The 70983-nt window shown below is 35.0% G+C and overlaps 6 protein-coding genes and 1 long non-coding RNA gene across 17 annotated transcripts; 5 read left to right on the top strand and 2 right to left on the bottom strand.

The window, feature by feature from the left end:
- Window positions 1-10411: 10411 nt before the first annotated feature.
- Window positions 10412-12706, top strand: LOC131007176 (autophagy-related protein 8i-like). The gene is made up of 5 exons (XM_057934348.1): window positions 10412-10610; window positions 10699-10754; window positions 11580-11632; window positions 12225-12343; window positions 12442-12706. The coding sequence occupies exons 1-5, from the start codon at window positions 10571-10573 to the stop codon at window positions 12567-12569; spliced, it is 396 nt and encodes a 131-aa protein (XP_057790331.1). The 5' UTR covers window positions 10412-10570; the 3' UTR covers window positions 12570-12706.
- A 9461-nt stretch (window positions 12707-22167) lies between these two features.
- On the top strand, window positions 22168-24669 carry LOC131007182 (uncharacterized). Of its 2 annotated transcripts, none has more exons than XR_009095937.1 (4): window positions 22168-22444; window positions 22747-22859; window positions 23937-24219; window positions 24301-24669. It is a non-coding gene; the product is annotated as an uncharacterized LOC131007182 (long non-coding RNA). The 2 variants fall into 2 exon arrangements; XR_009095938.1 differs by having other exon boundaries at window positions 23356-24219.
- Window positions 24670-31890: 7221 nt separating this feature from the next.
- LOC131007167 (GDSL esterase/lipase LIP-4-like) lies at window positions 31891-34216 on the top strand. 2 transcript variants are annotated; one of them, XM_057934333.1, is made up of 5 exons: window positions 31891-32237; window positions 32346-32537; window positions 33201-33364; window positions 33445-33715; window positions 33851-34216. In XM_057934333.1, exons 1-5 carry the CDS (start codon window positions 32027-32029, stop codon window positions 34081-34083), a joined length of 1071 nt encoding a protein of 356 aa, XP_057790316.1. In that variant the 5' UTR covers window positions 31891-32026; the 3' UTR covers window positions 34084-34216. The 2 variants fall into 2 exon arrangements, with proteins under 2 accessions (XP_057790316.1, XP_057790315.1); XM_057934332.1 differs by having other exon boundaries at window positions 31902-32261.
- A 7364-nt stretch (window positions 34217-41580) lies between these two features.
- Window positions 41581-43341, top strand: LOC131007177 (uncharacterized). Of its 2 annotated transcripts, XM_057934349.1 has the most exons (3): window positions 41581-41875; window positions 42726-42800; window positions 42968-43341. In XM_057934349.1, the coding sequence occupies exons 1-3, from the start codon at window positions 41723-41725 to the stop codon at window positions 43127-43129; spliced, it is 390 nt and encodes a 129-aa protein (XP_057790332.1). In that variant the 5' UTR covers window positions 41581-41722; the 3' UTR covers window positions 43130-43341. The 2 variants fall into 2 exon arrangements, with proteins under 2 accessions (XP_057790332.1, XP_057790333.1); XM_057934350.1 differs by lacking the exon at window positions 42726-42800 and having other exon boundaries at window positions 41626-41875.
- Window positions 43342-43366: 25 nt separating this feature from the next.
- On the top strand, window positions 43367-45662 carry LOC131007168 (GDSL esterase/lipase LIP-4-like). Of its 2 annotated transcripts, XM_057934335.1 has the most exons (4): window positions 43367-43788; window positions 43967-44129; window positions 44552-44737; window positions 44818-45662. In XM_057934335.1, the coding sequence occupies exons 1-4, from the start codon at window positions 43774-43776 to the stop codon at window positions 45477-45479; spliced, it is 1026 nt and encodes a 341-aa protein (XP_057790318.1). In that variant the 5' UTR covers window positions 43367-43773; the 3' UTR covers window positions 45480-45662. The 2 variants fall into 2 exon arrangements, with proteins under 2 accessions (XP_057790318.1, XP_057790317.1); XM_057934334.1 differs by lacking the exon at window positions 43367-43788 and having other exon boundaries at window positions 43812-44129; window positions 44818-45660.
- Window positions 45663-46061: 399 nt separating this feature from the next.
- Window positions 46062-49137, bottom strand: LOC131007172 (uncharacterized). 2 transcript variants are annotated; one of them, XM_057934341.1, is made up of 6 exons: window positions 48564-48769; window positions 47683-47750; window positions 46756-47591; window positions 46607-46667; window positions 46420-46485; window positions 46062-46263 (listed from the first exon to the last, which is right to left on the bottom strand). In XM_057934341.1, exons 1-3 carry the CDS (start codon window positions 48655-48657, stop codon window positions 46800-46802), a joined length of 954 nt encoding a protein of 317 aa, XP_057790324.1. In that variant the 5' UTR covers window positions 48658-48769; the 3' UTR covers window positions 46062-46263; window positions 46420-46485; window positions 46607-46667; window positions 46756-46799. The 2 variants fall into 2 exon arrangements, with proteins under 2 accessions (XP_057790324.1, XP_057790323.1); XM_057934340.1 differs by adding an exon at window positions 48818-49137 and having other exon boundaries at window positions 46092-46485; window positions 48564-48715.
- Window positions 49138-61987: 12850 nt separating this feature from the next.
- LOC131007163 (gamma-tubulin complex component 2-like) lies at window positions 61988-70586 on the bottom strand. 6 transcript variants are annotated; one of them, XM_057934324.1, is made up of 21 exons: window positions 70337-70586; window positions 69206-69312; window positions 68697-68742; window positions 68324-68458; window positions 68064-68195; window positions 67411-67494; window positions 67221-67319; window positions 67040-67131; window positions 65574-65646; window positions 65350-65502; window positions 65150-65269; window positions 65000-65053; window positions 64774-64857; window positions 64589-64663; window positions 64380-64511; window positions 63591-63716; window positions 63404-63511; window positions 63134-63196; window positions 62961-63035; window positions 62455-62642; window positions 61988-62353 (listed from the first exon to the last, which is right to left on the bottom strand). In XM_057934324.1, the coding sequence occupies exons 2-21, from the start codon at window positions 69307-69309 to the stop codon at window positions 62230-62232; spliced, it is 2067 nt and encodes a 688-aa protein (XP_057790307.1). In that variant the 5' UTR covers window positions 69310-69312; window positions 70337-70586; the 3' UTR covers window positions 61988-62229. The 6 variants fall into 6 exon arrangements, with proteins under 6 accessions (XP_057790307.1, XP_057790306.1, XP_057790308.1 ...); XM_057934323.1 differs by having other exon boundaries at window positions 68324-68473; window positions 70337-70575; XM_057934325.1 differs by having other exon boundaries at window positions 68324-68473; window positions 69160-69312; window positions 70337-70574.
- Window positions 70587-70983: the final 397 nt, after the last annotated feature.

Raw genomic sequence — 70983 nt, 5'->3', positions numbered from 1 at the left:
TAACCGAGCCAATCATCGTTCCAGAAACTAGTGTAATCTCCGTTGCCAATATAGCAGTAAGAATCATTAATAAGAGGCGCCACTTCATCCCGAATGCCAAGCCAGACAGAGGAAGGGGCGGTAGTGGGTTTCACATGGCCGAAGTTATTCAAATAATGTTTTTTAATGATCTCCATACCAAAATTGGAACCATCAATAATGTTCCAAGCACGCTTCATAAGGAAGCTTCTATTCATCAAAGAGAAAGAACGGACGCCGAGACCTCCCTCCTCCTTTGTGGCGCACACTCTGGCCCAGGCAACCGTGCATGTCGGTTGCTTTTCCGTGTCTCCAGTCCAAATAAAATTCCTGCACTTGGCATCAAGCTCCTTTAAAAGGGAGCATGGCCACTTGTAAACCATCATAGAGTGCGTAAGAGAACTCTGGATAACAGATCTGACCAGACAAACTCTTCCCGCCATAGAGAGATGCCGTCCGCGCCATCTGGAAAACTTTTGAATGATACGATCATGGATAGTTCTCATATACGACTCACGAACTCGGCTAACAAAAAGCGGTACTCCGAGGTAAGTAAACAGCAGCTGCCCAACCGTGAAATCCAAGGCACGCTCAATGGTTCTCTTTAACGCCGTAGGCGTTTTATCCATGAAATAAATGTGGGATTTTTTAGGACTATACCATTGACCAGAGATAGAACCATAGAAAGTGAGGATGTGTTGAATAGTTTTAGCATTCTGTTCAGAGGCCTTACAAAAAACTAAGATGTCATCGGCATAAAGAAGGTGCGTAGGGAACTGACGAGCTCTGCAATAATTCATAGGAAAAAGTTTCCCGGCATCGACACAATTCCTAAAGAGATTGCTAAGAACATCTTCAGCAATTCCAAAAAGCAATGGCGAGAGCGGGTCTCCCTGACGAACCCCACGAGAGCAAGCAAAATAGCCATGCAAACGACCATTATACAAGATCGAGAGACGAGCAGAAGCCAAGATGATTTTAATCCAGTTGATAAACTTGTGATCATATCCTCCAACTTTAAGAACCGCCAAGAGGAAATCCCAACGAAGAGTGTCAAAAGCTTTCTTAATGTCGATTTTGCAAGCTATGTTAAGGCCTTTTCCAGAGCGCCGCATGCAGTTGATACCTTCCGATCCAAGCACAATACAGTCGTGTATGGATCGTCCACTAATAAAACTGAACTGATTAGAGCTAACATACTTGGCGGCAACGGTACTGAGTCTGCAGGCAAGAATCTTGGAGAAAATTTTAAAAAAGAAATTCGAAAGCACGATAGGGCGGAGGTCAGCCACTGAAGACACGGTCTTCTTCTTGGGAAGAAGAATCATAGTGCTGGAGTTGCAGCTAGTAGGAAGATAAGATTTCTCGAAGAAGGCAGTGACTGCTTTCCAAATATCCAACTTCACCGTTTCCCAGCAGGATTGAAAGAACTTGCCGGAAAAACCATCCGGACCAGGAGAGCTGGTCGAATCCATGCCAAAAACCGCAGCTTTAATTTCCTCTTCATCTGGAGTTTTAGTAAGAAACCTATTATGATGCTCATCAACTGTCTCGTCAATAACAGCTTCCACCGAGGTAATATCGAGGGCTTCTTGATTAGTCTCCTCAAAAAGCTTTGAAAAGTAATCAATAATATGATCACCAATAGCCTTTTGATCATAGACCGTTTCACCCTCAATGGAGATATGAGAGATAAGATGAGGTTTCTTCTTGTACTTAAGCATATTGTGAAAGAAAGCGGTATTACGGTCGCCATCGTTAAGCCAAGAGACTCTACATTTCTGACGAAGAAAATTATTCTTTCTTGTGAGGGCCGAATTAATCCTGGCTTGAGCTCCCACTTCCGCGTCAAAGAGAGTGTCATTGTAACCATCAGAAGCAATTTGAGATTGAATTTGAACCAGTTGCTCTTGAGTGTCCGCAATTAAATTGTCAACATTCCCAAACACCGTTTTATTCCACGTTTTAAGCACACCCCGAAGCCTCTTGAGTTTCAGCATGACCGTATAGATAGGACACCTTGTAGACGTTTCCTCGTTCCATGAAGACCTCACCACATCCTGAAAGGCGTCATGAAGCGTCCACATGTGAAGAAATTTGAAGAATTTCTGACTTGGAGGAAGGGAAGAGCAACATCTCATAACAATGGGCGAGTGATCAGTGGTGAGCCTCGGAAGCACTTGAGTGTAGATATTGCTCCAGTTGGCAGCAAAATGAGTAGAGAATAAGATACGATCAAGTCTGGACTCCACATGAGACGGCATAAAGCGCCTGCCAGACCACGTGAACTGAAGGCCAATCGTTGGAGATTCAATAAAACCCGAAGCGGCAATAAAATCACAAAAATCCCGACACGAAGCAGCATTAGGCAAGCAATCACTACTGCGTTCATGGGCGCCTTTGACAGCGTTGAAGTCCCCTGCAAAAATAGTGGCGCCGTCTGCCACACTGAGAAGATCAAGCCAAAGTTGTCTTCGTAAGGTACTCGTGTTAGCCCCATGCACAATGGCAATACGGAAGTTGTGACTAATCCAGCTACAATCCATGACAACCGCCTGCTCAGAAGTAAGAACAATATTAGTCACGACATCGAGGTGAGCAAAAACCCAAATATAGAGTTGTCAATTGGGCCGGGCCGGCCCAGCCCGAACCGGCCCAAGCCCGGTATGGGCCGGCCCAGGACCAGCCCACTTGATCGAATGGGTTAGTTGGGCCGGGCCAGCCCTTTGAAATGGGCTCCATTTGGGTTATTTATCAAACCCAAGCCCGGCCCAGGACCAGGATCGTTAGAAGCCCAGCCCAAGCCCGGCCCAGGACCAGGACCAGGCCCAGCCCAGGACCGGTCCAAGCCCAATAATTTAGGTTAAATATTATTTATATATTTATTCCTCTTATTCAATATTCAATTCCCTACACAATTTAGCAATACTAAAATATTAAACCTATTTAATTTCCTATTCAAATATGTCTCCAATTCAATCTTCTATTCAAACTTATTAAAATTTAGTGGTTGTCCATATATCAACGTGCACATTATTTATATGATCCATATTATAATTAGTTTTCTATTTTGACAAGGACCATTTGTCAAATATATAAATAAGCTCAAAATAATTTAAAGATAATGATTACAAATTTAAAACAATCTAAAATTGAAAACTCATTCGTACCCAACAGAAGCTCATTCGAAGTACAACCCAGTATAAGCCCATCATACTCGACCCAGCATAAGCCCATGTGAGGCCCGGCCCATTTGAGGCCCAAGCCCACTAGACATGTGGTCCTGAATCGGGCTGGGTTCGATATTTTATAAAAAGCCCGGCCCAGGACCGGCCCATTTCAAATGTGGGCTTGGGCTGGGCTGGGCCTAACTCCTTACGGGCTCAACCGGGCCTGGGCCGGGCCGGGCTGGCCCAGCCCAGTTGACAACTCTACCCAAATATTAGAACTTTTGTTGAGACGAGAATTCTGATGAGAAGGAACAAGATTAAGAGAACGCCAAAAACCATCAGGAACTTTGTGAAACTTTCTCTTGGGCTCTAAGATGCCCAAAATCAAGGGAGAAAAAGAGCGACAATGCTCCTTGAGATTAAGTTTAGACTCGTCCGAGAGACCTCGGACATTCCAAACTAAGATATTCATAAAATCAGAGTTTATTGGTCGGGACTTTTCCCGATTCCATTTCAGCTGCCCAACTTTTAGCAGCGATATTATCCATTGAAGTGGCGCTAGCAGATGAAGAATTAACAATCTTGAAATCACGGGGTTGCAATCCTGCAGCCACAGCCGATGTCATCTTTTGATTAATGTACTCTTCCGCGGCTGAAAAGGAAGGTTTGATCGGTTTTGGAGTCTGCTCCTGTTTACGCAATCTTCCTTTGATACTGTCCTCATGCACCTGCTTGCGTGCTTCTGATTTTGGAGGCCGTCCTCGTTTTTTGACTTGTTGCTCAGTCCCCCTTGTACTTGTTGAATTGATATGCTCCACAACACGTGCCACTGTTAGATCATTCTCAAGGATTCCACCAGCGTTCGGAGGTGGATTCTTTTCCACGACCAAGGACTCTTCCATCACGGTGGCGTTCCTATGGCAAGAACAAGAAATTTCCTTAGCCTTTTTGTTCTCCTCCTCACTAGGCTGTGCATCTCCCATTGCATCCGTTTGTTGCTGCTCTTTCTCCTGCTCAAGCTCATGAGCTTGTTCATCAAATATCACCTCCTCGTCATCAGCACTCTCCTCAGAGACATCGGATTCTCTCAATTCTCCCATGTCCTGATCTGCTTCCTCAGTAACATCAGCTTCCTTACTTTTCTCCAGGAGGTCAGGACCAAAACTGGTGTCGTGTTCTTCCTCAGTCGAGAGACAGTTGAAGATATTGTTGTTGCTAATGTCAACATTCCCACTTTTAGGTGTCCAATGGGGTTCACTCTCTTTGGTTTTCCCCATGTCAGTTCGGTGTTCCTTGTTTCCTGGGGCCGGATCCGCATTCCCTTTAGGGTCTTTACGAGCAGCGTTCTCGTTTCTTCGACAATTAGCAAGAGAGTGTCCCGTAATCTTGCATTTAGAGCAAAAATGCGGGAGCTGTTCATATCCAAATTCCACATAAAAAGAGCCCTCGTCGCAGTTGACAAGCAAAGTTTCAGGTAAAGGAAGTGAGAGATCAACTTCAATTAGAATACGGGCAAAGTGTCCGTACTCTCCATGCGCTGAGGCCGCATCAACTTTTAGGGGTAATCCAATATGTCTTCCGATACCAGTAATGATTTCCGGATACCAGCATTCAACTGGTAAATAGTAAATTCTAACCCATATGTGACATAAGGAAGAGATTTCACGGTAAGGATCAAACATCTTGACCCACTCACGGATTCGCATGGTGCCTTTCAGAAGATCCCAAATCGTGTGCTGCTTGGCCCGCATCTTATCTTCATCGCTGGAGAACTTTAGAGTGTAATACCCTTTCCCCATAGGGATGAGACTCCAGTTATTCTCTATGGCCCACAGCTTTTGAAGTTCTTGCTTTAATTCTAAATTTGGCCATGGTTTGTCTCCTTTACGCAGCAACAAACGCCCAATAAGAGCATGCTGAAAATCTGTAACCTGTTTTTGGTATATAGCAGAAGGTATATTGAAAGCCACTTCATTGCCTACTTTCTCCGGTTTCAACGCAGAAAACTTGTGCGCAGGTATATGGGGCTGACGGGAAGGACGGAGCCCCATGGCCGCAGCATAGCTGGGTTTTGGAATAGTCGCCAAGGAAGTGTCAACAACTTCCACATCAGTCGAAATTCTCTCTGAACTTTTTTGGGGCGAAACCCTAGAAGGACCATGGTTAACGTTGGAGTGGTTTTTTGGTGGTGGATCGAAATTGGAAGAAACTTTCGGGAGAGGCCGTGGAGAGGACGCCGAGGCAGCGTTGCTGGTTGTGTTCACCGGCGCCGCGGAAGCCATTGTAGACGGCAAAATTACGTGAAGGCTAGGGTTTGGGAGAGAGTCGTGTAGAGAGTCATGCTAGGGTTTTCAGAATTTTTTTTTTTCATCAGATAATAACAATTAACATTACAATAATTAAAATATAATTAAAGACTTAATTAAAATACAATAATGAAAATAAAAAATTACGATAATTTTTTAGGACTCAATCGAACCAAAACGAGACCAAATGTGCTCTTTCAATCTGAAGTGAGGCAAGCATACATCTACTGGTCTCGTATAGAGGTTTGTCGTGCCACATATGCGTGAAATTCTGACGGAGCACCGGTGCGAGGATGAGCTGCGGCTGAGCTACTCAAAGTTTTGTCGGTGACCTCTTCTTCCAATTCTGTTGCGTGCTCGCCTTTATCTTGGATGATCATTGTGAAAAATGATGCACATGAACATGATGTCGCTCAACTCCTCCTTCTTCCAAAGATGCGCTTGCCCTTTGATGATTGTCCAACGAGCTTGAAGCACGCCGAAAGCTCGTTCAATGTCCTTGCGAGCCGCTTCCTGCATCAATTTGAATCTCTTACTCTTCGTGTCTGTTGGAAATGTAGGACTCTTCGTGAAAACGGGCCAATTGGGATAGATGTCGTTGGTCAAGTAGTACTTACTCGTGTAGTAGGAGTTATTGAATTATGATATTATAACAAGAGAATAATGAAAGCCTAAGAAAACCTCTTTAATAATATCATAATTTAATAATCTATATATATGGGGTATATATATATATATATATATATATATATATATATATAGGTAAATAAACATCAATACCAATTGTTAAAATTAAATAAATAAATGAACATAAATAATTTTTGTAAACTAATGAAAACAAATTAAACATAAAATATTAAAATCACATAAATAAATGAACATAATTAATTGTTGTAAAGTAATGTAGAAAGAATTAAATATAAAATATAACAAAAAATTTGTAAACCAATGAAAAAAATTGACCATAAATGTTAAAATTAAATCTATATCTATATACTATATATAAGAGGAGTTTTCCACTCCATTTCTTCCCTCCTTTTTTCTCTCTCTTATTTCACCATTTTTTTTCTCTCTTCTTCTATAAATTTTCTCTCTTCTCTTTTATAATTTTTTTTTCTAAATATCATTAGATTTGGTTCATGAAAAAAATATTCAATATGCATCTTAAATTTAAGTTCGTTAAAAGATCTTTATTATGGTATAAAATCATCAAAAATGAATTTAAAACAAATAAATTATGAAAATTTCAAAATTTGAAATATATTATTTTTGCTCTCTATTACTTTTTACAACTTTTTGTTTATGTTAAGTATATGAAATTTTTAATTATTTATTAAAATATACATTTTGTATTTATTTACATTTTGATTCTATTTAATATTAATATTTATTTATTTAAGTATGTCAATTAATTTTGATGTTCATCGTGCATCTCACGAATGGATTGTTAATAGTAGAAAGAACTAAATATAAAACATAAATAATTGTTGTAAACTAATGTAGAAAGAATTAAATATAAAACATAAATAATTGTTGTGAACTAATGTAGAAAGAATTAAATATAACAAGTGAGCTATCCCCGCTTTAATCATCATCATCATCATTATATAATACGGTTTGAGATTCTTGGCTTCTCCTTAATCCTAGGTCCTACGTGGCACTATGAGAGAGCTTTATTTCAAATCTCTATAATTCTAGAGCCTTTAGCATAAATTTAAACATGGAAATCTCTTCAATATGGAAGTCTCAAACTAAACATAGAAATTTCTTTATTTCTTTTTACTTTTTTTATTATCATTTTTATCTTGCTTTTTTCCTACAAAAATATTTTTTAGTTAATAAAAAAATATTCAATATACATATCAAATTAAATATCGTGGCAAGAGCTTTAATTTGACATATAATACGTAAATTTATATAATACGGTTTGAGATTCTTGGCTTCTCCTTAATCCTAGGTCCTACGTGGCACTATGAGAGATCTTTATTTCAAATCTCTATAATTCTAGAGCTTTTAGCATAAATTTAAACATGGAAATCTCTTCAATATGGAAGTCTCAAACTAAACATAGAAATTTCTTTATTTCTTTTTACTTTTTTTATTATCATTTTTATCTTGCTTTTTTCCTACAAAAATATTTTTTAGTTAATAAAAAAATATTCAATATACATATCAAATTAAATATCGTGGAAAGAGCTTTAATTTGACATATAATACGTAAATAATAGATTTAAACTAAGAAATTTATACAAGCTATAAGTGTTAAAATAATACACTTTTCTTTCATCTCTCTCATTTTTTACACAATATAATTTTTATTTTATTTGAAAATATTATATATACATGTAATATTTGATTCATGGAATTCTAAGACTTGATGAAATAAAATCAATATAACTATTCAAAAAGTATATAGTTTTTAATATTATAATTTTCTTTAAACATATGTTACAATTTTTATGTTTCAATAATATTCACAATCTTAACTTTGAATCTAAATTAGAAAACCATTATTATACGAGTTCAGGACGCGAACGAGTTGTAAAATCATTTTTTTTAATTATATTTGAGATTGGTACGAGTTTATAAATTGTAAATTAGTTCAAACATTAATCAATATGACTACATATATTTTTTTTTTTTTGCCTTTTTAATCTTAATTTTTTATTTAGTTTATTTATATTAATATTTACTTTGTAATGTCATTTGTTACTGTGACAGATAATCAATTAGTGTAACAATATATTTTTGTAAACTCAAATAGACTCAAGTAAATAGTGAGTATAATACACATGTTTGAGATTAGAATTAATAGTAAAATCACTTTTAAGTGATTTATGACGGGTACATGTATTTATATATATAATCTAGACGGGTTTTGAGTAGTTGAACTCTAGCCTTTTTATTCTAATCGTAAATCATAAATAATTTAGAATATCACATGTATTTTGATTTATACTATTTATTAAGTTTGACAAATAAATAAGGTTTTCAAAATAAATAATTTTTGATGGTACCTCTTTATGATTTTGGTGATAGTAAATATTTAGAATTATTAAAATATTATACTTAATATAAACATCAAATTACATAAACTACTTCGTATTATTATAACACTGTAATACCTTTTCGATTTTGGTGGTAGTAAATGTTTAGATTATTAAGATATTACTTAATTACCAGATATTACTGTTGAGATTGAACATGGATATAAAAATATTTTAGATAATTGCATGTTATTAATACATATTATATGCGATGTATTAATTATATATAATAATATTGTTTAGTCGATATTGTTTTGTATAATATTGTAGTACATTTTCAATACTGTCGTAGTAAATGTTGAGATTATTAATACTTCATTCGTCCCCCCCCCCCCCAAATAACTTCCTAAGAGGGAGAGACACGAGTTTTAAGACAAAATTGTTGAGTGTTTTAGAAGTGGTGAAAAATTGTTAAACTACAATTATTCACAATCGGTTGTCAAAAGTTGTAACTAAAAGACAAAAAAAATTGTACAAATAAAAAGACAAAAATAAAATAAAATGAATAACATGTCATGTGCATAGTGCACAAACCAACCTTAAACAATCAATTCTCTCGCTTATTATCATGACATGTTAATTATAAAATATATATAACAATAAATAATAGTATAATAAAATATATTTTAGGTTGAAGTAGATTATTGATAAAACATAATAGAAAATAATTTTTTATTGAAAGGTTAGGTTAAGATGGGTTGTTGATAAAGATAGTCTTATAATTAGTATTAAAATTGGTGAAAATATGAAAAATAAGAATAATTAGGGTATTATTAGTGTTGGAGTAATGTCCCAAAATGGATATAAAGTTATTTGAGGGACGATCCAAAGAAGAAAGATAGAAAATTATTTGGGGGACGAAGGGAGTATATAATTTAAGTGGTGGATATTACTATAAGAGATTGAAACATGAATGGATACAAAAATATATTTTAATTGAACTTAAGATTAATATGAGTATATAAATTATAAACGGGAATAAATATATAAATTTGTAACAACTTATATTTATAAAATTAAACGAGTTCGTGTAAGTAATCAAAATTGGGACGAGTATGAGTATATACATTTTAGACGGGTAAGAACATTTATCAACATGCCTTCGTGGAATTTTTTTTCATATTTTAATTATTTTGTTATTCAAATTATTTGGGTATGAGTAACATACATTTTTGACGGGTACAAACGTTTTATTAACATGTTTACATGATTTTTTTATATATATAATTATCTCTTAATTTTGTATATGGATGTTTATTCTTTAATATTCGAGTATTTGATGATACGGGTAATCAATTATTGTCATAAGTTATATTCGTAAATATAAATACGTGTGGATATTTAACATAAGTTACTATACATTTTTGTGATGAGAACAAATAGTAAAATCGTTATTTACATAGCAAATTCATTACTTTAATATAAATATTATTTGATTTATTATAATTATAAATATAATTAGAGTAAGTATTCGTCGAATTTCGACAGGTTACACACTAGTTATTTTTAATAGTAACAACATAATACTCCCTCCGTCCACAAAAAAAGAGTCTATTTATCACTTTTTTTTTGTCCATGAAAAAAAGTCTTATTTACTTTTTTTAACCATCACATCGTACCTTTTCTCTTACATTTATTTATAAATTTGTGCTTTTATTCTTATTTTTTAATAAAAAATGTATTTTTATTTTATTTTTTTATACTAATATTATCCCTATAAATTGTAGTATATTTATCCCACTTACACTTATTTTAACAATTTTTTTTATCCCACTTACACTTATTTTAACAATTTTTTTAAAATCTGTGTCAAATTGTATATACTACTGAGGGAGTAGTATATAATTTTATAAATTAAATTCCAAAGCGTGGCGTGGACTGGTGAATCAGACGATAAGATCCCACAAACACGACACCGTCCTTATTCCAAGTTCCAATTTTTCAATCAATATTTGTTGTTTTATTGTTTTCCATTTTCGGTCGTCTCTCCCCACCAATTCTGAGCGGAAGCATTGCAACATCTAGAGGGATGGGCAAGATGCAGTCTTTCAAGGAACAGTTTTCTTTTGGTTCGTTGCCCTAATTTTTCTTTACGCTTCAATTCTTCGCCTCTTTTGTTTTATCAAAATTAAAATTGACAGCTGCCCTTAATTGCAGACGAAAGGGCAGAAGAATCACAGGACATCATCGCCAAATATCCCGATCGAGTCCCTGTAGGTCTTTCTGTGATAATTCTTACAGAATTATACAAGCCAGGCTTCATTATCTACTTTAAATGGACAATCAGTTGAAATTTAATGCTGTTTATTTTGTTTTTTTGCTTTGATATTATTGTTGATACTTACTCTGTTACAATTTCCTTTGTTTTGAGACTAAAGTTCTAGATTTATGTTTGAAAATGCATACTTGCCCCTTAAAGTCTCAAACTGGTTTATGAAGAAATTGTGTATGTAAATTCCTATAATATGTGTTTGTTGCAATCAGAAAATTTCACAAAGTTTAATTCCTCTAACGTGACAAAGAAAAAACAAGAAAATGTCTTACATGCACTGGATGATTGAAGAGGAGCAGTTAGATTCAGTATGGACAAAGTTAGGATTCTTACTTTTTGAGCTGCTATTCTTTAGAAAGAAAGACCTCGTGGTCTTATCATTCCTAAAATTAGGACTCTGGAATATATTTATGGTTTCTGGTTAGAAGGGATATCATTGTTTAGTAGGTTTTGCTTTTGCTACATATTATCTTGTAACTTATTGTACTTTTCTGGTTTAGTTCAGGCTGAGTTGGAAGATTGCATTTAAGATGCTTTCACATTTATATTCATACACAAAATTTGATTGGTTTTAAGCAATTTTAGAAAATGCAAAGATCATTAAAAGAAACTTGCCTGAAAATTGAGTAATGAATACTTTTGCCTTTGTGGATTAGCCATGAATTTTTCAAGATTCTTTAGATGCTTTAAATAAATGGATAACTACCTTGCGCCTTTGTAGTAGTCATGCGGTCATATCATTGTTTACTTGGTGGGACTATTGTAGGTTGTTGCTGAAAGATATTCTAAGTCCGACCTTCCTGAGATGGAGAAGAGGAAGTAAGCCTTTCATTCCTTGTTAACCACTCTGTTTCTGTGTAGTTTTTACTAGCCTCGAAGTTATGTATGTGTTGGAATTATATACGGCATTTTAGTATTAGGTTTTGATTATGTTTCCTAGTTTAGGTTTTGTCTCTCCTATTATAAATAGGTTCTTTATTGAATTGATGAATATGCAGAAAATTAGTCCCAAATATGTTTCCTTCATATCGTTTAACAGTGTTCCAAATCATGTGTAAGTAAGAGTAGCTTGGGGCAATGCATGTTTACTAACATTTTCATGTGAAAAACTTAAAATATCTTTGTAAATGAGTTATATTTGCTATGGCCAAGGACAATATATAAAGACATAGACGTATAACCGTCACCAATAGAACTTGTAATTTTTTTTTATCGATGCTTAGATTATATAGATTCAGTGCCTTGAGAGAGAGTCTCATTTTAAGAATTGATGTTACATATTTAGCAGAGTCCATTTCTATACACTATTTGCTTGAGGAGAATTAGAAAGTATTTCTTTCAGCAAGTATATTCATTCTTTATCAGTTTACGAATTAATTTGTTTTCACTTTTTCATGTGGTCTGCCAACAGATTCCTGGTACCTCGTGATATGTCGGTTGGCCAATTTATCCACATCTTGGGCGCGAGGCTCCGCCTGACTCCTGGGAAAGCTCTCTTTGTATTCGTCAAGGATACATTACCACAAACAAGTAGGCTCTCTTCCCTAATTTGTTGGACAGTCTGGCTGCATGAACGTCGATGATTTCTTACCATATCTTCTAATTTCTTTGTTTTTTCATCGGCACAGCAAGCTTGATCGAATCCTTGTACAATTCATCTAAGGACGAGGACGGGTTCCTCTATATGTGCTACAGCAGCGAGAAAACATTTGGCAGCACTCATAATGTCATGTGGCATGAGCTTTCTCTTGGCTAATGCTTTTATTATATCTAAGATATCATGTTTGTGGCTGTAAATATATTGAAAAGGTATGTACACATTTGTTATTGGGGCCTTGAATGTGTTTGTGTTACTGGAATGTCAAATGAAAACCATATACTCTCTTCTGATAACTGTCCACTCTGTAATAGAACTAGTTTTTCACTCATGTGATGCACTATGATAATTAATTAGCTCATAATATAATTTAGTGATAATATAATTATTATAAGATAAAAATGATAAGTAAAATAGTTTTAATCATGGCTTTCAAATAAAGCTCTAATCTCAAAATTAATGTAAAACTAAAGTAATAACATCAAATTCAAAACAAGCTCAACCCAGACTCCTAAAATGGAAATTGATTTGATGATTTTGGGTAAATTTTTGCCCACGCCGCCGCTCATCTCCAAGATGAAATTCCAAACTTGTTGAAACCCCAGCTTCTATCTATGCGCTGCATTATTCAAGAATGCTTATACTACTTTCCTTCTCCAAAACTTAACTTGAGAATTGAGATCACCACAATATTTCATATGAATATGATCTCCTAATAATAGATAGATCCGTCAAATTCCATCCCCAGTGTTGTAATTGGTCTACGTGCCCAGATCTTGGACGAAACAAACACTTGATATGAATCATATTGTTGATGATAATGAGGAACGACGAGGCAAAAAAAGGGTATGATTTTGCATGCAGACAAAACACATTAGTTTTATTCATAAAGAACGGATCGGAGTAATATTTTCTCTCTCATTCAGACAGCAATTCCATACTGGACAAAGAAACATACTTTTCTGTTCTTTCAAGAGGAAGAGGAACTTTGTGAACGAATCAAAAGTGGAAGGATTCTGTGGTTATGTAAAGAATTCCATGGATATGTATGCATATGGTATTACAAACAATATATTCATATGGCCCCTTGAAGATGCAAACACAATATTTGGCCACTAATTGAAAAAATACAAATTCTAGCAATTTTTTTACGTTTTTGGACTGTTTTGCTCTTAAATAGGGCGGACCGGATTCAGGTCGAATTCGGGTTTTGCGAGCGGGTTAGGCACATATGGCACTATTAGTGCCATTAGTGACATATACTCAGTGTTGCACGAATGGTACTTATGGTCATATTAGTGTCATTAGTGTCATACGAATGACACTTATGGCCATATTAGTATCATTAGTGCCATTTTGAACACTTCCCCGTAGGGTTTATATTATCATTTAGGGTTTAGATTCTCCATTTAATGTGTTGCACGAATGGTACTTATGACCATATTAGTGTCATTAGTGCCATATACTCTGTTATATAGTGTTGCACGAATGGTACTTATTGCTATATTAGTGTCATTAGTGACATATACTTAGATTTTATTTATTTATTTATTTTTATTTTTTTCGGTTGGCACATATGGCACTAATATGTGCCTAACCCGCGCGTAAACTAGAATTCGACCTGAATCCGATCGGCAAAACAGTCTTTACATGTAAAAAATAGCCAGAATTTGTGTTTTTTTCAATTAGTGGCTAAATATTGTGTTTTCATCTTCAAAATGGCTATATCACGAGCCCTCTCATAGTATTATTACCAAATGGGCTTCCCAGCAACAATATAAATTTATATTGTATTACCAAATGGTACGACCGTACGAGGCCACGTAATAATACCGATGTTACTTTATTTGAAAAGCTATATGAGGTAATAATACTTCAGACTGATGTTAGTTTTTGCAATAAATTTTTTACAATTGTCAAATTATTGATATTTTATGTGAAACATTGTGCAATAATTTTCATTACCAAATCAAATGGTAATAAAATTATATTTTTGAAATTTCGAACTGAAAAAATATATATAAAAGGGCAAATAGCGCCAAAATTCCTATAATTTCCCTGAATTCGCATTTTTCCCTTGACCTTTAAATTTCTTATTAAAATCCTTGAACTTAATTTCGATTCTCATTTTCCCCTTATTGACGTTTTCCGGCAACTAATTGCACTGACGTGTCACCTATGTGGCAAGCTTGTGCTGAGTCATTAAATTAAGACCAAAATATCATCGTTTTATACACGAACAGTCCCTTCTTACTCCTTCTCTGTCATCGCCGTCAGAATCGCAACTTCCGGCCGAGGTTCTATATTGAAATCGGTGCACTCGGTGTATAAAACCCTAAGTAAATTGAATGATGAAGGCGGTGGAGTAGAAGGTGTGACAGGGTCGGGGCAATTCTGGTAGAAGAAACTATTGGCGGGGGCATTATAGGCAACGCAATTCTCAAGAGAGACGGTGAGCTCAGACGAATCGAAGGGGAGGGTCGGTGGGGTGGCAGTGGTGGATGAGGAGGAGCTGCGAGTGAGGGGGCAGTGGAACGTGTGGGGTAGAGATAGAGGGGAAGGGCAATTCAGGTAGTGAGAGAAGAGAATCGAATGAGAGAGGCGGTGGTTAGGGATGAAATGACTGAGGACGAAGGTAGCAGTGGCGGTGGAGGTTTCAGCATGGATTGGTGTTGGGAGGGATCGGAGGGCGGTGGCAGAGAGATTTGAGGTCGGAGAGAGCAGTGGTAACAGACGGCGGTGGCGGTGGCAGTGGCATTGGTGGAGGCGAAGTTCCGGCGGGATGATGAAGACGAAGACATGGATTTGGTGTTTTTTTTTTCTCAAGAACCCTAATTTGAGGATGAATTCAATTTTGCCCTCAATTTTTCGATTGGATTTCATTTAATTCCCTAAATAGACATAATACTACGTCATTTCACATTATAACTTAAACTATGTCGTTTGCTTCACCGGAAATTTAATCTTACGTGACTTTCCGACAGCCATGTCAGCATTAGTTAAATTGCCGATAAATTTTATGGTAAAAATGAAAATCGGAATTAAGTTCAAGGATTTTAACAAGAAATTTAATGGTCAAGGGAAAAATACGAATTCGAGGAAACTATAGGGATTTTGGCGGTATTTGCCCTAAATAAAATACAATTAATCTATGCATACATATTATGTATATACATGATACCCTTAAAATTTAATTTACATTTTTATATATGGTTGGATCATTAATTATTTAAGAGCTTGACTAATTTACCCCTAAACTAAATTGACGTCTATGTATAAGATTTGTTAATATGTTATTTCTTTTTTCTTATTCTAGAGATATTTTAGGAAACAAATCAATTACTATTTGCTTCTTTTAAAATAGCCACTATCATAACTCATAACATATTCAACAATATCCAATTAATCATGCATTGAATATTTTCATCATAACATATTCAACAATATCCAATTAATCATGCATTGAATATTTTCATCAATTAACCAATATGAGTATACAAAACAACATAAATTAAATATCCACTTAAATATTTTTTATAATTTTTATTATATCTTTTCGTAGGGAATTTTTTTGCGAGTATGTGTAAGTAAGGTAAAAATATTTTACTTATTTCCGTGAATTGGAAGAGGGTCTGCTCGATTAAGGAGGAGGGAGGTCTCAGGGTTAGGTCGTTCGAGCTCATGAATAAGAGCTATCTTATGAAAATGGCGTGGAAGGTGGTTGGTGGGCGTGAGTTCGGATATGATTTGATTAGAGATAGATATCTCGATCGCTTTGGGCGTTGTAAATCTCTGGTGGCTGCTTCTTCTGTCTGGATGAGCTTACGTGAGGAAATTGATGGTTTGGTGGCGGATTCGTACTCGTATATTTATGACGGCGCTTCTACTTCATTCTGGTATGACGACTGGCTTGGGTATAATCTTATGAATAAATGCGGTATTCCGCATTTCATGCTTCCGTTTCTTACTCAATCGGTGGCTGATTATTTCTACGATGGGCTCTGGCATTTCACGCAAGCCTTTGTTAATGCTTTTCCTGAGATAGTGTGTGATATTTTACTCACTCCTCTTGGTACTGAGGGAGATGTGCGTTTCTGGAAACCCTCGTTGCACGGGAATGTCACTACTGCGCTGGCATTCAACAAGCATTGTCATCATTTTCCGAAGGCGTCTTGGGGCTCTTGACTTTGGGAATCTTTTATTCCGATTCGACGTTCTTTGATCTGTTGGCGTCTTCTTCATAATAGAGTACCGACTTATGATCGCCTTATCCGCTACGGTATGATCACGCCAAACGTCTATTTGCTTTGCTTAAAAGGAAGTGAGTCTCAGGATCACCTTTTCTGGAATTGTGAGCGTGTGCAGAATATTTGGGCTACGTTTCTTGGGTGGTTCAATTTCACGCAAGGGTTGCAAGAGAATGATATTCATAGTTTTTTGGTGGCAGCTTGGCAGTATAAACTTAGTCCCCTCACCGGTAATTTCTGGAAAGCTGGTATCATCATGGTCATCTGGGCCATCTGGATGCAGAGAAACAATTGTATCTTTGATAATCAAAAGTTCGAAGCAAGTCGTGTCATCCACACTGTGAAAGTTGCTTTCAAAGAGATTGATGATAACTTTCCTAAATTAGGTTACATGTCGAATTCTTGGTCAGATTATCTGATTCTCCGGGCAGTGGGTGTTACTACCAGGAGTGCTCCTCCTCCGGAGTTTGTTGAGGTGCATTGGTGGCCACCGGTGGCGCCGTGGATCAAAGTAAATACTGATGGCTCAGCGACGGGAGCTCCGGGCACTATTGCTGCAGGTGGGGTGTTTAGAGATAACTGGAATGTAGTGCGTGGTTGTTTTCACTTCAAAGGTGGCTCGGGTTTTGCCTTTGAAGCGGAACTCCTGGCTGTTATCTCGGCGATTCAAATTGCTCACAATCGTGGTTGGCACAAGCTTTGGATTGAAGCCGATTCCACCTACGTGATTTCAATTCTTAATACTCGTTCTTTGAATGTGCCTTGGCGTTTTAAGGCGGCGTGGAATAGGATTTTAAAGATGTTAGATGCTTTCTTGCTGCAGGTTTCTCACATCTTTAGAGAAGGAAACAAGGCGGCAGATATTATGGCTAACCAACAACGTTCAGAAGGGTGGTGGCCGCACGAGATTGAGGAGATTAGGGCTGCGGTTCGCCTTGACATGGCTTCGCATAGCCATCTGCGTAAGAAACGGTAGTTGGGACTGATGGGTGGTTGTTTTTTCGTTGTTATTCTGAATCTCGGAGTTGTATCTCCTTTAGCTATTCCCTACTTTCGTCTTGTGTCTAGACGAGTACTCTTTTTCCTATTCACGGTTTTTACCACTGGGTTTTCCGTGAAAAGGTTTTAATGAGACTCGGCCCTTAGTCTGCTCTTTCTGTGCTTTCAAGGGTTTTTTTTAGGTTTTTTCTTTTCTTTTTTATATAAAATTATCATTTAAAAAAAATATTTTACTTATTAAAATAGTGAAAATAATACTCCATCTATCTTCCAAAAAGTGGCTTCTTTTTATTTTGGTTTGTCTCGCTAAAAATGGCTCAATATATAAAAGACAATAATTAACTCTTGAAAAATGTGTATCATACCACTTTTATTCAATTAACACCATATTTGTAATCTCCATACGGAAAAATAAAATAAAAAGATGAGTCAATTTTAGTGAGACAAGGGGGATAATTTTTATTAATTAAATAATGATAATTTAGCATGTGTTCATTAATGATTGGTTATACTCCCCCGGTCCCACAAATTAGTCCCTTATTCTATTTTGAAATATCCCAAAAAGATAGTCCACTTTTTAAAATAAGATTATATAAAAATGGCCTTGATTGATGATGATAAAAGGTACTCCCTCCATCCCAGTCAAGGTCAGACGTTTTTTTTGGGCACGTGATTTAAAAAACTACTCCATATTTAGTGAAAAAGTGTAATGAAAAAGTGAATGAAAAAAGTAAAATGAAAGAGAAAGTGAATGAAAAAGTAGCTTTAATTTATTACAAAAAGGGAAACGACTTAACTTCGTTGGGACGATTCGAAAAGGAATACGAGTATACGACTCAACTTTGTTGGGACGGAGGGAGTCATACTTAATAATATTATTCAAATATGTTAAAAATTATAATCTATTCATAAAAATAAAATAAAATAAAATTATACTATATTAGTATATTATAAATTATACTCACTTCGTCCCACTAAAATTGGCTTATTTTCCATTTTGGGATGTCCCACTAAAATTGGCTCATTTACATAAAAGACAATATTTAACTCTTGAAAAATTACCGGGCCTACGAACCTTTATCCAATTTACACTTTTTTCATAATTTTCGTACTCAAAAGAATTGACCAAATTGTAGTGGGATAGATGGTGTAATATATTAGTAAAAATTTGAAAATAAAATAAAATAAAGAATATAATTGTGACAATAGTACCACACATTGACAATATTGTTCGATTATATCATAAAATTATATAGTACAAAAACATAGTGTAAGATATTAGTAACATATTAGTGAAGTTAAGCTCAAATATTATAAACATGAAAGAAATTACTATAATTGTGTCGATAATGTAACATGTTAGCCACATTATTCAAATATTTCATAAAATTATTTTACATCAATATAAGATATTATTAAAGTTGAAATTTTAAAAATTAAAAAAACTGTAACAAGTCACTATAATATTGAATTGGTGTAGCTTTATTATGCATATATTCAAAGTGTGTTCGTCATAACTTTTTACTAGTATGTTCTCCCGTGCGATGCACGGCGAACGTTATATTTAAATACTATTATTTTAAATACAAAGCATATATATATAAGACATAGATTTCAATAGTAATTAAAATATGAGTTAAAAGAAATAAAAAACACATTGTATCCCACATTTCGAAAGACTTCCTTGTCTACAATATTTATGGTAGTAATAATATCCTTTCTACCATTTTCATAAATTAAAATTTTAAGTCATTTGTTAAATCAGTAAATTCTGAACTTCTAATTAATTATTTTTTTTGAAGTCTAGTTTTACATCCATCAATTAAGAAGATTGTCTATGACATGGAAATTGACTTTTTTTTTGATAAATTAATAATATTAAATAAAAATTTTAAATAAAAATAATATCAAATATTTTTTTGGAATTATTGGATCATTTATTATGAATTAAGAAAATTGACTAAATAAATAAAATAATCAGTCGGTTGCATAAAGATTAAAGTCACATCTTAGTTTTATCAAAAATTAAAAATCTTACTATATGTTGAGCCCTAATATACGAATGGCCAATCATAAAATAATTGGCTCAGTCATTAGGTAAACCTAAATTAACACTTTAAACTCCTTCTATTTTACTATTTCGTGATGCCCTCAGTTTAAACTCCTTCTGTGTATTTTTTCTATAGAAATATATTTTTTTCCTTGAACAGAAAATTCTTGCGTTGCTCCTTCTATATTCTTTGTTGAATTCATGTCTGCATCCTACACCAAGTATCGAATTACTGGTCTTTATTTATGTAAATGGTAGATTGAAAAAGATAACGATTCTTTTCCCAAAAATAATATGCATGCAACTGATAGTTGATTTCTTTGTTGAGTTTGCAAGTATAGAAGTATTTTATACTTGCAATCACTTTTCCTTGTTGTAGCAAGCAATGACTTTATTTTTGTCATGGAAGATTGGTTTAGAGTTGCACGTACGTTGCAAAAACGAAATAATATTAATTTTTACGATATCATTTACAAACGAAAAACCAAATAAAATGGGTTTCGAAAAAAAAGAAAAGAAAAAACCAAATAAAATGATATAATTAATGTTATTGATGGGTGTAGAAATGCGGACAGAATAACGACGTGAATGTAGGAACCGAGGCAAGAGTTGGACTCTTTCTCCGTAAGACAAAATTGCCCCGCACAGTACACACGGTTCGATGATAAATGTCCCCAAGATACAACGGTTTTAACGAGTACGAGACCTTGTACTAGGAACTCGAACTTCCAGCGAACTACAGAATACTCGGGACTTGAGTATGAACTAGAAGAGAGAATGAGTAATATTAATTATCTGAATTAATTTTGGTGTGTCTAATCTCATTTTGCAGGGCTGTATTTATAGGAGAAGGAAGGGTGCGATGAAGAGGTGTCTGCCAGGAGGTGGCTGTTCGAACCAACCAATGGTCCGAACCATCGCACTGGTTCGGTCAAAAGGTGCGAGCCAACCACCCCCACCTCACCAGTCTGATCCAACCGCTGCCGCGTCAGCAACCTCATCCACCCAGACTCCTTTATCCGCCACGCGGTGCCACGTCACTGCCACGTCACACGAGCCACCGTTTCGTTTGTCAAAACTAAAGGCTCCTCACGACCGAGCGAAGTGCAAAGTGCGCCTACAAAGCGCCCATTGCGACAAGTGCGACGTGCACGTGCTCGGCCTCGGACTCGGATCATTTTGCAGGGCTGTATTTATAGGAGAAGGAAGGGTGCGATGAAGAGGTGTCTGCCAGGAGGTGGCTGTTCGAACCAACCAATGGTCCGAACCATCGCACTGGTTCGGTCAAAAGGTGCGAGCCAACCACCCCCACCTCACCAGTCTGATCCAACCGCTGCCGCGTCAGCAACCTCATCCACCCAGACTCCTTTATCCGCCACGCGGTGCCACGTCACTGCCACGTCACACGAGCCACCGTTTCGTTTGTCAAAACTAAAGGCTCCTCACGACCGAGCGAAGTGCAAAGTGCGCCTACAAAGCGCCCATTGCGACAAGTGCGACGTGCACGTGCTCGGCCTCGGACTCGGACCTCGTAGGAATTTGTGTTTTAACCTTAAAAGGCTAAGTCAAAACCCACTTGGGTGCACCATAAGGTCCACCATAGAGAAGCACACTTGATTGTTCCTTTATGGTGGAGAGCACTTTATAAATAGCTTTCAACTTCCTTATTTTTCCAATGTGGGATGACACTCCACATTTTCATTTTCAATGGCTATCTTTTGGCATTTAATTACTCATAATTCTTAATAGATTTGAATAAGTAAATATACCAAATTAATCTACTCAAAATGTAGATTCCAAATATGCCATTTAATTCCATTAATTACAAAGTAATTATGGACTAATTAAGCCATTTATTCCAACAATTAAATTAGAAAGTAGTTTAAGATGCACCTCCTTATTTTGAAAAACACACTCATGTGAAAATGTTGAAAGTATCTAAGGAAATGATTGAGTCAAGGATCAATTACTAATCAAGAGATCCTTGATTATAGGAATCTCAATATTACTTTCCTTAATTGTATCTTTTCTCACCCTATAAAAAGGGTCCATTGTAATCAGCAGAAATAACAACAAGGAAAAAAGAAATTTACAATCTTCCATACTATTCTTCCCTGTTCTCGGTTCAATCCTAATATGATAATACCATGTTTTAACAGAAAATGCATTTTTGGTGTTAAACTTGATAATATTGTAGTCGCGAATGAGTTGTATCTGCAATGTGATTTTGTTGTTTCCTTGTTGCAATTCCTTGAGAACATCGAAAAGAGAAGCCAATCCATCTTTGATAAATGCAGAAGGGGAGAACTGTGAATGAGATGTAGCTACAAACTACAAAGAGAGAAGCCATCTTTGATAAATGCACAAGAGCGACTGAAAAGAGAAGTTATCTTGATAAATGCAGAAGAGCGAGAATCTATATATAATACGGTAATATTTTTTACCGCCAAAAATTCTCTCTCACATGTTCTATCACAACAAGTCAACAACAGTTTTCTCTCACCCACGGTTCTCTCCCCATAGCAATTTGATATCTCTCTCAGACGGTTCGATCACAATACGATTATTTCTCAAAATCAATTTAATTTCTCCTACTATTCTCCACCCATATATGTAAATGTTTAATGGAAGAAGAAGCACAGATACAGAGCATGAGACCAGATCTAAGAGCGACAATATGGAAGACACATATGGGGATGATCAAGATGCCACATTGCCGAGGAAGAAGAGATCTATCGGTTAGATTCTTTCTCATCTTTCCCTATTCTCTTCGATTCTGAATCGAAAGTAAGGAAAACATACACCCTATTCAGTCACATAGAGCGAACATTACAAAATTTGGTCTTTTTTGCAAGTCATAGATAAGGTACTTTGTGATTCGTAGTCTCGCTGTCTCTGTTTTCCCGTAGCACAACCTCTCATCTCTCCAATTTCGGAAATCGCGATGGCCACATATGAAATTAACCCTTATATCTTAAAGTTGATAGGGGTTACCCCAAATTTTAATCCAAAAATCGACCAATCTGTTTGTTGTTTCCAGGCTTCCAGCAATAAAATGAGAGGAAAGTTCGAACTCGCATTAAGGATTGTAAAGTTGATGACAAAAGATGGAGAAATTTTGAGGCGTGGAGTATCTTCAAGAAATTGAAAGAGGTAATGATTGCCTCGCATCTCTTTTATTTACATTTATTGAATATTCTTCATTATATACTTTGGCATCAAACAATTGAAATTAACAAGGATGAAGGTGGTATAATCATGGATCTATTTTCCCTTTTCTTTTCTTCTTTTCTAAACAAATAGAGTGCTAGTAGTGTTGCCGATAGGAGCGGTGTGATCTTCTTTATTTGAAACAAAATTGGGAATGTTGCTTTGTTATTAAAACTCCTCTATTTAAGCCTCTACAAGTTCTGTAATGTATGGTTTCATTATCAATTCATGTGGATTATATTTTGGATACTAACATTGAGAAACATGTCTAGAATAATTTTTTGGAATAATGCATGTATTTTAGAATAGATGAGTATATGTTATGATATTATTGGAATGTGGTTAAAATATGAACTGTTTTACATATATTTTGTCATCATTTACATTTCTTCTCGAATTTGATTTATGATACTTACTATTTTTCTCATTTCCCATATAGGAACAAAATAGAAATGGAATGAAAAAAAAGTGGTGAAAGTTTATTTATCTTGAACAATAAGTTTAGATTTTATGGAGACTGCATCCTCTGAATGTTTGTAAAATGATGGATATCTATAATGATTTTCAGTTGTTTGTCACTTGGTATAATTTCGAAAGGATTTTGGTAGTTTGAGCCGAACTTCTGTTTTTTACGTACTTAACCCCAACGAGGTAGGCTCACTACCTGATCTGGGAAATAGTCCAATAGCCAGGATGTTGTCTTAGGTTTATTGACTAATATATATAATCGAGAACTAATTGTTCGACTTGACCAATTTTATAATTTCTGTAGATTTAACACATGAACACGCTGATGTTGTTCTTAGTTTTGATGATATACGTGTTGTGCAATTTTTTTTAGTCCAACAAATGACATTAACCTGACTCCCATCTATCTTACTCAAGATTTAATGGAAAGGTATATTGCATTTTGAAAGAGTTACCTATACTAACAGTGATAGAAATTGTGATACTTTTCTCTGCCATAACTTGATCATCAATCTTAATATTGACGTGTTGATTCTAACTAAAATGAGTTAGATCCGAGCTCTTCCACCAAGGCACCAAGGCATAGGTGCTAGCATGGTTGGAGAGGACCATAGTCGAGATGTTTAGATGTGGAGATTACATCATGGCATCCAAGGCTATATCGAGTACACAAAGAACATCCTCTTGCATTTTTTTGAGTTAAAATGTTTTATTTATTTATTTATAGTATTTATGTATGGATTGTGATATACTATGTAGGTATATATTTGTAGGATAGAAAGAGTTTAAGTTGTTGGGCAGCAAAGCAACTGAAGTTATTGCTCAATATCATGAGGTATATATTTTTTTTAATGTTTTTCTACTTTGTTTACCTATTGTTATATTCTTACATTCTAAATCATGGTGTGTTTACCAGGTTGAAAAATCTGATGTAAGTGCCCCTGATATTGAAAATAGTTTGATTGGTCAAGTTATTCTCTTCAAGGTTCAACATATAAATGAGAGTGAGTTTAGAAAGGATCGTCCCTACACTGTGAATAAGATTAATAACAAAATATTTCACTCACATTGTTCTCTTGCTTTAATTCCATTATACTATATAGGGTGAGGCGAACAATTAAGATGTTAATATCTTGATTTGATATGTGTTATGAGAGGGATATATAGGCTTATCACTTTTTTACAGTTTTGGTAGTTCCTCAAGTTTGTACTTTTCTTACAGCTTTGGTTATACTCTTATTCTTATATAGTTTTATCCAACAGAACTGCTTTGATTGTACCATAATATATGAAATAATCTTCAATTTGGTTATTATTGAAAGCAAAGGAAGCTCTGGAAAACTATTGATTCTTTGAAACATTTTCTTTTTTGTTTTTTAGTTTTCTGAAAAGTGGATATACTTATCTGCTATTAGTTGGCCTCGATATGTTGTTGAAAAAAGAAACAGAAACTTCATCTTTATGTGCTATTTTTCTTTTTCGAGCTAATCACTATTTTTTTTCAAAGAACTGCACATGGTTTTGATTTGTGGTACTTTTGGATTCAATTAGTGATACGTGTTTGTTTGAGAATTTTGCATCGTAATTCTTTCGATTGTAGTTATTGCTTCTTTTTAATTTTGGAGAGAATCAATTGTAATTTATTTATTTTTTGTTATTTTAAAGTTCGATTTTTAAAATTGACATATTTGGTATGATTAATTATTTAACATCTTTTTTAAGGAGAATTCTTTAACATCTAAATTTATTTATTTATTAAATACCAGTGTTAACACTAAAAAATTTCAGGAATTTTTTCTATAGTTTTCAGTCCATAATTTTAGTAACATTTTCATCAAATGTGTATATATTTTGTTTCTCTCTTAATTTCTCCCAAAATCTCATAATTTTTCTTTTTTAAATATACAACTTCTCTTAATTCTCTAAAAATAACAAATTTCGCCAGTGACACCAACAATTTTTTTCTTAAGCAATTGCAGGAAAAAAGTAGACATTTTTTTAATGCGAATTGGCTTTTTGTCATTTCAGAGAACGTGTCCAACACTGAAAATACGGTTGGAGGCACACAAATGATTTCTTTTCATAAGCGGTGTAGAAATAATAAAAAAAAAATTATGAATTCTTAATATTATTGGACTAATTTATTTGGACCATGAGCTGAAATAATTTTATATATTTAATTTTGTGTTGGTAATAAAAACTATTCATTTTAAGTTTTTTAAAAATATACTCATTTTGTGTGCGTGTGTTGCCTAAGTGGTAATGAGTTAATGCATGAGGCCAAAGGTCTTAAGTTCGAGTCTCATGTAGCGCGATCTTTAAATTTCTTTATTATATAAATAAATTCTTTATTATATATATATAAAAAGAAATTCTTTAAATTTCTTTTTATATATATATAAAGAAATTCTTTATATATATATATATATATCCATTTTTTTGAAAAAATATATCCGTCCATTAGTTTTTTACTTCTCTCCTTTAATATAAACTAATTAATACATCCGTCCATTAGATGCACGACGAACATTAAATGCGGAATATTTTTTTTTAAAATAAAATAATTCACAACAATTACACAAGAAAGAACCTAAATTTAAAAACATAACAATTTTTAATTTTGTATTCTCAGTTATTGAAGTACTAATTTATAAAGAGTATCAATTAAAAATGATAATTTGGTATTTCAACTATTGAAAGTACAAAATTAAAAATTTAGGGTAAATATCATGATCACCCTGAACTATACCCACTTTATCAAAAATACCCTGAAACTTTTGAAATATTCTCTAAACCCTCAAACTATCAGACTTTTATCAAATATATCCCGCATCTATTTTTTGGGATGTTCTATTAACCCTCAAACTATTTGGTTTTTATCAAATATATCCCGCATCTATTTTTCGGTCACCAAAAACATGATGTGACTCACCGGATGCCACAATGTAATTTATATTCTATTTTTTCTTAAAATGACAAGGAAAAAAACAACTTAGTTTCGTACCATATTCTATCGTGTTTATCTCTAATTCTAGGTTATTAGCGTGAATTTCAAATACGATAGGAGTAAATTTGAAATTTCAGACTTGATTTTTTTAAAGGATATGGTACGAAACAACATCGTTTTTGCCATTGCATTAAAAAATAGAATATAAATTACATTGTGGCATCCGGCGAGCCACATCATGTTTTTGGTGACCGAAAAATAGATGCGGGATATATTTGATAAAAACCAAATAGTTTGAGGGTTAATAGAACATTTTGAAAATTTCAAGGTATTTTTGATGTATATTTCAGGGATTTTCATGATATTTACCCAAAAATTTATATATTTTTATATTCATGTTATTTATTTTGTAAATGATGTGAATTACTATTATTTTTTAAATAATTCACATTTGCTTATATTTTGATTTTGATTAATAATTTTATTTATTTATTTAAAATATCATTTAATTTTGATTTTCGCCGTGCATCGCACGGATAGGCGTACTAGTTGTTTAAGAAGAGAGAATTTTGTATTTATATTTTCTGTGCATGTGCGTTTTTATATCTTGTGGATTGCTACAGTTTTTGATAGTGGTACAAAGTTAATGGATATGTATAAGATTAGATAGTGGTTATAATTAAATACTATAAGATTAATTATATTTAAATAATGGGTAGTATATTATATTTTGTATGGATCTAGATAGTGGGTAGTATAGTTTGAAAATAACCGTGTAATAAAATTGATAATAACTGTCGTGTAATTTAATGGTTTTCTTGCTGAGTTGTATAAGCTATCTATTTTATTGGAGTATATGAAACTGCCGACTTCCTCGTTGCATAACTTATATATATATCCTGAATTAGTGTGTAACCCGTTGAATTTCGACGGGTATCATTTAGTGTTATAATTTATATAAAAAAATGTAAAAAAATATTTCTTAAAATATATTTATAAATTATGGAGATTATTCACTAAAAAATGGAGTAGTTAATATGTTATAGATCTACGTTACACATCGAACTAAAGTGAAAAAATAAATTAAAGAGGACTTTCATCCTTACATTTAGCGAAACGTATATTCCAAAAAATTATTTGTCACCCACTACTATTTGCCACCATACCCGCGACCCGCGGATACCCGTCACCCGTCGGGTATCCGCCACCCGCTATCCGTCGGATACTCGCCACCCACTACCCGTCGTGGCTTAAGAGGTAGGGGTGTTGCTGCTTCTCGGTGTCGACATCCTCCAATCAACCACCCAACAAATGCAATAAATCACCATGAAACTGCAGCAAATTTTAGAGAAAATTTCAACTTCTTGTACATTGGTCGCGGATACCAACCACCCGTCGGATATTCACCAATCCGCTACATGTTGGATTCCCGCCACCCACTACCCATCGGATACCCGCCGAAGCTTGAAAATAACGATAAATATTAGTTGAATAATAGAATAATTCTATGAAGCATGGGGACGAATACGTAATACTGCAATGATACGATACGTGGACGTAAATACGCTATTTTTCCTACAAACATGATACAATACGTCAAAAATATATTTTAGTTTTCGAAAATCAGCACACAACCATTAACACCAATTTTTTGAAAATCCAACAATTTAATTGAAAATCATCCCCCATTAGTTACCCACTGCCAAATTGAAATTAAATCCAAATTTATATTGCATAATGGTTTTAGCATATGAGTAACCTGTCCGGTGAGAGTGTGTAATCTGTTGTAAATCCCAATATTAAAGTCTACACAAACAAATTCCATACCTTTTCAATCTATTGCTTTGCTGAATCTATCGACCTTAAAGAGCAATATATATGACAATCTTAATTCATCTAAAAATCGACAATAATATTACAAAAATAAGCAAGTAAAGTTGGATGACAAAGATATAATATTAAAAAAATAAGCGAGTAAAATAATATGACAATCTTAATTCACCTAAAAATCGGCAATAATATTACAAAAATAAGCAAGTAAAGTTTGATGACAAAGATATAATATTAAAAAGATAAATGGTTCAACACTAATGATTTTGAAAGAAATGATACAGATATTTACAATGTCACTAATGATTTTGAAAGAGAATGATCTCCGGCGGCAGAGCAGGGGGCGGGGCAAACACTAACCGGAGATGATCGACGGCGGCCGGAGCAGCGATTGTGAACGACTGATAAACAAAACACGGATCTATTATGAAATAATATGAGAAAAATAAGAAAAATGCACCAAAAGTTTATGAATAATCACAAACCTTTCAAAATAGGGCAAATACACCGGCGGGGGCGGAGAGGGAGACGGCAGAAGGCGGAATTTTCACTTACAAATGCGTTCAACGATGGCTGCTCCTGCTCATTGTTCCTTCTTATTTAAAATACTTCTGATATGGAGAACTTCTTATGCTATTTTATTCCTTCCCATCATTAAATTAAGCTTCAACTTAAAGCTTTCTTATATTCTATACTACTACTTATCTAAATCCCTTTCAACCTAAATGCAGCATGATTCTTCCAGGTCTAAAATCATCTCATAGAGAATGAATTTTAAGACTTACCCTCAAAGCAGCATAATTCTTCCCTTTCTAAAATCATTTCATGGAGTCAATACATGACATATACTCCTTTCAAGACAAAAATGACAGAGAAAGGGATGTGCAAAGAATAAAAAAGTCAAGCAACAAAACAGCTTATAATGTAAAGACAACATCCGCTAGGAAACATGATTCTCTTTTGCAAGAAAAGGAATACATGTTAGCCATGGCATCACTTAACAATCTCTAGAGAAAATATGATGATTGTGGCGTTTACAGTAAGTTGCACGTTTTTCCTTTGGCCACATAATATTCTTTTTTGCATCTTTAGAATATGGAAGAATGACTTGAAACCTGCTATATTTGTTCTATTCCTTATGATTATTCCATCTCTACGGTTCTGTCATGCATGATACATGTATAAATTGAGTGGAGAATTTTCTTTATTGCAGGAAGAATATTCTCATGATTGCAGGGTTTCTGTAAAAATGATGGATTTATTCAAAGTGAAATGTCTGAATTTGGATGACCATCTTCACTGCCATACTAACTGGCAGGCAGCATATGTATCTGAAACTATAAATATTTGAGAGACTATTTCCATTAAAACAAAAGTGTTACCTCTTCTACAGTTTGGTAATTAACCAATAAAAATCACCCACTATTAACATTCCAAGTGTATGCAGCGCATCACATCCTCATCTTAAAATCTAAGTTACTTTATATCAGATAAGTATTACGCAAAGCTGACCCATAATAACCCATAACAAATCCTCCAAGATTAGGAACAAAAACCAAAGAATAGCAAAGGAAAATTTTGACACATGATCACAAAGCAACTCACACAATACATCATTAACTACAGCTCATTTCGAAAACAAAACAGGGAAGTAAAGCAATCGCTTACTCCCAGCCAAAAATCTAAACCAAAACAGGGAAGTAAAGCAATCACAAGAGTTAATTAACAAAATCTAAACCAAAAATCCGAAAAATATAGAAGAAGAAGAAGAAGAAGAAGCTTACCGCCACGGCGAATTGTAAAAAACACGATTGTGGCGTTAATAATTCAAGGTAATGAATTTATAGATAAAAATCCAGGGTTTAAGTTTCCTTTGTTAAAATTCTTTCCAAAAAATTTTCTTTCTAAGCAAAAGATCATAACTTTACAAAACGATGGGTTTTTCCTAATATAATTCTTACCATGTATTGCGTGAAAGAGAAATCATTCCAAAAAACGTTCTTTCTAAAGTAGAGAAATCATTCTATATTTACTATTGTAATCTTTCCTTATAGAAAACTTACCATGGAGGAGAAAAACTTACCATGGGTAGATCGATGCAGGGCCGACGCCGCGAATCGCGGTGGGGGAGGGAGAAAGGGAGGTGGAAGATCGCGGCGGAGGCCAGCGGGGCGAATCGTGGTGGGGGAAGTGCAGTTTTGAGCTTTCAACACATCCATGGTCGGAAATGGTTTGAGATGCTTGAAGAGAGAGAAATATGGGATGGGTTAGATCGATGCAGGGCCGGCGAATCACGGTGGAGGCGGTACGTTTATCGATGGGGGAAGGGAGGTGGCAGATCGATTTCTGGTTTTCTGGTGGTGGGAGGGGCAGATCGGCGGCCATGGCTGCCGTGGTCGCCGGAAGTTGCAAAGAGGCGGTGAGGATTTGGGGATCTAGGGGCGCGACGATTCGCGGTGGGTACCGGCGAGGCCGCGGTGGGGGGAAGGAAGAGCTGGTGAAGCAGATCATGGCGGTGGGAGGGGCGGGGCGCGGTGGGGCAGATCGCTGCAGGGGCCAGGCATGGTGGGTGGAGGGAAGGAGACGGCGAGGCAGATCGCGGCGGTGGGCGGGGCCGTGCACGGTTGGGCAGATTGCGGCGGTTGGTGGAGGGTTGGAGACGGGAGAGAAGAGGATGGGTGCCGGCGCGGCGAACCGCGGTGGAAGGTGGCAGATCGCGGTTGCGACCGGGCGATACGCCGGTGGAAATCTGGTGGATGAATTGGTGAATGTGAGGGTGAAATCTTTTGTGTGTGAAGGGAAATTGAAATTGGTGAGATCGGAAATTGGTGATGGAAAATAACTTAATTAAATAATCAAATATAAAATAAGTGAGGTGGAATTATATTGCCACATCAGCGATAGAGAATTGAGCTAGAGACTCTAGAATTGCAGGGATTTTGAACTTTGAATTCTTAGGTATGCCACGTAGGACCTCGGATTAAGGAGAGCGCAGGATTCCTTAACCGTATTATATATTTGATTGATTCATTTATTACCATTATGTCACAAACTGTGTTTTCATATAATAAATAGATAATACAATCAAATATAATATTTGAGATTTAATACATAATCATCTTTTATTAAATTTAATACTATTTTAAAAGTAAATTGCGAGACCAGTAATATAATTAATGGATACATTTAGATATATATATATATATATACATATACTAAATTAATTTAATATTTCAATTAATAATTGTTGGGATTTTAATAAAAATGAAAATATAAATCTGTAAAAATGCAACGAAAAAAATTAACCACATAAAAAACAATTAGTTGCCACACAAACCACAAAAATAAAATAAACAAATAAATCACATAAAAATCATCATGGAGTTGAATATCAATATTAATTATATTAGTGGAGTTAGTTATTTTAAATTATGATTTTTTTTATTATTATTAAAGAAAGACTGTAGATTCAGTTTTTGAAATTTAAATTAATTGGAAATGCTTTTGTTGATTCCTTAATTGCCGTGAAGGATAGTTATGTAAAATATAGTTTCAATTAAATGGAAATATGATGAATTGACAACAATATCCAATTATGTATATATATTTAGCACTACTCTATAAAATATAGCCTTGTTGCTGCCTTCTGAAGTTACAACTTGTCACATGTATCTGAAGTCAATTGTAATTTAGATTTAGATCCAGATCTGATGCTTGAAAAACTGCAGCATTAGCATTCCATGGTACTCCATATTTTATTAATTCGCCCATGCCATTTTTATATAGAGATAGTATAGTGGCTGCATATATATATAACAAAGTCAATATTCATCTGATCCATGGTGATGCCTAACAACATCAAGACATGGGTTGTTATTACAACTACAAGAGATGTGTTTTCTCCCTTATGTTAAGGTTGTGTCTTATTCCTTTGGTTGCATCTGAAGAAGCCGTGATTTTCAATTTCGGCGACTCAAACTCCGACACGGGCGGATTTGCTGCCGCAAATGGGTTCAACTTCGGATACCCTTACGGCCGCGCCTTCTTCCATCAGCCCACGGGTCGACTCTCTGATGGTCGCCTAATCCTCGATTTTCTATGTACCTAATCCTCTCTTTCTATTCTCATTATAATTCTAATTCTAATTATAATTATCATTTAATTTGTTTTGTTTCAAATTAAAGGTGAGAATGTGCACACAAGTTATCTAAAAGCTTACCTAAACCCACTAGAACCCGATGTCTCAGTCTCAAAGGGAGTGAATTTCGCGGTGAGTGGATCATCCATTCTCCCCCCAAATGCTCTTTTCAATTTAGGCGTTCAAATCAATCAATTCTCTCTCTTTCACAATCGCTCTCTCCATCTTCGCTCTAAAGGTACGCTCCACTACTCTCCTAGGCGTTTGGTTTAAGTGATAAAACATGATTGATCAAATAATCGTGCTTTGACCTGTAATTGATCATTCTCCCCGCATCTAATCATTCAAATGAGCGATTATTTATCACCTCATACTTAGGTGGATTATTTAATCACTCATCCAATCCTATCAATCTAATTATCTATCCCATCTACCAAATCAAATGCCCCTCTAGTGTATATTTATTTTAAGGTTTAATTGCACTTAAATAGATGAATTTTCATTAACTTCGCACGTGACCTTAAAATTCTGATTTTAATTACACAAATGTTTAATTGTTTTAATTTTTTATATGATTGCCAATTTCTAACAAATTAACATTTTCGTAACTAACTAAAGTGGCGAGTTAATGCCTTCATAACTAGTTGAAGTACATGGTACAAACATCTTAATTACCTCGTTTACATCAGTCGTTTAAATCATGTAGACATTTCAAGAATTTACTTCAATGTTAATTTAGGGGTGATTAACAATCGCGTGAAAAATCAGAGCAATTGAAAATTAATGTATTTAAAAACAATGTTTTTAGTTCCTGCGCAAAGCTAGAATTTAATTAATAAAAGTAGTTGTATGTAGACGGAATAAACCCTAATTTTAATAGCTACTATGATTTATGAATCAGGTCGAAAAGATGTGTTGGACAAGAAGGATTTCAAGAATGCAATCTACATATTCGACATTGGGCAGAATGATTTGACCATTGCACTTACATTTAATCCCCTTCCCTACGATCAAGTTGTTGAGAACATCCCTTCTTTCATTTCTGGAATAAAGGATGCTATGTGGGTTAGGACATTCACTCATTCAACGTTTAATTAGATCTTATCTTATTAAGGGTGTTTCATTCCCTCTCTCTCTCTCTCTAGGCCATATACAAACTCGGTGGAAGGAATTTTTGGGTGCATAACACGGGACCATTAGGTTGTCTACCCCAACAACTAGGGATACGAAGGCCAAACATCACACAAGTTGATGAGTTGGGCTGCATTAGCATTTTAAATGAAGCTGCAAGACTCTTCAACTCCAACTTAAACCATCTCTGTCAACAACTACGTATCCAGATGAAGCATTCCACCATTGTCTATGTTGATGTCTACTCCATCAAGCACAGTCTTGTTGCAAATTCTTCGTCTTATGGTGAGAGGGGATGTTTACTTTTCATGATCATATGATTGAGCAAAGCTAAAATGATTAAAATTATAGGCTAATCTAAAAAAGTAAATAGTCTTTCATGTTTAATTAATTTAATATTAATTTGTAAATGATGAGTAGGTTTGAAGAAAGCACTAATGGCGTGTTGCGGACATGGCGGGCCGCCTTACAACTACGATCCTAAGATTCGATGTCTGGTGGTTAGTGGCTACAGTGTGTGTGAAAAGGGGGATCCACACATAAGCTGGGATGGAATTCATTATACCGAAGCAGCCAATAAGATTGTTGCATCTCTAATTCTCTCCAAAAAATATTCAACTCCTCCTCTTGGATTTGACTTCTTTTTGCAATAATTACGTACGTACTGCTTATTTATTTAACATGAATGATGAATCTAGCTAATTAAGAATGTATTCTTCAATACTCATCATGCATTCAAACTTTATTGATTCAGCATTTATGGTATACGTGTATATATGTTTATATATTACCCTTCCGAATTGCAAGAAAAAAGGGTTTTTTTTTTTTTTTTGGATGGAAAGAGGTAATTATATTATTAATAGCTTCGCTATACAAATGAAGGTTCATTCTAAATTTATGGTGAATAGCCAATCTAGCTATTTTATGAGCAATAAAATTTTTCTTATATTAGGTCTAATATTCACGGGCTTGGAATTTTCATGAGTTGTTGAGGATGAATTCAACAATTATGAAAGTAGTGTACGTCAATCTTGTCTGAACTGACGGGCGTTAGTAATCTGAAACCACAAACAACGTTAGAACCTCCGAAGAATACCGATGACGGTGTTGATGGAAAGGCCTCTAGTACTCAAGTTTAGGAGTGTAAATTCGGGTAGAAGGTACCGGGTATATCTTCACTCGACTCGATACCCTCTTAATTCATAATGTGGGCGCTGCATGTATTTACTAGCAAAAAATAACAGGTTTCAAGTACTTGCATACCAATTTATTTATTTATTTATTTATATTTCATTACAAGTTTTATATAATCATTTTATTTTTTCAAATTAAATCTAATTTAATTTCTATAACTATATCGTGTTTTCATAATTAAAAATGCGCGAGTACTCTCATTTTGCGGGTAGAAACTCCCTCAATCTGCATGGATTCAAATAAGTGAAGGTAGCCGAGTACTCGCTGCGGATACTCGTTGCGGGTATTCGGGTATCGGCGTAGGCTACGCGAGACAGTGAGAGTAGCATATTTGAGGAATTTTGCGGGTCGAGTACCCGCAATTTGCGAGTAGGGTGCTCGACCCTCCCCGAATTCATGCCCCCACTCAAGTTGGTGGATTGATAGAAATAACAGGTGCGTACAACGGGAGCAAGCAGTGAGCAACAACAAAGAAATAATAATAAATGGTTCTTCAAAAGTTGGGATGTCCCGATGAACGGAGTTAGAGTTACGGAGCGCTGTGAAATGAGAGATGACAGGCATTTGGGCTAGTCGAACGGTCGAACCCTAGAGCATTGAGAGCGGTACGAGAGAACGAGGGGAATACGAGAGTGAGAGAATGTATGCAAGTACAAAAGTCGATACGAGTGATTGTGGATGCCTTACTTGATAATGAATTTGAATATATATGCAATGGGCCTTTCGGGAAGATGGCTGGGGTTAGAATTTTGTTAGATTGTCCGTTGCAGCCATAGTTATTCTGATTTCTAAAGGAAGGATGTCCCATGACTCTCATTTTACTTAGTTGTCAGGTAACCGCTAGGTTTAGGGTTTTATCTGGTGGTAGTCATTTGTGCGTGTATTTGTTTCAACTGGTCTATCGTGATGATTTTCTGAGTGCGTCTTTAATTATGTGGATTTTTTTTATTCTATACGTGTATTGACAACATGACCATTCGTCAGGAACGCGTCAATTATCAATCGTCAGATTATTTTTATCTTTCAAGGGCCACAAACAAGACAAAAAATGAAACGATATTTATTGTTTTGTAATTATAGCCTTAGGTTGAGATTTTTTTGAAAAATTGCTCAAACAATGGATCAAAAAGTGATATTACTCTAATATTATTTTTTATTAAAGTAAAAAATAAAGAATGAGAAATGATAAAAAAAAATATTTTAAAAAATGAGATAAAAGAAAAGGTTAAAAATGTTATAAACTAGAGAGAAGCGAAAGAATATAGTAGAGAATACAAATATCGTTATTATGAAGTTCACAACACACCCATATTTATAGGTGTTAAACCAAGTGTGAACGTCCGGTGTGAACGTTCACACACGTCCGGTGTGAACGTTCACACACGTCCGGTGTGAACGGAGGACAGTCAACTCCGATGGCTTGAAGATGTCAAGTGTTATTCTCCCTCTAGGTTTCTTGGTCAACACACATAAGATATATCTAGAAGATATATTTACAACACTTCCCCTTGATTGACCAATCCCTAAAAAATGTTGCCTCATTAAAACCTTGCTAGGAAAACCCAAAGGGACAAAACCTAGTCGAAGGAAAAAGAGTACAACTGCTTCCCCTGAACTTGAGATCATTGAATATCTTTGAGTCGACGTATGCCGATCTCGTGTACCAACTTTCTGAATGTCGATGTTGGTAATGCCTTGGTGAATAAGTCCGCCAGATTTTCACTTGAGCGAATTTGTTGCACGTCGATATCGTAACCCTTTTGAAGGTCGTGTGTGTAGAAGAGCTTTGGAAAAATATGCTTCGTCCTATCTCCTTTGATGTATCCTTCCTTGAGTTGCGCGATGCAATCAGCATTGTCTTCATATAAAACAGTTGGTTTGGCCTTTGATGAAGCTAACCCGCACGACTCTTGGATATGACTCGTCACATTTCTCAACCATACACATTCTCGACTTGTTTCATGGATTGCAATGATTTCAGAATGATTTGAGGATGTTGCAGTCAAGGTTTGTTTCACAGACTTCCATGATATAGCAGTTCCACCACATGTGAAAATATATCCAGTTTGTGACTTAGCTTCATGTGGATCGGATAAAAATCCTGCATCCGAATACCCCACTAGAGTATTATCAGAATTTTCTTGATAATATAATCCAAGGTCAATGGTACCCTTTAGATAACGTAGAATGTGCTTAACACCATTCCAATGTCTCAAAGTGGGTGCAGAGCTAAATCTTGCTAGAAGATTAACAGAAAAAGCTATATCTGGTCTAGTATTATTAGCCAGATAAGTCAATGCTCCAATTGCACTTAGATATGGTACTTCAGGACCAAGTATCGTTTCACCCTCTTCAATTGGTCGAAATGGATCTTTCTTAGTATCAAGAGATCTAACGACCATTGGTGATGCTAATTGATGTGCATTATCCATATAGAAGCGTTTTAATACATTTTCTGTATATGTGGATTGATGGATAAACGTTCCTCCACGGATACGTTCCATTTGCAAACCAAGACAAAACTTCGTCTTTCCCAAATTTTTAATCTCAAATTCTTTCTGCAAATATTCAGCAGTTTTATTGAGCTCTTCAGGAGTCCCAATTAAATTTAAATCATCAACATAAACTGCTATGATTGCAAATCCACTTTCGATTTTCTTAATGAAAACATAAGGGCAGATATCATCATTCTTGTATCCTTCTTTCAAAAGATACTCGCCCAGTCTATTGTACCACATACGACCAGACTGTTTCAACCTATACAACGATTTTTGCAGTTTAATTGAATACATGCTTTTGGGTTTTGACTGCAATCCTTCAGGCATTTTAAATCCTTCGGGAATTTTCATAAATATGTCATTATCTAATGACCCATATAGATAAGCAGTCACTACATCCATAAGGCGCATATCAAGCCTTTGTGACACAGCCAGACTAATCAAAAATCTAAAAGTAATAGCGTCCATTACTGGAGAGTATGTTTCCTCATAATCAATTCCTGGTTTTTGTGAGAAATCTTGTGCTACGAGTCTTGCTCTATATCTCGTAACTTCATTTTTCTCGTTTCTCTTTCTAACAAAAATCCATCTATATCCAACAGAGATTTTAGATTCCGGAGTTAAGGCTATAGGCCCAAATACTTTCCGGTTATCACAGGAATTTAATTCCCTTTCTATAGCTTCTTTCCACTTTGGCCAATCAAGTTTATGTTTGCATTCTGCAACAGACTTTAGTTGAGGATCCTCATTTAAAACATGAAGAGCTATATGAAAGGCAAATATATCATCAACAATGATATTTTCTCTCTCTAGTATCTGATGTAAATAATTTATTGAGATCTCATGATTTTCAGATACTTGTAATTCTTCAGGAATTACATCACTTTCATTTGATTGATTAGTCGTTTTCGTCATTGTTTGGTTTCCATCTTGCCCCTTTCTTTTTCTAGGCATAGAATCTTTGGAACCAACTGGTCGACCACGTTTTTGACGAATTTTGGACTCATTTGCTGCCAAAGCTATTTGTCCTTCAGGGACATCAATTTTAGCTGGAGTATTTGCAGCATGTATGTGAGATTGTGTCACTTTTCTTGTATCTACAAAAGCATCAGGAATTTGATTTGCAATATTTTGCAAATGAATGATTTTTTTTTTCAATTTCTTGTTCACATTGATTTGTTCTAGAATCAAAATGTGATAAGTGTTTCTCATTCCAAGAGATTTCCTTGTGCTTTTCTGGATGTAGATTTATTCCTCCTAATGTTGGAAATGTCATTTCATCAAAATGACAATCTGCAAAACGTGCAGTAAATAAATCACCTGTTAAAGGTTCTAGATACCTTATAATCGATGGTGAATCAAATCCAACATATATCCCAAGTCTTCGTTGGGGACCCATTTTTGTTCGTTGTGGGGGTTGCAATTGGGACTTGAACCGCGCAACCAAAAGTTCGTAAGTGAGAAACATCAGGTTCTCGGTCAAAGATAATTTGCATTGGGGAGTATTCATGATTTGTTGATGGACTTAGTCGAACTAATGTTGCAGCATGTAATATGGCATGACCCCAAACAGTAGTTGGTAGTTTTGATTTCATAAGTAATGGTTTAGCACTAATTTGAAGACGTTTAATAAATGATTCCGCTAAACCATTTTGAGTATGGACATGAGCTACTGGATGTTCAATCTCAATTCCAATAGCCATACAATAGTTATCAAATGCTTGAGATGTAAACTCACCAGCATTATCAAGACGAATTCTTTTAATTGAATTGTCTGGGAATTGAGCTCTTAATTTTATGATTTGAGCAAGTAGTCTAGCAAATGCTGCATATCTAGTAGAAAACAAGCATACATGTGACCATCTAGAAGAAGCATCAATCAATACCATAAAGTATCGAAAAGGTTCGCAAGGTGGATGTATAGGTCCACAAATGTGTCCTTGAATTCTTTCTAGGAAAGATGGAGATTCAGTATTAACCTTCGTATATGAAGGTCTAATAACTAACTTGCCTTGCGCACAAGCATCACATGAGAATTCATTTGTAGAAAGAACCTTTTGATTCTTTATGTTGTGCCCATATGAATTATTGATTATTCGGCGCATCATAGTCGCTCCAGGATGTCCAAACCTATCATGCCAAAGCTTAAAGCTTTTTGTATCATTGAACTTTACGTTCATGAAATGGTTTGTCTCAATTGCTTTTATGAATGTGTAATACATTCCAGAAGGTAGTGTTGCTAATTTTTCTTTTGTCAGCTTATAGCCTGAAACAAAAGAATTTATGCAAAGATATTCATTTCTACCTTTCACATAATTGTCTCGATGTGGTATCCATTATTTCGGATATCCTTGAAACTTAGTAAGTTACTTACTAAAGTGCAGGGCATTTTCAATATCTAATTTAGTATCATTTGGCAAAATGATACAAGCTCTTCCGGAGCCTTCAATGATGTTGGATGCACCTGATATTGTGTTAACATTATTCTCATCTAATGTCAACTCAAGGAAATACTTCTTCTTTTGAAGAATAATATGTGTATTTATTTTCCAAGACAAATATCACAAGATTTCATATGATATTAATGTATATATATTCATGCCTTGTTAAAAACCTCTCCGCAAAAACCCTATGGGAAAAATTCGGTAGAGGAAAAGAGTACAAGATATATATATTTACTCATATATTACACTAGTTGCCTCGTTAAAAACCTTAACTAAGAAAACCTCGTAGGAAAAAACTTAGTAAGGGAAAAAGAGTACAACCATTCGGCCTTTAGGGCCGTTTGACCTTCAAGGTCTAATTTTCAAAAGCATATAATATGGATTGCTCTTGAAGAGTATGTAATATCCTTCATGGAATATTGATTGTGCTACATCGGGAGCAACAATATGAATCAAATAGATAAAGATTCAAGGATATGTTATCCAAATATTTAATTTACTTGCTCTTAGAGCATGTAATATTCTTCAGGAATATTACTTGTGCTACTTTAATAGCATCAATTTAAGATCTTGAATGTAATATTCTTCAGGAATACTACTTGTGCTATTTGAATAGCATCAATGAGTTTTTCAAGATTATTTGAAAAAAAATACGTTGCATATATATAATATACAAAGTATATATCCACTATGAATTAAAAAATTTCCCAATACATGATAATATCAATAGTGATTCAAGTAGTAGAACATTGAAGTTTACTGATTATATAAAATAATACGAAACAAGAATTGCCACGTAGTAGTAAATCATATTCAAGATTTTGTAGAATAAGATCCAATCAAATATTGCACTCTTAACAAACAAAATAAATTAAAACTCAATTATATATGTTTGTCATCTCACCGAAAGGGTGCACAAAAATATTGAGATTAAATCTATTGGCATCTTATCTTTTTAACATAATCGGGCGAATCTATTATGTCTCCAATTATCAAAATAGTCTTCTATTTTGCGTCAACTTTTCATATTTTTCTTTATTATTTTTCTAAAATCTACTATTTCACATTGACTTTTTATACCACATCAAATACAAGTTTACATAAAATGACATATTCCCTCTAAGTACAGATCAAAAATTTACTTTATATCCTCCAAATTCCAATCAAAATTCACTTTTGTTTGGTGGAATGATTAAGATCAATATCATTCGAAATGCATCACTAATTTAATATGATCAAACAAATGCTATTTTAATAGCATCAAAATATAACTTTTAGGATTATTTGTATTTCTTCAAGAATAACGAAAATTATATCATTTGTAATAAACAAATATAACATATTTGCATCAAACCACAAATATAAGGGGAATTTGCACAAATTTCAATAACAATCTCTGTTATGCAAAGCATATATGTTACCATGATTCCGTTTTCTGGTTATTTCCAAGCCAATTTATTGATATAAACATATTAAACAGTATAATATTCTAATACTTCAAAATTTCTTTCGTCTAGATTTAGATGATTACTAAAATTATACGGATTGAAATTCAGATGAAAAGAAAATTAGTCGTACCTCATTGGAAAGACACAATTTTTTCCTAGGGCATACCTCCAATCCTTTTACGATCGAAGGAAGATGAGAGGACTAGAACTATGGTGCTGATAACGTGTTATAAACTAGAGAGAAGCGAAAGAATATAGTAGAGAATACAAATATCGTTATTATGAAGTTCACAACACACCATATTTATAGGTGTTAAACCAAGTGTGAACGTCCGGTGTGAACGTTCACACACGTCCGGTGTGAACGTTCACACACGTCCGGTGTGAACGGAGGACAGTCAACTCCGATGGCTTGAAGATGTCAAGTGTTATTCTCCCTCTAGGTTTCTTGGTCAACACACATAAGATATATCTAGAAGATATATTTACAACAAAAAAATATTTTTTTAATAATAAATTTATCAATAAAAACAATATACCTTGAATAAATTGAACGGCGGAGTGGCCGAGATGGCTGCTATATAATGATAATCTCACTAATTTCAAGAATAAAAATATTAGTATAAGAAAAATTGTCAGCATCAACCGACAAAGAGTATATTTTCTCCAAAATTGAGTCAACCAATTGCAACAAAGCGGTGGTTGACAATGGCTGCAAATGAGGGATTGAAAGAAGGCGAAGAATTTGTGTACAGGATCAGCACTGCCGAGGAATGGGAGGAGCTGCGGCGGAGCGGCGCTACTTTCGGCGGAAATATCGATCAATCAACTGGTTGTTTCCATCTCAGCAAGCTCGATCAGGTTATCCCTACGTTTTGTCTTCTCTTTCCGCGCAGATATCTTGTCATTCTTTGGAGTTATTTTTTAAGAATTCAAGTGATTAATGCAATTTTCTGGTTGGTAACCGATTTCGATTTGGAGATTTGTTATTGTAATGATTCGTTGATAGTGTTTGTATCAGTTATTGTAGTTTGGGATTTTCTCTGCTAGCGAAGAGAACTCGTTTGAAATTATTCCAAATTTTGTTGAAACCATAAGCTTTATAATTGTGCTTCAAAGTGCCTGTCTCTTTTGTTTGTTATACTGCTGTAAATCATGTTGCTTCAAAATAATAGTACTAGTTTATTCATGTTGCAAGATAGCATTCAACTCAGCTCCTGTAATGTGAAGGAATGCACATTAACTACATTTTGGTGAAAAATATGTCAAAGCAGGACACATTTTCTGCATAAGTACAACTTCTTGCGGTTTCGTTTCATACCTTGATCATTATTGTTGATGCATAATAGTCTATCCAAATAGAATGTGGAATATGAATCACCATTATTGGGTTTTGATGGCCACTTTTAATGGTGGATTATGATTTGGGGATAAAGGAAATAGGGCTTCTTTCGAAATAGTTTACGAAGATGATGATTTTAGCAAAATAGACTAGAAATGGATGCTGCCCTATTGTAAGTTTCAAAATTGGAATCTTCCTAGCAGTTATGTGCTAGCTTTGAAATTCCATTGTACTAACATAGTATCAATTTCCATAATGTATCATCTCTGTTTCTCTCTCTCTCTCTTGGAGCGTTACAGTTTCAGAAACTCACATTATATATTCAATAATCGAAATTAACTTTGCGACTTGTAATCCTTTCAATGGCAGGTCCAATCAACTTTGCAAAACTTTTTCTTGAATGTTAAGGAGGATCTATACCTACTCAAAATAGATGCTAAAAAGGTATATTGATTATAAATTATGGATTCATAAAGCTCCGTCTGTATACTAAGTTTGTGGATGCCCTGTTAGACTTTGTTGCTTAGCTTGAAGCAAAGCTGTTTTTATATATATGTTCACATCAATTGTAGAATATCCATATGATCGCTAACAAGTATTAACCATGGCAGCTTGGAAATGGCTTGATCTACGAAGCTGTGGATGAGTCCAATATATTTCCTCATTTCTACGGTCCATCCCGAAGTTTCAGCCCACTTCCATTAGACGCCGTTGCAAAAGCAGAGAAGTTGACCCTGTCGGATGGCAGATACGAATGCAGCCTTCTGACTTAGAAACCAGTTCTATTCAGGACTCTATTGCTTATCTATGCCGTTGCTTTGTTCATATTCAATCATTCGGAAATGTTCATGATAAAAGATACCTATGTAGGGCTCAAAGATTTGTTTTAACTTGGCTTCAGCTTCAGCATGCATAATTTTTGTGCCTGTAAAAAAATATTGCCTTTGCGATTGTCAGGAAAAAAAGAGACCTGATTATGGCTCAATTTCTTCATTTATTTAAATTGGTTGTTTGGATGCAATTCATTTTTATGATAAGATGATGCATCATATGTGTTCCATATATGCCACCACTGCATTTATAGTGGAGAGCCAAATAAGTGTTCAATGCATTAATCACACAGCCTCAGTCGAATTAGTGCTTTATCTAGAATAAATCAATACTAGTTAGTCAATAATGTGAAAACACAAAGGAAATAGTCGTCTTTTTTTTAAGAAAATGAAAGAGTTTTGACTTGCTAGATTCTTCATTTAGGCCTATCTACATCCACTAATCTCAACACTAAATGAGCAAAAATGGTGGCGTATATCTGTCAACTGATCATAATAATAGCAATTAGATTAAGATTTTATATGCGTTGGGACAAAACGCATTTCTCCACCATTTAAGAGAAAATGTAATTTTCATCCCCCACATAATGACAAGCATTTTGGTAAGATAATGGTGATACTCCCATTTAACAAGATATATTCTGGTCTCTATATATATTAAGGTGCCAGTTTTTCATTTGTGAGAGTGGTAGTAAATTAAAGATGTGTTGTTATTACAAAAAAGGGTTTGTCTTAGCTTGTGTGACGTTTTCAATGCTCATGTTTGATGCTGCTTCACAGTGCAGCAGGAAAGCAGTGATGTTCAACTTCGGCGATTCAAATTCAGACACCGGCGGCCTTGCTGCTGCGATGGGCTACGAGTTCGGATATCCGGACGGCCGCGCCTTCTTCCATCGCCCCACAGGTCGACTATGTGATGGTCGCCTTATCATCGATTTCCTGTGTAAGCCATTACTAAAGATTCCTGTCTCATCAATATTTATATACTATATATCTTTTTACAAATCTGTAATAGTATTGAGTGATAGTTTTGTGTTTTAGCACAAGCCATGCATGTTGTCTTCCTTTTTTAACCCGTGAAACACAGGCTTCTGTCTTTATGTCATCAGATTCTCTTACTTTATTCAACAACTTGCATATTTTATGCTAGCTCGTGATGTATATCTTGTAAATTTTCACCATATTGTTTTAATTTCTTACATATATAGAGTGAACTACCGAATTTCAAGAAATGGGACACAAAAAGATGAGAATTAAGAAGAAATAAATCTACGATCAATATATATTTAATGTTGTTGTGCTAGTTTATAATATATATGCATGTCTCGAAACAAGTTAAAAAATAGGTAGATTCGATTCGGACAGGCGAAAATGTGAAGTCAAATTACTTGAGTCCTTATCTGGAATCAGTGGAGCCAGATTTCTCAAATGGAGCCAACTTCGCCATTGCTGGCTCAGCCACTCTCCCTAGATATGTTGCATTCAGTTTGAGCGTTCAAATTCTTGAATTCAGACGCTTCCGTAATCACTCTCTCCAACTCCAATCTAAAGGTGAAACATGCAATGATCAATTAATTAACCTCTATATAGATCCCTGATCACAACTATATATATATTGATTAATACTCTAGGTCATGTTGTGGGAGAAGACGACTTCAAGAACGGCCTCTACATGATCGACATAGGACAGAATGATCTAACGGCTGCATTCAACAACGTTCCGTACGACCAGATTCTTCAAAAGATCCCTTCTTTCATCTCAGAAATCAAGGATGCCATGTGGAGCATCTACCTCACCGGCGGGAAGAAGCTGTGGGTGCACAACACGGGGCCGTTAGGCTGCCTGCCTGAGAAACTCGGCACACTAAAGCCAACTGCATCACAAGTAGACGAGCACGGCTGCGTTGCCTCCATGAACCAAGCTGCTCAAGTGTTCAACTCACAACTGCGCGATCTCTGCCAACAACTACGCGGCCAGATGAAGGACTCCACTATCGTGTACGTGGATGTCTACTCCATCAAGTACAGCCTCATTGCAAATTCATCCTCCTACGGTTTGAAGAATCCATTGATGGCATGCTGCGGACATGGCGGGCTGCCTTACAACTTCGATCCTAAGATAAAATGTCGGGACGCAGGCTGCAATGTGTGCGAGGAAGGGACAGGGGCAGGCTATGTGAGTTGGGATGGAGTTCATTACACACAGGCTGCTAATACAATTGTTGCTTCTGCAATCTTGTCAACTAAATATTCCACGCCTACCCTTCCATTTAACTTCTTCTGCAATAATTAATTCCATACTTGGACTTATGCTCCCTTGTATTCTGTTTGGTTGTTGAAACTGGATTTCTCATATATAAGATTAAGAGATGTGCTATAGTAGTTTTTAATTTTCTGGGGCTTGTAGTGTGGATCAGCTTCACCACAGTTAAAACATTTTCTAGGCTTATATCTATATGTATACTTATCATTAAATTTCTTTTTTACCCCATTTAATTCTTGAGCACTGCTAGCTATCAATTTTTTAGTGCACTCACAATAGTGGCAAACGTTACATGATGATAAAATTTTGAATTTGTGTGTGTCTATTCGTCTTGCCTTAGCAGAAGCGGGCTGAGATGAAAGTGAAGTGGGGAATAAGCTGCCGGGAACGGCGTCTTCCAAGATCACCATTGAAATTGCCAAAGACCGACAGGCCGTAATAATCAAGAAAGCTGAGGCGGACGGCAGCACAGTGATCCCAACCAATGCGGGGAAGAGTAACATACCAGCAACAACTCCATCGTCAGATATGGCGAATTCTATCATTTACATATTTACTAAATTAAATCAACTTTCTGCAAAATCTATTAGCAATACAATTTAATCAGCAATCTACGTCACACGCACAAGCCTCATAGTTTTTCAAAAATGCAAATAATTTTGAAAAACATAATGCAATTGCTTTTTCCTTAGTTGTCATAGTGATCAAGGACCAGAACACCAAACACACTTGACTCCACAGCTGGAGAAGGTGAAGCATGCGAGTAGGACTTAAAGACTTGCTTTCCCATTTCCATTAACATCAATACTTACATCTGCAAATCAAATAGCCATATATCAAAACAGCTCCTACTTAGTTACATTACATGACAACAAACATGATACCATCAAATTCTTTCAAGAATAACAACATTTAGTCTTCAAACAGCAATTTGAAGTAACAGCGGCAAATGAGAGAATGAAAACTCTACCAGATCTTTTTCATTAGAAAGATCAGTTTCTGATGGAGGGCAGTAACTTATATTCCCAAGTGGACACTGCATGAGAAATTACAAGTATTAGATAGCCATTTAATGGTGCTTTTGATGTTACAAGACTGATGGAATGAAATTCAAAATTTAGAGGTAGGATAATAATGACAAATGACAAGAATATAACCTTATTCATTCAGTTGACCCATTCTCAAAAGTGAAAGCCACCTTCACAAATATACACTTGTCTGAGACAAACATAAAAATGTAAGTGTGAGCACAAACATAAGTTTTCATTTGTGAAAGATGCTTGTTGATACTTGAAGTTTTATGTACCTATAAACAAGAGAGTTGCACTTTACAGTTATTCATCAGCCATCTCAAACACTGTCTTCTGTAGCTGAGAATTCAGGGAACAACGACTCTCCATGATTGTGACGGTACAGAGAAAGTATGGAACGTCGATTACATGGAGTCAGCCCCCAACTAGCTGATGCAACCAAAAGACCCTTTCCAATGTTTGGTGTTTTATGCCTCTCAGAATTGGGAGATACATGTGACTTCACTACACCAGACCAGTATTCACATCCGGTGCGCTGTTTCCTGCATCTATATCGTGCTGTGGTAAAAAGAGATTCTGGATTAGAGGCCACTTCATCATAATCTGAGAAGTACTTGTTGATAATCCCTGAAACTGAGATCGTTTCACTCGTGGCCTCACCAATCACATTGGAATCCGACTTTTTACTCAAATTCATTTCAGCTCCAGTAGCAAATTCACACAACATTTCCTTTTCAACAAGACAATGCTGCATTCGCCCTCGTATTGGGTGTCTCGTTTCAGGCTTTTTCTTCACATTTTTCCTTTTCCACTTTCTACGGAAACACAAAGCTGTAGAAATCTTCAGAAATCCTCCTACCTTAATCTTTCTTTTGCATTTTGTTCTCTTCTCATAGGAAGCGCCCGCCACCTCAACTGAGTCAGTAATCACATTAGCAGCGGAATTCAGATTGCAAACTTCAGCTCCATTGTGTCTCCGTGACTCTACACGAGTAGGAACATTTGATAAAATAACGTGTGCTTGAAGAAACCAATTAACATTTGAACCCAGAAAGGCAAACTTGAGAGGCAAAGACCCCGATAAGTGATAACGTTGTAATTTTTGCGTCACCTACAAGAAGAATGATAAGATAGATCTGAATTTAATTGTTAGATCTAACAGAATGTAAAAAGAGGAAACAATGGATACAGCAAAAACATACCATCACTGCTTTGACCCTTATAGTTCCGAATTCGGGGAAACAATTGAGATGTGCCATTTCCACCTCCCCTAGGAGTAGTACAACATATCAGCATCGAGCATATAGATAGCTACTCAGCTAACTCCTCTCACGCATACATTAATATATGAAGTGCGCTCTTGTTCAATAAAGACCGAGAATGTAAGTACGCAAAATCAACATTCATCATTTTGTCATCTCAGTTCATACATGTCGAATTATAATCTTTCATTAAATTGAACTTTCTTAAAGGTAGAGCAACCTGTATGATTCAAAAAGAGAATTGTAAGCAGTTCCTGATCCACACAGAAATTCTTCTTTTGTTCAACACTTTTAACTAATAAAAAAGTAAGCAAACTTTCACATATATGTACTTGAACCTTCGAAGAAGTTAAAAAAATACCCCCTAAAAGATGTTGATCCATTATTCAAACTTGATATATGTTTCAATCAAACTTGATATATGTTTCTGGTCTATATATCATGAATCTTGAATTAATACATATATATAATTGCTCACTCTCAACACCCTTTTTGTTATACATAATACATGTACCAAATTTGTACTTGTGCATCTTTGTGTGGGTGTGGGGACACAGACTTACTTCTATGCCACAAAGGATCTAGTCAGCTACGATCATTTTCTCTCTTCTTTTTTTCAGAATCAGTAGTGTTGCATCAATATTAACATTAGATTCTCATTAATTGAGCATAATTATATTGAATAATGTATTATCCAGCAACATTCTGAGCTGACGACATCAGAAGCAGTTTCCATAGAGAAATTCCTGGAAAAGCATTTTATAACACAAAGCAGAACAAATCAATTCAGCAACAAAGAAGAAGAAGAAGAAGCAACTAACTCTTGAAGTCGTCGGCCGTGATGTCCGGAGAGGCCGGAACGGCGAGGTAGGTTCCCAGGTTTGTCTCAGTAAACACTGCTGTCGGAACACCCATTGATTCTCCAAGGTTTTACGGCAAAGAAACGATTTTTTGCTTTCTTTCTTTCTATTGCCTTTTGGGTTTTGGAAATAGAATAATAAGGCAACACGTTTTATGGTTTATTTTTATGGGTTATTTAATTTAATAAACAGAAGAAAGGTGAGCATAAACCTGCCTTCTTGATCCCTTTGGCTTCCTCACCCACTCTTCCGTGAGATTAGGTATACAGCTTGGAATTGTGAGTGCAGGTGAAGCATAACAAGCGGAGGACTTTCAGAGACAACTTCGATCACTAGAATTCAAACCGCTCATTCCATTTCCTAGGCTTGCTGTTCAAGAATGATGTTGTTGCCGCTTTCTTTCTCCTTGAGTTATTGTGTCACAAACTTCAAGTACTGGAGGTAGAGGAGGTGTGCAATCTCTCTCTCCAAACACTTTTCTAAGATAAAATTGATTATAATTTCTTGCTTCAAGCCATTCCAATGGAAGCTGAATTTGGAAATATCGCCTCATAGACAGGGGGGGCTAGGGGGGCTGAAGCCCCCTCCCAAATTTTGAGTTTTTTTATACATATATATTATAAAAGAAATTTGTTTTACAAAAGTTGACTAGCTTGTTATATTCTTCTATTTATAATCAATTTAAAGATAATTGTGTTATTTAAAAGGGTAAATATCATGAAAACCCCTGAACTATACTCATTTTATCAAAAATACCCTGAAACTTTCAAAATATTATTTAAACCCTCAAACTATCAAGTTTTTATCAAATATATCCTGCATCTATTTTCCGGTCACCAGAAATGTGATCTGGCTCGCCGAATCCCAAAATGTAATTTATATTCTATTTTTTTTAAATGACATGGCAAAAACGACTTCGTTTCGTACCATATTCTATCGTGTTTATCCATAGTTCTAGGTTATTAGCGTGAATTTCAAACACGGTAGAAGTGAATTTTAAATTTCAGAGTGGATTTTTTAGATGATATGATACGAAACGACTTCGTTTTTGCCATTGTATCTTTTAAAAAAATAGAATATAAATTACATTGTGGCATCCGGTGAGCCAAATCACATTTTTGGTGATCGAAAAATAGATGCATGATATATTTGATAAAAATCTGATAGTTTGAGAGTTTAGAGAATATTTTGAAAGTTTCGGGGTATTTTTGATAAAGCGGGTAAACTTCAGGGGTTTTCATGATATTTACCCTATTTAAAACTATATAATCTATAAAAATATTATACATTATTATCACTATTATGCTTGTCTTTTAATAGAAAATGCCTATAATGGATGGAATGCCCAAAAAAAAAATTGTTTGCTATTATTACTATGCTTATCTTTTATTATTATTGATTCTAACTTGTAATTTATTGAAAATATACTCCATAATTTATGAAAATATTGTTCGTTATTATTGTTATTATACTTGTCTATTAATAAGAATTGCATCACTGTACATAACTTTAGTTTTGACGATGAAGCGCAGTCTGTTTGTAAGACGCTTCTCCTCCAACCAATAGGTCGGGGGTTCGAGTCACCCTAGGAGCTAGAGTGTGAGTGAGTTTTTTCCTTTCTTTGATTGTAACAAATTTTTAAAAAAAATTAAAAATGCTTAAAATGTACGAAATGACAAAAAAAAAAGTTTGTAATGTATTGAAATTAATTTGTAATATATTGAAACTATATAGTATATGAAAATGTTGTTCTTTATTATTACTATTATGCTCGTCTTTTAATAAAATAATGTCTTAAATATACGGAATGTCCAAAAAAAAATTCTCGGGGGCAAACCCCCGTGTAAGTTCAGCCCACTCCCAAATTAATTCCTGGCTCCGCCCAGGGACGGAGCCAGGAATAAATTTCGGGGGGGGGCTGAAATTGTACGGGGGTTCGGGGGCGGTAGCCCCCGAGAAATTTTTTTTGGGCTTTCTGTATATTTAAGGAATTTTTTTATTAAAATACGAGCATAATACTAATAATAACGAACAATATTTTCATAGATTATATAATTTCAATATATCACAAAACTTTTTTTGGACATTCCGTATATTTAAGACATTTTTTATTAAAATGCAAGCATAATAATAATAATAACAAACAACATGTTCATGGATTATATATTTTCTATATATTATAAATTAGTTTCAATACATTATAATTTTTTTTAGCATTTCATACATATTAGGCATTTTTTATTAAAAGACAAGTATAATAGTAATAATAACAAACAATATTTCATAGATTATATAGTTTTAAATAACGGAATTATCCTTAAATTAAGTATATATATGAGAGAATATAATAACCAAATACTCTTTTATAAAACAAAATTATTTTATAATAGGTATAAACATACATCTATATATATTTTAATTTTAAAAAAAAAAAAAAAAAAAAAAACTCAAAATTTGGGAGGGGGCTCTAGCCCCCCCCTGGCTCCGTCCCTGGCTCCGCCACTGCTTGATAGAGCTGGTGTGCTACATTGTATTATATCTATATTCAATTCAACTATGTTTAAGGCCTGAGTTGGATTGTGGTGAATGTGTAGAAAAGAATGATTGTGCTTTAGAGCTTGATTAATTTAATATTTTTAACTATAAACATGCACTTCATGTTGTCTATCTAGCAGTAGCAATCACATATGAGCACTGGAAGTTTAAGTTCTCTGTGCACCATTTAGTAGTGATGGGATTTGCCGTTGATTATGGATTCCCCAGTTACTACTTACTACACTTTATCACCTTCCCTGTTTAATTCATAAACTTGTTAACTGCACTTGTGCATTCCAATTCGGAAATTATGCTAAACTAACCAGTCTTGTTTTATATCCTTAAATAGTGTGTGCTGTGAGATTGATGCGGATTGAGCTTGGTGGTGCATTTGTTGAATGAGCAGGGCAAGGGTTCAGGGGATAATGAGACGGGATTTGTTGAGAGAACTCTTGGCTTCCGTACCCGTCATCTAGAAGATATGGATCTTCGGCTGGTTTTTCCTCTCACTTGTCTCTTACGTTTGTCATTCAAATAAAATCAGGACAGGGTGGCATTGGCAATTTAAAGAATGGGTTTGTAGGTTGCAGAATTGTTGGAAAAGATACCTTTATCGTTTGATTCTTTTTCTTTGTCATGAAGAAAACACATGATAGTTTTGGTTGACACTCGTTTCATCTTTCTTATTTATGATTCTCTTATTTGGGTCTGACAGAATGTGAAGGTTGCAAAAGCTGCACTAAGAGTTGGTGCTGGTAATATGGTTAATGCGCTCTTAAGGAAGCTAGTGTTGCTTAAGGTCAGCCTTCTGCTATTCAAATTTATGTTACGGGGTTATATATGATATTTTAATTACTTTTCTTTCTTTTGAATGTCTACAGGAGAAAAGCTTGCTCCCCGAACCAAAAGTTAATGGTGATGACAGGCAGCGAGCACGTGCTTTGGCCACCATTCATTCTCATCCTGTTGTGAGTTTGTCTTTCAGCTTTAAGTTTCACAGTGATTTTGATAAACATAATTCTTGCTTGACTTAGCTTCATCTCCTGCAGCAGTAAAGACCACAACATTTTGTCTGTATACAATGCTGTACTACATTTTCTTTACTCTTTGAAAGTTTCAAAATTTTGAGTCTCTTTGAATGCAATAATTGGTGATTATGATTTAGAAACATATACATGGCAATGCTCAAGAAAAACTTATCTGGATGCCTTTGACCAATATTATGATTTTTAGTCTTACAAGTGGGTGAGTTCTTATCGAGGGTTAAAAACTCCTCTGCTATATGAAAATAAGGAATGCATGTTAAACTTTCTAGCTGATTCAAGATATGTACATTCTAAAGAATTTGGGTTCCCTTTGATATTAGTCTTACTTGTAGGATTCTCCTATACCTTGAAAACTTACTTGGACCCAACTTTCATATACATGTATTCTAGTGGATGTTCTTGATGAAGCTATCAAGTTTATGACATGGAATAACACTGATCCTGGTTTCAGCATGAGGCTTCCTTTTTACCCCTTTGAAAACCTTTTTATTTCAAAAGTGTGTCTGCTTTTACTCACCATGTCGTGTGATGAAGAATTCAGAGCAAACTCAGGTAAAGGCTTCACAAGGGCAGATCTTGTTGGAGAACTTGAAAGTACTTAAGCTTTTCTCATTGACACATAATGCTGAATAGGCATGAAAAAGAGTAGGGGGCATTTAGTATTGAGGGTTAGCTTAGATAGATAAAAATAGTATAGGCTAATCCATATGGATTGGAAATTTTGGATATACTATGATTTCTCCAGTCCCACCCCTTTCTCATCAACTTTAGGACTTGGATGATTTGGTTCGCATAAGAACAGGGATGGTAACTAATTTTGTACAACATATTCCATTTAGTATTATCCGTTACATAATGAAGAGTGATATCTAATCAATCTTCATGTCATTGTATTTGTTTAAGCTGAATGTGGCATTTACTTAATGAACGAGAAACAACTGGGAAAAATACTTGGTGGTGAAGTTAGGTAATCAAAATATTTGGTGGTGATAATCTATTAATGCAATCAACTGGGAAAAATAACTAATATCAATCCGTATTGTTAGGTCTTTAATCTTAATTTCAACCGTTTCCAAGCGAGATGATTTTTCAACAAATTTGACTTAATGAACGAGAAACAAGTTCACATCACCTCCATAATTTCTACTTTCTTGCGCAAATTCTCAAGCTGCAAGCGAGATTCTGAGCCTTCATGAGTTTGTGTTTGTGTAGAACTAGTACCCTCACAACCTGGATCCTCTATCTGTGAGCTTGTGTAGAACTGGAGCCCTCACAATTTTGGGCCGGCCCTCGTATTGGGTGTCTCGTTTCAGGCTTTTTCTTCACATTTTTCCTTTTCCACTTTCTACGGAAACACAAAGCTGTAGAAATCTTCAGAAATCCTCCTACCTTAATCTTTCTTTTGCATTTTGTTCTCTTCTCATAGGAAGCGCCCGCCACCTCAACTGAGTCAGTAATCACATTAGCAGCGGAATTCAGATTGCAAACTTCAGCTCCATTGTGTCTCCGTGACTCTACACGAGTAGGAACATTTGATAAAATAACGTGTGCTTGAAGAAACCAATTAACATTTGAGCCCAGAACGGCAAACTTGAGAGGCAAAGACCCCGATAAGTGATAACGTTGTAATTTTTGCGCCACCTACAAGAAGAATGATAAGATAGATCTGAATTTAATTGTTAGATCTAACAGAATGTAAAAAGAGGAAACAATGGATACAGCAATTTGTGTACATGGTTAGTTACAGCAAAAACATACCATCAGTGCTTTGACCCTTATAGTTCAGAATTCGAGGAAACAATTGAGATGTGCTTTGTCCATGTCATGGCTATATTCGGCACTAAGTATTAAGCCCTGATTTAGCTTTCTGAATTGTCTTCTAGTTTATGTTTTGCTATCGAACTGCCTGGTTTTGACTCCTTCAGTATCTATCTATTTCTTTTGTTACTACTCCATCCGTCCCGCTAAAGCTGGCAACATTCGTTTCGGCACGGAGATTAAGAAATTGAGTGTTATATGTTTTAATAGAGTGTGGCCTACAATTGTTGACCAAATTAGTGAGTAATTGTTGACTTAATTAAAGTAATTTTGGCATTTTTAGAAAGTGGCCTACAATTGTTGACCAAATTAGTGAGTAATTGTTGACTTAATTAAAGTAAACTTTTGCCAGTTTTAGAAAGTGGCCAACTTTAGTGGGACACCCAAAATAGAAATGTTGTTAACTTTAATGGGACGGAGGGAGTATTATTATTTGTTTAATGTGTGCGTTCTAATTTTAGTTGTTACTTTTTATGTTAATTTGCTTGTTATTCTTCTTCCTTTCTGTTGTGTGTTCCTCAAGTACTGACTTCTGGTTAGGGATTTTGAAAGTGGGATGTAATAAACTAATAAGCATTGCTTTCTTGGAAATATTTTGATCATCTTGTATGCATGTGGCCTGCTGAGTTTACCATAACATGGTTGGGACTAATTTTGAAAGCTGGCCGCATAGTTTGCGGGCTGCCGCACACGAACCCTAGTTTTCATCTCTCTGAGAAAGATGGCGAGAAATCGTGAGCATGGTAAGCTAGTGGAAGGCTCTTATCAAGAATCCGAACAACCACCAGAATATGAAGCCGCCGCCAAATTACTGCAGAAATCTGGTAGTGGAGGAGCTTGAGCTCTTGCAGAAGCAGTTAGAGGTGAGAATAGCACAGACGAAAATGCTTTTAGAAGGTTACTTACTTTCTTCATGAATGTTGCTGTTATAATTGTAGGAGTTTATGTTTTGCTATCGAACTGCCTGGTTTTGACTCCTTCAGTATCTATCTATTTCTTTTGTTATTACTCCCTCCGTCCCGCTAAACTTGGCAACATTCGTTTCGGCACGGAGATTAAGAAATTGAGTGTTATATGTTTTAATAGAGTGTGGCCTACAATTGTTGACCAAATTAGTGAGTAATTGTTGACTTAATTAAAGTAATTTTGGCATTTTTAGAAAGTGGCCTACAATTGTTGACCAAATTAGTGAGTAATTGTTGACTTAATTAAAGTAAACTTTTGCCAGTTTTAGAAAGTGACCAACTTTAGTGGGACACCCAAAATAGAAATGTTGTTAACTTTAATGGGACGGAGGGAGTATTATTATTTGTTTAATGCGTGCGTTCTAATTTTAGTTGTTACTTTTTATGTTAATTTGCTTGTTATTCTTCTTCCTTTCTGTTGTGTGTTCCTCAAGTACTGACTTCTGGTTAGGGATTTTGAAAGTGGGATGTAATAAACTAATAAGCATTGCTTTCTTGGAAATATTTTGATCATCTTGTATGCATGTGGCCTGCTGAGTTTACCATAACATGGTTGGGACTAATTTTGAAAGCTGGCCGCATAGTTTGCGGGCTGCCGCACACGAACCCTAGTTTTCATCTCTCTGAGAAAGATGGCGAGAAATCGTGAGCATGGTAAGCTAGTAGAAGGCTCTTATAAAGAATCCGAACAACCACCCGGATATGAAGCCGCCGCCAAATTACTGCAGAAATCTAGTAGTGGAGGAGCTTGAGCTCTTGCAGAAGCAGTTAGAGCTGAGAATAGCACAGACAAAAATGCTTTTAGAAGGTTACTTACTTTCTTCATGAATGTTGCTGTTATAATTGTAGGATTTTCAGTTATTTTGTGTCTATGTCATGGCTATATTCGGCACTAAGTATTGGGTCCTGATTTAGCTTTCTGAATTGTCTTCTAGTTTATGTTTTGCTATCGAACTGCCTGGTTTTGACTCCTTCAGTATCTATCTATTTCTTTTGTTATTATTATTATTATTTGTTTAATGTGTGCGTTCTAATTTTAGTTGTTACTTTTTATGTTAATTTGCTTGTTATTCTTCTTCCTTTCTGTTGTGTGTTCCTCAAGTACTGACTTCTGGTTAGGGATTTTGAAAGTGGGATGTAATAAACTAATAAGCATTGCTTTCTTGGAAATATTTTGACCATCTTGTATGCATGTGGCCTGCTGAGTTTACCATAACATGGTTGGGACTAATTTTGAAAGCTGGCCGCATAGTTTGCGGGCTGCCGCACACGAACCCTAGTTTTCATCTCTCTGAGAAAGATGGCGAGAAATCGTGAGCATGGTAAGCTAGTGGAAGGCTCTTATGAAGAATCCGAACAACCACCCGGATATGAAGCCGCCGCCAAATTACTGCAGAAATCTGGTAGTGGAGGAGCTTGAGCTCTTGCAGAAGCAGTTAGAGGTGAGAATAGCACAGACGAAAATGCTTTTAGAAGGTTACTTACTTTCTTCATGAATGTTGCTGTTATAATTGTAGGATTTTCAGTTATTTTGTGTCTATGTCATGGCTATATTAGGCACTAAGTATTGATTTAGCTTTCTGAATTGTCTTCTAGTTTATGTTTTGCTATCGAACTGCCTGGTTTTGACTCCTTCAGTATCTATCTATTTCTTTTGTTATTATTATTATTTGTTTAACGTGTGCGTTCTAATTTTAGTTGTTACTTTTTATGTTAATTTGCTTGTTATTCTTCTTCCTTTCTGTTGTGTGTTCCTCAAGTACTGACTTCTGGTTAGGTATTTTGAAAGTGGGATGTAATAAACTAATAAGCATTGCTTTCTTGAAAATATTTTGATCATCTTGTATGCATGTGGCCTGCTGAGTTTACCATAACATGGTTGGGACTAACATGGTTGGATACAGCAAAAATATACCATCAGTGCTTTGACCCTTATAGTTCCGAATTCGGGGAAACAATTGAGATGTGCCATTTCCACCTCCCCTAGGAGTAGTACAACATATCAGCATCGAGCATATAGATAGTTACTCAGTTAACTCCTCTCACGCATACATTAATATATGAAGTGCGCACTTGTTCAATAAAGAGCGAGAATGTAAGTACGCAAAATCAACATTCATCATTTTGTCATGTCAGTTCATCGAATTTGTCTTCAATTTTTTTTTTCTTTAAATTTGATTTAATTTATTAATTTTTGGAAGTAATATATATATATATATATATATATATATATATATATATATATATATATATATAGGGAGAGGTTTAAGAAAGAACCATAAATAAAAAAAGAACAGAGAACCATTTTCAGCCTTTCGATCATCAAGATCTACGGTGGATGCATCATCTTGTTGGATGAATATAGAACTTGGGTTCGAATCCTAAAGGTAGCATTTTTTTAAAAAAAAATTAGTGCATAAATTTTAACAGCGAATGCATTAATTTTTACAGTGAATGCATTAGATTTGATGGTTGTCCCGTTCTCACAAATAATGTAGTTCTCTCTAGAACCACACTCTATATATATATATATATATGTTAATTTATCAATTTTTTGTCCCGTTTAGCGGCCCGTATAGGGTTGGGTTGAGCTTCATTTTTCGAGGCCCGTTAAAATTTTGGGCCGGCCCGACCCGGCCCAAAAAATTGCCTAGGCCCATTGGGTTGGGCCGGGCTGGTTAGAGATGATTTTTTTCACCTGCAAAACAGATCAACTTTAAATTTGTGTACATTTGGATGCACAATTCGTTCACTTGATCCAGTTGGTTTTTCTCTTATTCTTAGAGATGATTTTTTCAGCTGCAAAACAGACCAACTTTTAATATAAAAATATTAAGAGATGTTGTGTTGTGACAGAGAAATATGTAGTGCTATGAGATAAATATAACCTGCGGAATTCCTCAATCACAGTTGTGTTTTGATGAAGAAGTTCGTTGTTATCCTTCTGAGGGTCTCGTCTCAATTGAAGGGACATTAGATCTCAACTCAAATAAAATGTCATGTGGGAAGGACACGTGTGTCTCATTTTCAAAAGAATAAAAAAAAATTATCTCATAAAACATCTTTAGGTTAAACATAATTTTTTAAGTGAATTTTATATTAATATAAATTATATATATATATATATATATAATTTATCAAGATAAGAACATCTTTAGGGGGAAGGCTAAAATAAGAACGCTTCTTAAAATATAAATTAGGAACCATTTTCAGCCCTTAAATCATCAAGATCTACGGTTGATTCATCACCTTGTTGGATAAATTCATGGTCCCGAGTTCGAATCCCAAAGGTAGCAAAAAATTATTTTTCTCAATTCATGCCTTTATACAGTTTATTCATGCGTGTTATACATAAAATTCATGCATTTTTGCTGGTTCGTAATTCTTAAAATAAGGGTGGTTTATTGAATAACCGCCCCCTATCATTAGTGTTGCCGCCGGTTCAGAAACCGCCGGTTCCGGGCCCGAACCGACGGTTCAGGGTCGAGAATCCGGCGAACCGAAACCGGCCCGGATGAAATGTAAAGGGCCGGTTTTTGGACCCTGAACCGGCGGTTCCGGGCCGGGCCGAAAACCGGCGGTTCAGGGCCGAAAACCGGCGGTTCCCGGTTTTTCACAATTTTTCACTTTTTTTTAATAAAATTAAATGACTTGTGTTAATTTCAACTAAATATAGCTTCACTATTTATAGTGTACTACACATGGTAGAAAATCCTACATTTTTCAATGTGGGATAATGTAGCTTCACTATTTATAGTGTACTACACATGGTAGAGAATCCTACATTTTTCAATGTGGGATAATGTAGCTTCACTATTTATAGTGTACTACACATGGTAGAGAATCCTACATTTTTCAATGTGGGATAATTTTAACTTAATGTAGCTTCACTATCTATAGTGTACTACACATTATAAAGAATAAAACATTTTTCAATGTGGGATCACTCAACCTAACTTACAAATATATAATTTATATTCATGTAATATATAACTTATAACTTATAAAAATATAACTTGTATTCATGTAATAGTTTTTACTTTACAAATGTTGAAAAAAATATTAAAATTACTCAACTTATACTATATAGTTTTATAAATTATGATGTTAAAAACTTAAAATGTTAAAATTACTCAACTTAAAGTCTTAAATTACTTAATAACTTATAAACTATTGTCATATAAATATATAATTTTTAAATATATGTTTTGTTTTTTAAAGCTTGAAATTACTCAAGTTACCAAGTAAAATAATTTTCAAATTTACTCAACTTAAAAATCTTAATAATATAATAATATTTTTTATGTCATCTTTTTTTAAATGACAATTGAATTGAAATAAAGTAAAGGAAAAATAATTAACACATTGAGAACCAAAAATTCAAATGAATTCATAAAAATAGATATCTTTATTAAATTTATTCTATGTACCAAAAAAATATTACAAGGATACAAATTACATAATCTTTAAAATTGAATAAGTAAACTAACTAATACTAACTAATTGATCCCTCGACCTTATAAGTTATAAGTTACATATTTATAAGTTATATATTTAAAAGTTATAAGTTATTACATGAATATAAGTTATATATTTATAAGTTAGGTTGAGTGATCCCACATTGAAAAATATAGGATTCTTTATAATGCGTAGTACATTATAGATAGTGAAGCTACATTATCCCACATTGAAAAATGTAGGATTATCTACCATGTGTAGTACACTATAAATAGTGAAGCTACATTATCCCACATTGAAAAATGTAGGATTCTCTACCATGTGTAGTACACTATAAATAGTGAAGCTACATTATCCCACATTGATTCTCTACCATGTGTAGTACACTATAAATAGTGAAACTACATTTAGTTAAAATTATTAGGATTTGAATATAAAATTTAAAAAAAATTAAAAATTGGCCGGGCCCGGCGGGCCGCGGGCCGCTCTCCCCTTGAACCGTAACCGGACCGAGCTCCTTGGCGGGCCGGTCCCGAAACCGGCCCGTGGTCAACGGTCCGGGCCCGGACCGTTGACTTTCGGGCCGGTTCAGGGTTGGCCCGCCGGTCCCGGTTGAACCGTGGCATCACTACCTATCATATCCTGGGTTCGAATCCTGAAGGGAGCAATTTTTTTTATTTTTTTTAGTGTATTAATTTTAACAGCGAATGCATTAATTTTTACAGTGAATGCATTAGATTTGATGGTTCTCACGTTCTCATAAATAATGTAGTTCTCTCTAGAACCACACTCTATATATATATATATATATATATATAGGGGAGGGCTATTCAGAAAACTCATCTTAGACTATAAATTAGGAACTAATCCTGACCATATAATTCAATGATTGAACAGCTATGATTAAAACTTAATGTTCTGTTATATTCGTAAGACACAACCTGATAATTCATGCACAATAATTGAAAAGGGGTATAATAGGTATTTGACTTTTAATCATCTCTTACTTATTTACGCTGTTCTGAAACTGCCGCTATTAAATATGGAAATGAAGATTTGACCAGTTCACTTGAGTATCTCAACAATCTTTTGCGTATGAAATTCAATTTGATTTTACCTCTCTGGAATTCAGACGAGTAATTACAGCGTGCATGAATTGACTGTGTCGGGCACATGAATATGATGCAATCGTGTGTGAATCATTCGGTGTCTGCGCATGAATTTAATTATAGAAAAAGCTCCATGTATAATCTTTATAACTCGACATGAATACGATGCAATCGTGTGTGAATCATTCGGTGTTTGCGCATGAATTTTATTATAGTATTAAAATGAATACATGAATCATTCGATGTCTGCGCATGAATCAAATTTGTAACTGAAATTGTATCCCACGATTCCCTCAAATTAAGGATAGGATAATTACTGAAAAAATGAAATTACCTTTCTAACCTAATGTGAAATCAACGTATAATTCATCAACTAAATATGGCCAATATCTAACCATCCAATCTTGAAGATCTAATGGTTTATATTGGTTCTTAATTTATATTCTAAAACTAGTTCTTATTTTAGCCTAACCCTATATATATATATAGGGTGTTGTTCTAGAGAGAACTACATTATTTGTGAGAACGTGAGAACCATCAAATCTAATGCATTCATTGTAAAAATTAATGCATTCGCTGTTAAAATTAATGCATTCAAAAAAATAAAAAAAATTGCTCCCTTCAGGATTCGAATCCAGGATATGCATTCATCAAACAAGATGATACATCCACCGTAGATCCTGATAATCGAATGGCTGAAAATGGTTCTCCTTTCTTTTTTTATTTATGGTTCTTTCTTGAACCTCTCCCTATATATATATTATTTTGAAAATGATCTCATAAAACATCTTTAGGTTAAACATAATTTTTTAAGTGAATTTTATATTAATAGTATAAATTATATATATATATATATATATATATATATATATATATTACTAAAATAGATTTCAAATACGATTTAGATTTATTAAATTTTCAGTATATTTTTATATGAATTTTTATATTTATTTATATTAACATATTTGCGCTATTATTATTTCTTAATTTAATTTAATAGTATTAGATTTACATTTACTTATCTATTAAGCAAAAAAAAAAATTGATTAATTGGAGAATCATAATTGATTCTCTTTAAAATATAAAATAAAAGTAAATTGAAGAGTTTAATTTTGTCATAACATGTCTATTCAAATTTACTTAAATCATATACTCTACATTTTATTTTTAAAAATGAATGACACGTTTAACCCTTTATTTTTTCTGCTAAAAAATATTTATATGTACAATACACAAATAAAAATTTTGATGCATATAAAAATAATTATTGTCATATTTATTCAAATTACATAGCATGTATGCACTTACAACAAATATTTGTAGAATTCAGTATCCACTCAACAAATACACAATTTTTTTTTTTTAACTCATGTCCACTCCCATCAGGGGTATATACTAGGATCCCCACTATTCACGCTCGGAGCCAGCATTCAAACTATTTGTTGAAGAAAATATATTCACAAAATATAAGCTAGCTAAATAAAATCAATAATATTTCAATTTGGGTCGTATAAGAGTTGAATTAGCTCCATCGCACAACAAGCCCATTGGTATAGTCTAGGCTTTGATCATTAACGAAGCTATGGATATCTAACACAAATTTCCTCAACTGATCACAAAAGGAAAATAGTAAACCAACAATAAGAGAAACTTAAAGCAAAGAAATGGAAGAAGCACAGCTAGATGTTGCTGCATCCTAGTCCATTCCCACACCAAGAAGCCACTGCGCGAGATGAGTTAAGTATGGTTCTGCGCGAGAACTGCTGCTCAATATCGGTCCTAGACTCTGAAGCTCAGCTGAAAATTTGCGCTCAAACTTCCTGAAAGAGGGACGTCAAAAGGAAACATCAAGGACACCGTCACATGCTCCTAATAACAATGGAAAAGGTGGTGCTCCGAGTGGGAAATTGTTTAGACGTACAAGATAGATTCAATAACAGTTGCGTTTTCAGATGTTACTTTCTGCGTCTGAGAACGGGTTCTTAGTTTCAGCTTCTTGTATTTATCCAGCTCGGGACTGTCAGACTTGGGAGCATCAATGGAATAGGTAACCAGCCATTGCGCTGCTGCTGCATACTGAAGGCATATCAATTTCATTGTCTCCAGCTTCTGCAGTGGACATAAATCATCATTTGAGCAAAGTGATATGCAACTCAAGGCACAGATTAACACATAGCACATTAGGATAAATCACCGAAGATATACGTAGCATCAATATAAACGTACAGATGGAATCTCAAGTGGCCCAATTCATGCATGTCGTTTGCATGTTTGCATATTAACCAAGTTTTAACTACCTAAAACACACTATATACGCTTAAATTTTTTTGAAAAGAATGATATGTTCAATAAAAATAACCTAGAGGCAGCATTTATGAGAGCACAGAGCTGTACATCAGAATAAATAGAGTGTAATACACAGCAAACCTTGAGAAGAACAGGCGAGAGAAGCAAGCATTCTCCCAAACACTTGTCAAGGAAAAAATCATGGTGTTGTAAAACCTGCATCACGGAATTGGTGCAAATTAAATATGAAGGTACAGCAGTAAAAACATTACAGAATTTCAAACAAAAAAGTGAAGAACAGCGTATCGTCCAACCTCATCAATACTCTTTGCAGTCTGAAGTCTATTGTGCATGACATGCCAATTTGGTTCAAGAACCTGAAAGCGATTCTAATATCATGAATAGGAAACTAGTAATAGTGCAATACTCTTGCCAATCAACATGTTTAGGGATAAAAGGTTAAAGACCAGGAATGTAATTACTAATAATTTTGCAATAGCTCCAAAAGCAAACTAACATCAAATTGATGCCACCCCATCCAGTCAATAGACACACGTAAGGGAAATTGAAATTGGAAGACCTGCCTCAAATGTCAGATAATGCAGAAGGCTGTTGATGAACTTAAGCATATTTCGGCACAACAAAGATGACACTGAAATTGCTGTTCCTTGCATATCAAGTCGTCGCAGACCCTATAATATACATCTCAGGTAAGCATCACAAAGGTGGGAATAGAACAAGAGACAGACAGAAGAGTTACAGGCATAGTACTTGATGTAATTGCCATGCAGCACAAAGTTGCCGATTCACATACTTGCAATGAAACAGACACCGAAATATTAACTGATATTTTGTCAAAGCCTTCCTTGAGATCACAAGCGATAATGGCCATCGAACCTGAAAGTGAAAGGATCATTTCAGTAACAAGATCGCAGGACTGAATCACAGTGGCATTATTTAATCATGTAGACTTATTAATTTGTCCAAAAACTTCATGTTTCCCACCAGCAGTCTTGTTCATAAATCATCTAGACTATTTGTATATACACTCAAGTGATTAACTGATCATATCAGAATGATAACCACCTGGCAGGAGGGAATGTGGATAGGAAGAAGCAGTAGATTAAGCTGTATGTCTTAAAATAAGTGCACTAGAGAAGCTAAGGACAGCCAAATAAACAAAAAATCAGATCCTTCTCGACAACTTGAAACTACCATAAAGAGCTATGGAGTACTATACTAGGGCATGAGAGACAAAATTAGAAGTTGAATTGGACTCTAATGCTATAAGTAAAATTAAAATCGTCTTTTAAACTATCACTTAGAATTAAAACGCTAATAGAAGGTGATTATGAATATGATGACCGATGCAAATATAACCAAGATTCTTGACCCAAGCAACCTATCCAGTAGAAACAAGATAGCTTGTAACCATCAAGGAGCCTTATATACATAAATTACCTGCATAAAACATGATAACATGATTCTTGCATATAAGCAAACAACCACGACCCAAGGCTAACCACAAAAAATAAAGAAAAAGGAACAACTGTTGTAAACCTTGAAACTCAAAGAAAATGTTTCCAAGCCTGTAATGCTTAAAGGCTCTTCGAGATCACCATTGCTGGAAATAATCTGGCTGATCTGAAGATCTTTGAGTTCACTCAACCTTTTCAATAGAGTTGTTTTTTCCTGGAAACAACATATTGAGCAGAGTCACAGTAAAGTTTCATTATAATATTAGTAAATACAAAATATTAGGCACTAACCACACAACACGTTAAGTCCTCGTGATATGGATCTGCCACAGCTGCCGTGGATCGCAATGCAAGGTCCAAGAGGGACTATATAAAAGAATTACAAATGGATATAACTAGTACCAGGTGCAACAATTATTTTATGTGATATTTCAAGGAAAACATAATTTCTCCTTGCATATAATACATCTACACACCTGCAACTTTTCAACTGAAATTTCATCCGGCTTTTTCATGAGCTCCTCCCGAGCTATGTCCGAAAAGTGGACCAAAAAATCACCCTGGAATCTTAATTTATAAGAAAGGGAACTAAGACATGATAGTCTCTCCAGCAGTGACAGTAAGCCTCTAATATTAAACAGAAGCATGAAGAAAATAAGTAACTAATATTGAATGGACACAAATCATATAAACTAGGCATACCTGATCGAGAAGCAGATAGTGCTTGATTGACCTCAATTTCCCCATTAAGTCATACTGCCAGTGGTAGAGTAGAGATTAAGTTGAGAGGAAGTTACCGTGGAAACGAAAGAAGTGAAGTAGAAAATTGAATGCCTATTTCCTGAACCAGACCTTTTCTTTTATGAGGTTCAATAATTCACCACTAGCAAAATCATAGGCAGCTTTAATGCACTCAAGGTAACGATGATTAGACCCAACCATAGTCAACTTTGTGTTTTCTGCTACAGGAACCTGCTCAAAACAACAAATCAAAGGTGTTGACCATTAAAGTCGAAGGAATAATAGAATCACAGAAATGTCAAGAAACAAACCTGAACACAATGCCCACATTCTCTCATGACATTTAGATATTTTCCAGTGGTCAAAATTGTTTCAGCAGCATTGGCAAGGAAACTAGGTATGTCATCTTTCAAGCTGTAGCGCTGCTGCCAATACTTTGTATCATAATCTTGCATGAGACTTTCCTGTTAAAAGACAGCTTAGGCCAAATCCTATAGCTTACATCTGAAGCACCCACTTATAATTAAAGACGTACCTTTTGAAGAGACTTGTTCTCAGCAATAAAAAATTCTCCATATGGATCATCAATTACACCCTCATAGACCCACCTAGAGTTGAAAGTTGAAACATATTTCCCTTCAAAAATATTACCAAATACTTGTTCTACAAAAAAGTAACATCCAATTTGCAATGCACTGCTATTCTTCCTCCAGGATGTTGTCACATCGGTCTAAATTAATCAAAAGAAGATAATTTAAATGCTTTTAAGTTAAAGTCTAAAGTGTTAAAAAATCCTCACCACAAGTTTGTCAATAAACATAGTCGATTTTTCAAAAATCAATTAGTGTTAATATCTCCAAATAGCCACTTTTCTTAGCAAAAGGTTAATAATAGCCATAAAATAAAAAATATATTAATCTTAATCAATTTTTTGTGTAAATAGACTATTTTACCTCAAATAAAATTATACAAATAAAAATAAATCAAAATAAAATACAATAAATACATAAAACTAGATAATAAAACAAAAGGAAACAACTAACCCACTCCTACCCCTACACCCCCTTCTTCCCTGCAAATAACCCACCTGCTGCAGCCGCACTTACTCCTCTATCCCCACTTCTTCTCTACAAATCGCCCATTTTGTTGTTGCCTCGTAATCCCCAAATCCCACCCCCTATTACTAATTGTTTCCATCACCATCTCTGCAAATAAAAAGATTTGTTTTTTGTTGAAATTTTTAAAAATTAATTATCCAAGCGGTGATTTCTGGCAGCGATGATGTAGGGGCCGACGGCGGTGCGAGCTCGTCTGGATGGTAGAGGAAGGGGACGAAATTGGGAAGGTGGGGAGAGGGGGGAGGATTTTGATTTTGTTGGAAATTTTGAAAATTGATGACGCATGCTGTAAATGTCGACGATAATGATACAGACGGCGACGTGCAACTCGGTCCAAGTAGCAGAGGAAGCTGGCCGGAAATTGGGAGGGGCGGTGCACAACCTCGTCCGAGTAGCAGAGGGAGGATGGAAACTGGGAGGTGTGGGGATAGGGAGGCTTTGATTTTATCTTTTCGATTTAAACTTTTATTAAATAAATTTTAAATTTTCAAATTTTAAATTATTACTCAATTAATATAATGAAAGGGCAATTTAGTAATTAATATATTTTTATTTTTATGGTTACAATTAACTTTTAGTTAAGTAAATTGGTTATTTTAATTTTTGCCTCAATCAATTAATTTTAAAACATTATGTTGGCCCAGTGATCAGCTGCAGAAGCTTCCTTTCTCAAAGTTCAATATACTTTCCCAGGCTCTCTGTTAGGAACTGGTTGGCATCTTTATTAGACAACAAGTAGATCCTTTTCAATCAATTATCTCCATAACCACCTTGACACTACTAGACCACAACAAATCACATTCATGGAAAATTCAAGCATCAGCTCGAATCCAGATATCATATTGTTTAGCCATGCAAGCATCAATTGCAATAGTATTAGTACCTCTCTAATATTCCAAGGTATGCTTGGCTTGCACTTTGTGACATCTTTTCCAGCAAAGACCTCACTACATGGTCACCAGCCATGGCCTTGGCCTGAAATTGTTAAGAAAATATGAACCATGGATCTAGTATATTTAATCTGGCTAAATCATTTAGAGACATTAACTAAGTTGTAACCAAACCTGGCTTTGTAAGAGGTTGAGAACTGCAGAACCAATAAAATTACTAGCTGAGGCCTTCTTAATCACTATGGATAAAGCTTGCATTGACCCCAACATTGGCTGCAAGAAGTGGTTGGAAAAAGTTTTGATAACCCTTGATACTTTGGCCAGGGGGTGGGGAATGCAATAAGTTAGGTTATGGCAGTAAAACCTGGCAATAGAACCATAGTCCTTGAACTGAAAGTTTTCCTAGACGAAACTGATGTTCAAGCTGCGCCACCATGGCTTGGTAATCCTAATACACAAATTTATTTAGAAGATATTAGTTTTCTGTAATAAGCCATAAATGAATACATTGGATGCAGTACCTGCATTTCATAGTAGTTGGCACAAGAAGAGAGTGGACTAAACTAGCTCGGTTTGACAACCATAAATATTAAGTAATACCCAATTTTCCGAGCATAGGATTTGAAAAAGATTGAACTTGTTTTTTCTCGGCAGAAAATAATTTATGTTGTGGGCTCTTCTCCAACAACATGGCTATGGCAGTTAGATTAGTCAGAAACTTTTACAGTTTTACCACAGCAACTGTGCTGTGCATTTCACTCTGGTCATGTTATCAACTATAGCAGAAGACAAAAATACTTCTACCAAAATTTTCCAGCCTACAAATGCCATATGATAAGACATGCATAACTATGATATGATTACTGACACCAATGATCAATATCGATAAAACTAACTGTCCTTTTCTTCTGTAAACCAAGCCAGAATTTAAGTGAATATCATACTAATCAAATCACCATAGACTTGAGAAAGTTCAAAACTTAATAGAGTGAGAGAGAAAGATGGACAGAAACCCACAAGAAGCAATGTCCTAAGTGCTGCTGCAAAAGCATGATTGACAAGACCGCTCTTGAACTGGGACCTTGACTCAACAAATTGATTAATAAGTAAGTAGCTCTCGCATAATGGAAATATCCGTTTTGCAGATTCCTACAAACATCAGGATATTACGATTAGGTTAAAGAAGTCCGAAGTGCAAGACATGAGAACAAATCTTCTGTGGAATCAAAAAACATTCATTCATTAGAATAGAATAAGAAACGAATCAGATTTCTTGCCTGAAGTGCCAAATCCATAGATGCATCAACTTGAAAGGATACAGTATCATCCTTCCCGTGTACTCTACGGATAGAGATATAACGTCCGTCAATCCCAACCAATGCTGACAAGAGATCGTCAATAACAATTAACTCCTGCATAAGACACAACTAATATTCATAAATGATAGAAGGCTGAGCATAGCCAATCTAATAAAAGGCAGTATGAGGCGGCCACTAATGCATAAACCACTATACTGACAGAGTATTCTACTTTTTCCTTTAACGTATATCATCCATCCAACATCCACAAATCTTAATTTCAATTTCATAGAAATGCTCAAGACACAATATACATGGTTAAAAAATACATAATTTATCTTCAACATATTACCTGAATTGCAGCATGGAAGCAACCTATGGGTTTGTCCACCCCAGAACTGCATTTAAAAGAAACAAGCACAACAACAATATCACCACTAAAGAACAATATAAATTATTCTATATGTTAAAACTCAATGCTTGCAAGAGTTCTTCCCACCCAAAAACACCCAATGTCACGCATGCATGTAATTTTGATCTTTTTTAGAGGCTGCTCGCCTAGGTAGTGGCAGCTATTTTCTAGGCCAAAATTTGAATAAATCAGTTTACTTTGGAGCCATGTTTTCGTTTACATTCTATATATATGTCGCTTCAGCTATATCCATGCTTCATGTGTTCATTACTATTTTTCAGGGCCAGTTTTGTTTGTCTTTATGTGTTCCTTAATAAACTAGTACCGCACTTTACATATTTACACCTCACATAATACACATTTACATTTACATTTGATTTCTATCATGAAAACAGAGTAATACATGAATTTTCATGAGTGCAGAAAACTAAAATTGAACAGAAACTTGCGATCTACATCCTTCAAGTACAGATGGCTGCTTTGAAGCTTCAATTGGTGCACGCAACGGCTGCTTCGAAGGTTCGATCAGCATGTGCTTATGGTATTCATCCATCAACTGGGAACAAGAAAAGTAGAGCTATGCTGAGGTATTTTTCTTACTCAAAATTGTCAAACTAAAAAGCAACTGTCTTGTAAATAAATGTGCATATGTTCTTTTACCATAGATGATAGATCTCTCATGTTGGTTCTACAGTTTTCATAAATCAAATCCCATATGTTTCATTGTTTCTACAGTTTTGATAGATCAAAATATGGTTTAAAACATCGCCCATCAAACTTAGGTTTTCATGGCTTTAATAAGGCCAGATATCTTTTTCATCCCATACTAACATGATACACATTTGTGAAAAAGAATCACATGTAAGATTGGCCAAACATTTCTATAAGTCACAGTTACACTCTACCAAATCTATTATACAGTGTCCCAATACATCCAATGTGTAATATGAAAGTTGGCTGAATTTTGCTTCTTGGTTAATAACCATTATTCAACATTATCCATGAACCAAAGCAATGCAGATAAAGACTTTGGCTCCAAGAAAAATAAAGAGAGACTCGAATTTGTTGGCCCAGTACCAGTTCATTTGACATTTTTCTTATATACTCTATCTCACTATCTAACCAACTCTTACAATATTTATACAGATTCTGGAGAAAAGAATAACAATCCTGAAGCTTGTGACACATAAGAACGTCAAGAAGAAGGCAACCTTTAGAAATAATAAAGAAATAAAGTTGATTTTTACTGTAAATAATTTAAATGGTGGCGGATCTAAAGTAATTACATTAACATTGAAGAATTTTTAAAACCTCAATTTCTTTATGTAGTGTCCGATTACTTTCCCAATTTTTTGTCGATCTGTAATCACTAATCACAACTCACAAATTATGAAATTCACTAAGTGGTCGTCTAACAAATTCATCTTCTCAATAAAAATACCAAATTGAGAAGTTGTATAAATGTATAATCATCTCTACACAATCAATAAATTAGTATATTACAGAACTATAAGCATCTTAAATTTTGAAAATAAAAATAAAAATTAGAAGCAGGGTAGGGCTGCCCCTTACGAACATACCTGCTGACTGACGAAGGAAGGGCACTTGGCGGGCTTAAAGCAGGAAACTGCTGCTGAGGACGGAGACGAACGGAGGGCTGCGGACGGGGGAGGGGCCGTCGACTGAGGGTGGAGGCGCGGTTGCAGCCTGTGGCGGTAGTGCGGAGGCGACCGGACGGAAGCGGGGGCGACAAGAGTGTGAGAGGAGAGAGACGAAGAGAGGCGAGAGAAGAGATTTGTCTCTTCAATTCAAAATTTTGGAAATTTTATTTAATTATTTATAATAAATTAAATTAATACAAATATTTAAAAAAAATAATGTAATCTGGTAATTGGGTAATAATTGAAGATTATAGTATTAATTGAAGATTATAATTTTAAAAATGAAGGTGTTGCAATAATCACCTGCAACCAATTTTTTTTGCTATGTTGAGATCTACAAAACTCATGCTCAACAAAATGATCTATATATATATATAGGGAGGGCTGAAATAAGTACACTTCTTAAGATACAAAATAAAAATCATTTTCTGCCCTTAGATCATCAAGATCTACGGTTGATTCGTAACCATGGTGGATGGATTTATGGTCATGAGTTCGAATCTCAAAGGTAGCAAAAAAATATTTTTCACAATTCATACCTTAATTTATACAGCGAATTCATACGT

The sequence above is a fragment of the Salvia miltiorrhiza genome, chromosome 1, assembly GCF_028751815.1.
Source record: "Salvia miltiorrhiza cultivar Shanhuang (shh) chromosome 1, IMPLAD_Smil_shh, whole genome shotgun sequence".
Classification (NCBI taxonomy): domain Eukaryota; kingdom Viridiplantae; phylum Streptophyta; class Magnoliopsida; order Lamiales; family Lamiaceae; genus Salvia; species Salvia miltiorrhiza.
The sequence above is the reverse complement of the archived record's forward strand: the minus strand, read 5'-3'. Positions and strand labels throughout refer to the sequence as shown.

Excerpts from the sequence above, each read along its gene's own strand:
- LOC131007176 (XM_057934348.1), top strand. The coding sequence starts at position 10,571 with ATGGGCAAGATGCAGTCTTTCAAGGAACAGTTTTCTTTTG. Across the intron at positions 10,611-10,698 it reads CAAGGAACAGTTTTCTTTTG|ACGAAAGGGCAGAAGAATCA; the intron begins GTTCGTTGCCCT and ends CCTTAATTGCAG. Across the intron at positions 12,344-12,441 it reads GGATACATTACCACAAACAA|CAAGCTTGATCGAATCCTTG; the intron begins GTAGGCTCTCTT and ends TCATCGGCACAG.
- LOC131007167 (XM_057934332.1), top strand. The coding sequence starts at position 32,027 with ATGGGTTGTTATTACAACTACAAGAGATGTGTTTTCTCCCTTATGTTA. Across the intron at positions 32,538-33,200 it reads TCTCCATCTTCGCTCTAAAG|GTCGAAAAGATGTGTTGGAC; the intron begins GTACGCTCCACT and ends TTTATGAATCAG. Across the intron at positions 33,365-33,444 it reads GAATAAAGGATGCTATGTGG|GCCATATACAAACTCGGTGG; the intron begins GTTAGGACATTC and ends CTCTCTCTCTAG.
- LOC131007177 (XM_057934349.1), top strand. The coding sequence starts at position 41,723 with ATGGCTGCAAATGAGGGATTGAAAGAAGGCGAAGAATTTGTGTACAGG. Across the intron at positions 41,876-42,725 it reads ATCTCAGCAAGCTCGATCAG|GTCCAATCAACTTTGCAAAA; the intron begins GTTATCCCTACG and ends TTTCAATGGCAG. Across the intron at positions 42,801-42,967 it reads TCAAAATAGATGCTAAAAAG|CTTGGAAATGGCTTGATCTA; the intron begins GTATATTGATTA and ends TAACCATGGCAG.
- LOC131007168 (XM_057934334.1), top strand. The coding sequence starts at position 43,889 with ATGTGTTGTTATTACAAAAAAGGGTTTGTCTTAGCTTGTGTGACGTTT. Across the intron at positions 44,130-44,551 it reads CCTTATCATCGATTTCCTGT|GCGAAAATGTGAAGTCAAAT; the intron begins GTAAGCCATTAC and ends CGATTCGGACAG. Across the intron at positions 44,738-44,817 it reads TCTCCAACTCCAATCTAAAG|GTCATGTTGTGGGAGAAGAC; the intron begins GTGAAACATGCA and ends TTAATACTCTAG.
- LOC131007172 (XM_057934340.1), bottom strand. The coding sequence starts at position 48,657 with ATGGGTGTTCCGACAGCAGTGTTTACTGAGACAAACCTGGGAACCTAC. Across the intron at positions 47,751-48,563 it reads CACGGCCGACGACTTCAAGA|GGGAGGTGGAAATGGCACAT; the intron begins GTTAGTTGCTTC and ends TACTACTCCTAG. Across the intron at positions 47,592-47,682 it reads TAAGGGTCAAAGCAGTGATG|GTGACGCAAAAATTACAACG; the intron begins GTATGTTTTTGC and ends TTCTTCTTGTAG.
- LOC131007163 (XM_057934323.1), bottom strand. The coding sequence starts at position 69,309 with ATGGATGAATACCATAAGCACATGCTGATCGAACCTTCGAAGCAGCCG. Across the intron at positions 63,512-63,590 it reads CTGCATGGCAATTACATCAA|GGTCTGCGACGACTTGATAT; the intron begins GTACTATGCCTG and ends TGTATATTATAG. Across the intron at positions 62,643-62,960 it reads TCTCGCCTGTTCTTCTCAAG|AAGCTGGAGACAATGAAATT; the intron begins GTTTGCTGTGTA and ends TGTCCACTGCAG.